The following is a 72,089-nucleotide window of genomic DNA, read 5'->3' as shown; positions in this document are numbered from 1 at the left end:
AGACGAGGTTGACGTCTTGGTGACGAGGTGGATGTCTTGGTGACGAGGTGGATGTCTTGGTGACGAGGTTGACGTCTTGGTGACGAGGTGGATGTCTTGGTGACGAGGTTGACGTCTTGGTGACGAGGTGGATGTCTTGGTGACGAGGTTGACGTCTTGGTGACGAGGTGGATGTCTTGGTGAAGAGGTTGACGTCTTGGTGACGAGGTGGATGTCTTGGTGATGAGGTTGCCCTGACGACAACCTCCTCGCTGGACATGCTGAGGAAAATGAATGAATGAGCTCAATCACATTTTTCACTGTCTTGAAAACACACATTATTACTGCTCATCGAATGACAAGCTGGTCTGATTGCAGCCACACCGCTTCCCTAAAACACAATCGGCTCGCTGCGAGTACAACCTGCGGCTCCTCGACGGACGCCTCCCCGTGTGATTACCGACCACCGCTGCTTCCTGGCAGCTCTGGAAATAAACTCCATCAGTTAAAAGAGACCGTCAGACATTAACTGTTCATGTTCATGTGCCGCATGAGGCTAAATATTGTGTTTACTTTCAGACAATACCTTCGTCTTTCTGAGGATTCGTCCTTTGAGCCGTGTTGCTTTGTTGTTCCGTGATTGTCGCTGACAAACATGGAGGTAAAGTGCTTCTGTCGACTGTTCAGACAGTTGCTTTTCAGCCTGGAGGGTTTGAAAGAAAAGCAGCATGAACTCTTTCAGGCCACGACGTCACCGCCTCGGTGGGAGCGTTGCATCTATTTTTAGCCCCCGCCCCTATTCATCCCTCCATCCTCAGCCACCTTTTACTCTTCGACCACTTCCTGCTTCTGCAGTAATCACCAGGTTTCTCGTCACGCTTCGTCTTTCCAGCTCTATTTCTCTTCATCTGTCTGTCAATCACTCAGCGGGAGTTGATCTGCCAATTTTGCATAAAAGGTTTCTAAATGAGTGAATTGACCGAGAAATACTGAAGTGGCAGTCTTTCTAAGAGCTGTCTGAATTCGCCAAATGCTCAGAAAAATGTGCTTCAGTGCTTCTTTTCTTATCTCCGTCTGCATAAGACGCACCGGACCGTCCTTTACAACAGAAAAGCAACAATTGAAATGAGACATCATTCAACGATTCAACGATGACACAGTTGTAGTTTTTAGACTCAACATGTTCAGCCTATCTTGGATGAATTTAACAATTATTTGAATGCCTTCATACAAACTTGGGATTCATGTGTGGCAACGATTTCTTCTTTATATTTTGATTTAACTCCAATTCAGAACATCTAGGATATTAATGGTGTTTTACTTGCACCTTATATTATATTCATCGTTTTATTTATTAATGGGTTGATTTTTCTTTGGTAATCCTTTTTGAGTCTTTTTGCCCACAATTGACTTTTTAATGTTGTTTTTTTTATTATATTTTTATCCTTTTTTTAAATTTTTTATTTCCATGTTGGGATGAACAAACCATCTATCCATCTAAATCATGATCTCGAATCATGCCTTTACGCAATATCATTTTTATATGCCAACGATTCTGTCTGCAGTTCAAAGGAAGTTTTTCCTTCTCACAGTCAAAGTTTTTCTTCCTGTTATAAGGCCTTTTTATTTCCTCTGTATAATGTTGTTAAGTTTTGTTGTAAGAACTTTGCTGTGTTAGGGCCCCTGAAATAACCTGTTGTGTTGTGATATATATAAATAAAACTGAAAAAACTTTACATATCCTGTTCTTCAAAACTTTATTATTCTTCTTCAAAAATAGACTCCAGGGAAAGAAGAGCGAAGCTTTCCAAAACAGCTTCCCGTCTCTGTCGGCACGCTTTACAGGACTGATTCATTAGCTCAAGATCTCTTTCAACAGTCGCCCAAAGTGCAGCAGAGGAGAAACCAATCAGCAGGGCGGCTCTCGGGAGATTGTTATTGACCTCTTGGTTCTTAACATCAGCGACTGAATGAGCGTGTTTGCTTCAGGAGTCGTCAGTTTGAGAACTGACACTCAGGACCTGAAGAGTGTTTGTGTGCCGGCTCTTCATTTGGTTTTTATCTCCGTCGTCCATGTCTTCTCCTCACAGGAATCAGATGATGCTCTTTTTCCCGTCCTGGTTCAGCTTTTCATCTTCTGTTCTTTTAAAGTGAAATACGAGTGCAGAAATGGTCACTTTGTCAAATAAAAACGATGTGTGTGTGAGATACACCTGAGTGCATTATACAAATCTAATAATTCACTTTTACATCACTGACACCTCTATAATCTTTTTAAGTTTTTTTTTTTTTTAAATCCCCCCGGTCGGGGTTTTAATCTCGAGCACGGCAGCAGTGAAACAAGATCAAAAGATAAGGAGAGGAAAATCCGTGAATAGATGATGATGATGATGAGGATGATGATGATGATAGCAGGACGTGTGAATCGTGAGGGAGGATTGTTGGTGTTCAGAGCACTTCACAGACAAAAAGAAAAAAGAAAAGAGGCTGAACTCGGTCACCTCGGTTGGTGTTCGGAGCAGAAGTCGTTCAGTCCATCAATGACTCAAATGATGCTCAGATCACAGATCAGGTTCACATCAGCGGCAGATACGCGAGCGGCCGAAGGAGGAGGATGTTTGACTGAAAAGCTGAGACCTGATCCTGCAGTTTTATGTCTATATTTACAAATGGTTTGTTAGATATGAAGACAAAAAAATGAGAATTATTTCTATTCGCATTGGACAACTGCAGCAACCATGAGGCTCCAACAATGTGAAACTCCAAAGAAACACGCACAAAAATAGTATTTTATTGCAGTGGAAGCAGCTGAAAAATGAAGCAAACAATTAAGCAAATGCCAAAAACTGCAGTTCCTGAAATGCCTAGCTCCTCCCAGCTCCAACAAATACGATCAACTCCGCCTCCAAAAAAAACCCAAAAACAAGATGTCGACTGGAGGCTTCAAAACAACTGTTTACAAACAGATTAGTGATGTCACAGTTGGTCGTCACTTCAATCCATCCAGTTGTTGGGAAATTTTACCGGTAAGCGAACATGTCAACCTCATGGTGGCGCTAATGATCGACTGGTTTCAAGTGGTTGACTTAATGGAGTTTAAAAAAAATAGGCCACTCACATCAATGAGATATTCTCATGTGCATCATCCAGTATTTTTGTGTATCACACCGTCACTGTTAATATCATCCCTCCTCTTCGTCACTTCGTCTGACACACACACACACACACACTAAAAGCCTGGGACAAGAACTGTTGGACTTTTTTTTCTGCAGACCTCTCGCTCCTTTCCCTCCTCCTGCCGTCTCCCCCGGGAGCGGCTGAAGGACGGCAGCGCTTCGCCGCAGTAATATGCATTCATGAAACAAAGCGGCGCTGCGCTGCATCCCTGCTGGACAAAAAAAAAAAAAGCTCTTCTCTGCAGCTGTTGAATCTCAATTGAAATTTCACACCTTTTTTACTTCAATCAAAAGATCGGCGGGGACGGGGGAGGGGTGAAATCTCTATTACCCAGAAGCCCTTGGAGAAAGGGGAAAATTAATTATCCTCCAGGTAGGGCGAAAGGATTGTCAGGATTTCATTGTGTTTTCTGTGATTGTGTAAAACTAAATGCTCACATGGTTGCATTTGTATTGATCGAGGCCTGAAAGTACTGACGGGAAAACGTCGACCCTCACGGTGTGAAACTCGTCTCAACGGTGCGGAAAAGTGAAAGTTCTGCATTTAAATTCAAATACATTTCAAATGACTTTGAACACATCATGAAGACCAAAGATCAACAATCACCAGCGAAGTCACCCGTGACGTTTGTGAGCTGCCGATCCGAACCTTCGAGTTTCAGCCGTCGCATTTTGTTATTTTGGAGCCCGAAATCAGCATTTTTGGACGAGCTGGAGGACGCTAAGCCCCGCCCACTTATGGCGGAAACCTGACTTTTTTTTCTAGCGTAGCAGCAGTTTTGCAAACTGTCTGCGCCGACGGTCGCTCGCAGCTTCACTGTGATTGGACGGCTGGTGACAGTGACGAGTGCAATTCAAAAAATATGCTGCGGTCCGAAAAAATGCTTTGGTGGACACGGTAGGTAGTTGCAGCGGTGGCACGAGCTGATTGGTTAAAATAACCAGAGGTCTACGCCCGGTACGATGGAACATCTGCAAACAATTCTCTATAGAGGGTACCCAGACCCGTATATTCGGGTTCTCTACCAGGCTGAACTTAAAGCAAAAATTCAACTGAAGACGGTGCTTTGAAGACGGTTTGCTGGTCCGTGGTGCAAATTGTACCTTTCTCGGTCCAACTTCACCATTAAAAAAAAAAAATTGGCTTTTGAATGCAACACATCACACCGACATGCACTGAGCTCCCCGAGGTCCGGCCCGAGTGAGAAATACATCACTTTGTCTGGCTGTTCAGAAATTTTTACCCGTCGAATGAACTCCCCCAGTAGTGTTTTTACCACCGTGAAAGTGTGTGTGTGTGTGTGTGTGTGTGTGTGTGTGTGTGTGTGTGTGTGTGTGTGTGTGTGTGTGTGTGTGTATCAAAGGTGTTCGTCAAAAATCAAGAATCTCCAAAAAGACATACTTTTAACGAGAAGAAACTAGAAGTAAAAATACAAGTATTAATAATTGTAGAAGTCATATTTTGCCATATTTCATATGAATCCGGTTGTGAATTTAAAAAAAAATTTTTTTATGAGAATTTGAGAAACAAGCTTCTGGTAAAGCAAAGTAACTGAATTGAAGAGATAGAAATAAAACTGTATCCATCACTGGCATATTTATTGACGCAGGTTTATTTCCAACATAATTAATGCAGCCGACAACAACAACATATTCAAACAAAGCATGGATATCCTGCACAAACACGCCCACAGACATGCTGAGTGTTGATCTCTTCATTACTGAGACTCCCTGTTGTCACAGCAGCCATCGCAGATGGTGCTTTCTATATGTCTGTCATCGCGAAGGAGTTCAATAACACCAGACGTATCAAGAGGGGAAGAAAAACATCTTGACAAAGACGCTCGGAGACACTTGGTGCCTGAGACATTATTTTCTCCACTGAAACCTCACAGAAGATGTCACGGTCCGGAGCAGAGAGCAATCCGTGTACCTCAATATCCATGTAAAAAGAAAGGACAGGAAATAAGGTCATTAAAGAGGAAATGAAAAAGGCCAGAATTCAAACCAAGCAGCAACCATCAGTGATGTCATCAACCATCAGTAATGTCATCAACCATCAGTGATGTCATCAACCATCAGTGATGTCATCGTTGGTTTGTGAACATTATGAATCCTCCAGTTCAGATTCTGTCCGTCACCATCTTTGTTAGTTCAGAGCAGTTTGGAGCAGGAAGTGACCATATTTGGATGAACTGGGGGAGGAGCCAGCGGTGGATCTTACTGATCTGATTGGAAACCCGACGATATTAAGTCCCGCCCGCCGATAGCTGTAACCTGACTACACCACAGGCCTGTCAATCAAACAGAAGGAGTGACTTTAGCTAACAACACCGAGATAACTGATGGACACATTTTATTCACTTTGGATTTGATGAGAGAAGTTGAATGGGAGTCTATGGAGCCGGAGGCTTTTTGGAGACGACCTCTAGTGGCACTCGCTGGTATTGCAGCTGAAGACACTTCTGCATTGGGTACATTTTTTTAGACCTGAAGATACGAACACTTTTATATAGTCTATGGTTCAAACACAGAAAAATAAATGATTTCTTAAAAATACGTGTTTTGTGTCTAACTGCATAAAAACAACTGGAAATCAGTGCAGACGAATTTATCTATAGACAATGATGATCATTAAAACTCATAATGAGACGTTTAAATCCCTGCAGAGGCACGTAAAGGGCAAAAAAACAAAATCTGTGAACCATGTCACAAAATACTTTCCCGTCTTCAATGTTTTTTGACAATTAGAAGAAATGTTTTTTTATCAACAGGGTAAAATCACATGTTTATTTATGTCGCTAAGAATAAAACAACGTTTACTCTCTTCAATGATAATTCCTCCCAACGAGCTGCTGACGTACGATGATGGAAATCCGGTTTGTAGATTTGCTTAAATTAAAGAAAAAAGTCTGCTGAAATCCAAATTACACATTTTGTCTCGACAGACTTTACAAGTGTGAACAAAAAGCACAGAAGGTCAAAAGCCGCGTCAGAGGACGTACGAGTTCTGCATAATGCATCTGTTAAAATTACAAATGCAGCACACACATTCCTGCAGCTTGTGTACTTAACAGGCCTACTTTTTTGCATTTGTAAGAGGTCTGAGTGCATGCCTCGACTTTCCAAACCAAAGTGTTCTTTGTGAGGCTCTCTGAGCATCAGAAACAACATCATGTATCTGACAACATTACATGTTAGTATCCAAATATATTTTTTACTTCCAGGAGAGTGTTGAAATGCACGGAGGAAAATGGTTGAAAATATAATGTAAAACAATTAGACTCAATAAATACAAAAAAAAGATTGAAAATTTAGTCGACACAAAAAAAACCCCGTTAATGAACACAGAAGTGACTTTGATTGGTTTTAGTCTTTGACCTTGTGTCACTCGCTGACAATAAAGATTTTACCGAAGTGGAGATATTTCTCTCCAATGTTACGGCGAAATTTTCTTACAAAAATATCTTAATTCATAAAGTCTCAGCCTCTCGTTTATTATCTTTTTTCCCCTTTGTTAGAGTTCGTCTGATTCATAAACCATCTTTGACTCTTGACTTTTCTTTTCTCTTTGAAAGGGAAGATTTTTCTCATTCATCCGGATATGAGTAACGCCTCGACGTCAGAGCAATAAAAACTTTTCAAACACCGCTGAATGAAGCTAAATCATAATAAACAGTGATCTTTGACAAATTCAGAATTTCTACATAGATATAAAACGAAGGACGGACGACCCGTGAAAACCTAAATATTGCAGATGCGGTGTGTTTAATATTTTAGGACTAACCCTTAAACACAACATCAAAAGGGTCCGACAGTCCCGGCTGACGGCTCCGGTTCAAACGTCTTCTTTTCCTCTGGACGCCGCCGCTGACAGGAAGAACGTCGAGGGAGCAGTGCAGCGATGGCTCTGAATAAATGTCAGGTGTCCACGCTCGTTTTTTATTAATGACGCTGTCAGATGGGCCGAGTCGGTCCCAAAGAGCAAAAACTGTTTCCTTGTTTTTCTGGGGTTTAAGTTTCGTTTTCTGCAAACTACAATTGAAAACCACCATAATGATGTTTTTTTTATCTGACAAATATTTGTTCCTAGAGTTTTAGCCAATAAATATGAACAAAACAATAACGTCTACACAGTCGCGCTCATCGTTCTCCTGATTTGTTGGACAGTTTTCCCCCAAATACTTCTGTTTTCGAAGTCGATTAGTCAGGTGATATAAATCCAGCAAACAGTGATTTCGTGAACAGGTGAACACACTTTGTGAAGGACTCGCTTCAGTCGTCGCTGTGATTACAGTCTGGAGACTCTTCGCGTTAAGGTTTGCTCAGTCGGACATCCAATCATGAACCTCCGTGACCTCTGACCTTTCTGTAAACATCAGCAAACACGTCACAACTTGTGAACTCGAGGCTCATAGAACATTTTGAGTTCTGCCGTCGCGAATACCAGAGGAGGGTGCCGTTCATATGGACTCTTCTCCTGTACTTGGTAAATACGACCATGTTTGAACTCAGCGTCGGACAAAGAATGACCCCTGTAACCATGGTAACTGCACACAACAAAGAAGGTTACAGCTGTTGCGCTAAAATGCTCAGAAAATGTTAATAAAAAAACGCACGACACAAGTCAACTGTAGTTTTTGATGCGTGAAAACATTTCCTCAAAAGACTAAAGCTAAATCAAAATCTAGTGTTTATGTTGGAATAGATTAAGTTGTGCTATTAAAGAAGTTTATGAGTTTATACAGTATGTGAATGTGGAATGCCCAAAATAATAATAACAACAACAACAACAACAACAACAACACTGTCTTAATGTTCTGCAGGATAAAAGCAGTACTTCAATTTTCTGGTGCTCTCAGTAAAAATGTGTCTCTGCTGAGTCGGGCGCCTGCAGGTAACAGGTGTTCAGTCAGGACAAACAGATTACAAACTCAGGACACTTGGAGGATGTGTGTCGAGTGCAGCGGGGGGAAGCAAACATTACGCAAATGCAGACATGAGCGGCGAGCGCTTAATCCCTCCGTACGGTTCAACCCTGTCCAAATCCATTGTCTCCTTCGTGCAGAGCATTTCTGCAAACACTAGTCAACTGCAGTTTATATTCCATGAGAGAACTGATATTCTGATATGATATTTAAAACTGTAGAGGAGCTCATTTTTTATTCTTTTTCCAAGTGACATTTACTTTATTGCACTTTGGAGGAGTTGAAGTGTCGAGGCTGACATTTTCTTGTCGTTCAGTAAAAATAATGAGTAATTTTATAATCAGAATTAACAGACACTCTGCCTGGAGTTATATAAATGACATAATTCGATAATTAAACATAATTAGGTAATCTGTTTTAATTTGCTTTTCGTCTATTAACCCAGCACGTGACCTACTACACTTAAAGTTGAGCTATCTGATTGTATTCATCATCTAATATGCTGCCCTACGTTAAAAAAAAGCGCAGCATCTACATTTTTTAAAAGTTGAATTCAAATATATTTTTTGACTCCTTAACATAGAAATTATTATATCATCAAAAATGAAATTTTCTGGGGGGAAACGACGGCTTAAAACTAAACACAAACGGTCGTATCTGCGGCTAGCTAGTTGGCGAGATAGCTTTAGCTGAAGCTAATTTACTCAATAATTCTCCCTGTTTCTTGAAATTGAAAAAAATTGTCTGACTGTTTTTCCAATAATATCGGCGGTGGTACAGTTTCAAAACAACAAAGGTCATATGGTGGTGAATGCCGATTGGTTAAAGAGCGCTCCACTAGTTCCAAATTAAACCTGAAGTCTACGCCAAGTAGGAAGTAACTCCCTAGATATTTATGCAGTGAATTTAGGTCTAGTTTAGGCTAGACTAATATTTTTTTGGAGTTGTAGCCAACCATAAGGGTGTTATGAAGCCTAAAAAGTTCGGTATTTTGGCCGTCGCTATTTCTATTTCAGAGCCAGAAGTGACCATATCAGGACGAGCTGGAGAGCGACTGGTGGATTTACTGAAACATTTACTGACTTATGTATTTCAGGACAGAACTCAATTCTTTTTAAATGGAGTCTGTTGGAGCCCCTAGTGGCCCTCGGTGATACTGCAGTTTCAGAGTTACAGTGTCAGTTTCGCCGAATGTCCTCTGACGTTGTAGTTCCAGTTTGATCGGTGTTGTTGCAGTCTGGCGGGATATTTATTTGTTGTTTTAGCTTTTAGTTTTTCACGTGTATTTTTGTACTCTGGCCTCTGGTAGCCTTCGACGGAGTCCGTGTACGTCTCTCAGTCCACGTGATCGATGAGCAACACGGCTACATGTCGCCCGGCGTTCACACTTCCCATCCCAGCACACTTCTCGTACACTCGCCAAAAAAAAAACACCGGTGCTGCTCGTATTTCACACATAAATACACACTTACAGAGATAGTTCTGGGGACATGTCCCAGCAAGTGGTCTTTTAATTGCTGGTGCAGGGACAGTTTGATGGAAGAGTGCAAACGCTTCCCTGCATGCTGCCACGAACCTCTCCTGTGCATCTAGACTTTTTGACCCCATTAACTTTCTGCCTCGTACAAGAAAAGAGAAGAAGATGGTAGAAATTTGATTTTATAGATTTAACATACATTTTTTATATGTAGAACCTCTATAATTTGGATTTTTCTACCCAGCAGGACTGTTTCTTCATTATCTTCTCCGACTAACATAGTCATCAATTCTTCTTCATACAATTAACTTTACGCTATATTAGACTCCATGTGAAGTGCATACAATCGAGACGGTTTTCAGATTCAGAGGCGAATTTCTTTATTGTCAACGACTACAAAGAAATTTAAAATTAAAGCTGTAGAAGTTATAAAATCTGATTAGTTATCTCTGTGTTTTCTTTCTGTCGAACTAAATGCAGCTAGATAAAAACTGGGAGTCTCCAAGAAGTGCACGATGTATGTTTTTGAAAGTGCTGCATACTCAATTACTGATCATGTAGAGCTGAAAAAATGTGTCAGTTGATGTTTCTGTGATGATCAAAAGTATTTTTTCATGCAAAAAAAACCACCGGAAACAGATTTTCTTTGTAAAAACTTTCATTTATTTGGAATAATTTTAACCCAGAATAATTGAAGTTTGAAGTTGAAGCATTGTGAAAGGGTTGATTTAGTAACTATTACTATTACTATATTCTGGATTCTGGATTACTATATTCTGGATTTTTCTAACCCAATCAATTCATGGGGAAAATATTCAGCAGATAAGCCATAAGGGAAATAATCATTAGTTTATGATACATAGTAAAAAAAAACAACTAAAATTTGTATTCAGCATTTTACCACGATAAGAACGTTTTCCTGATGTTACCTTTCCAATGCAGGACTTATACCAGTAACAGAGTATGTTTCCAGTGTTGTATCAGTAAGTGCCTGTTAAATTCCTGAAAAAATAAAAGACATTTGCAGGCTGAGGTTAAATTTCAGCCCTCTTTGTTCTGCACAGTGTGAAAGCAAACGTCATTACAGTTCAGCGTCGGGATCATCGAGTGAGAAACCAAAACAGAAGGTAGTCGTAGTTTAGCTCGCACCCAACGACTGCGGCTGGAAAACTGGATTCTCTGTATTTCTGTTTGTCACACACACACACACACACACACACACACACACACACACACACACACACACACACACACACACACACACACCAGGCAATTTCTGCAGCTATTCTTCCAAACACCATCTCCCTTAATCCCCCTTCTTGTCAATCCACCATCATCCTCGGGAGAGAGAGCCTCTGGATGCTCGTCTGGAAAGGCCATCAGGTTTGCAGGTTCATAACAAAAAACCTAAAGTATGCTTTTAAAAGAGAAACTGATGGACAACTAAAACACAGAAAAAGCCTTGTCAGACCAAAATTGTGAGAGCAGGTCTCGACACTTTCTAATTGAATCTCCGCTGCGGGACGAGCAGCGATGCACATCGGCCGCGTTACGCTTTTTACACATCCAGACAAACGCAATTAACCTAAAGTGAAAGATGGAAAAAATAAAGATTTGATTCGGAGTCGAGCCACGAATGACGGATCATTCGGGAAGGTGAGACGGTGAAACGAGAGCGATGGAGGCGCAAATCGATTAGAGGAGAGAAAAAAACAAAGCTTTTACAGACCGGTGATTATAACAGAGACATCTGCACAACTGATGACAGGACACCTCCACCTGCAAACAAAGTGAGCTTTTATTCTTCCAGGTATGAATGTTTAGTTTCATATTTGTTCAACTGGAAAGAAGGAAACACAGATGCACGTGTGCAGAGGAACACGCAACAAAGAAATAAACACGGAAAGTTGAAAAATGAGAAACATTTGGTCAGCCTTCATGAGGACGTTTTCAGAGAAAACTCTTCATCATCATCATCACTGAGTTCCTCACGTTAACGTGACCGCTGGTACGTGAACATTTGTGATTTCACCACGATGGACCTGAAACTGGAGCAGAGAAACAGCAGATTTTGGGGAACAGAAAATGTTCAACATGTTCAAGTGTTCCTGAGCCCATGCAATGATTTCCACTGAATCTTCTGTTCTGTGGTCGGGTGTGTTGTCAAGTGGGACAAGTCTGTTGCCATGGCACCACAGCTCAGATGGTTTGCAGTGAATGTTTTTCCTCAGAAGTCCTCAGAAGGTCCCGGTGGAACTCGGTGTTGACAGTCTGACTCTGGGGGACAAATTCACGGTGACACAATGAAAACCCACCCGGTGTCTCCTGACCTGACGCACCTTCTTCCGGCTCGGACAGTGAAGCTCCGCCCCCCCTTCGAAACGTGAACGTCACTCAGAACATCTCGCCCGGCTCGTTGGTTCATCGCCGTAGACTTTTTGAAGCGTTTCAAAAGTCTCTACAGTCGTCGCCGTCGTGCTATGTTCGCCCAACATCCACCCCGACCTCCTCCTGCTGATTCCAGTTCATTAATGTAGCGCTTCATTTTTGTAAAACCGTGCCTGACGTTTTTCAGTATCTTTAGTTTTATTGCCTGTGTTGCCCTTGACGACACTAAAAGCCCAAATCGAGCGGAGATGCTTCACTTCAGAGTCAGACAGCAGGCAGCAGTCACACTGGGCAGCTCCCAGGTGGGACCGTTCAAATTTAAAAATGGAACAGTGAAGAAGAGTGAAATATGTTCTGGTGGAGTAAACGTGAAGCCAACCGATGGTGTGAATTTAAACTACAAATGACCTCAGGCTGCCTCCTCAATGTATGTATGACTGGTGGGAATACACACGTGTGCGTGTTTATATACATGTCTGTCAGTACATGTTTTTTTAATTTTATTTCCCCACCGGGAGTCCAACCTTGTGCTTGAGACCTTTTGCATGTTCCAACTTCCTCCCCGTCTCCAGACAGCAACGGCGACCTTACAAGATGTTGAGGTCGATTCATATTAATACTCGAGCTGCTCCCATTAATCCCCCGACGTCAGCGAACACACGCAGTCGCTTTTAACATCCGTGAAGAAGAAAATGGACCGTACAGAAACATCAACACCTGTCTCACACGAGAACGTTTAATTTGATGTCATTCCTGATGAAGTTTTTCAGCAATTTTGTTTTCATTCCCACATAATAAAACTGTTCAAGAATCCTTTAGAAAGGTTTCCAACATTACAGATGGAGCGGACTATTGGGAGGATTAATTCAATATTAATTGAACATTTTTGTAGAGTCCTTGAGTTGGCTGAACTGGAAAAAAAAATAGTTTGAATAACTCAAACAGTCTCCAACATTTCTTCTACTTTCTCTCTAATTCGAAACGAATTAGTTTCATACTTGGGGGACTTTAGAGGAAGTTATCAGGAAATTGACAAACTTTTAGGTGTTACAGAAACCCAACTGTCTATTTCTAATGTTGGCAGGCGTGGTGACAGAAAAACTGGTGGCGACCAACCGTGACGTCATTCTGTGAACTGAAGCCTCGAGTTTGGATTTTGCCATGTTGGTATTTTTAGCCAGAAGTGAACATATTTGGACGACCGGAAAGGTTTGTTTCTCCCAAATTTCACAACTTAATTAAAATCCGTGTTGGTGAGTTCTTCACCTTTTGCAGAGATAATCCAGCCACGTGACAGGTGTTGCTCATCAACATGCTGATTAAACAGCAGGATTTTCTGCACAGGTGGACCTCGGTCTGGTCATTATAAATGGTCGATCTAAAATGTGCATTTCCGGGAAATTTACAGCTAAACACCAGCTGAAGTTCAGGAGATTACGAGGAAAGTTCACAGGAAATGAGCTGGAAAGTTCAAGACCTGTAAAATAAAGCGTGAGACACAGTTGGAGGTTATTTAATCTCACCATCTTGTGCATGCTTATTTCCTAGATCTGACATCTTCCAGCACGGAGTCATTTTTTAATTTCTATCTTAACTTTTCAGGATTTCTTTGTGTATTTATTCTCTGAGGAAATCATCTGTTGCTTCTCATTGTGCTGTTTCCTTTGCACCAACTCAAAGTCTTTCATTCGCCTTCTCTACATCTCACGGTTGAACTCGACGACCGTCACAGAGACGTGGACGAGTCTCAAAGATTAATTGACTGATCCTCCCCACGTCTGCGGCGCCGCGGACGTCCTCACAAACTAATTCAGCCCTCTGTTTCTCATCATCTGTATTTTATTTAGCAGTAATCAACTTGAAAGGCTCTTCGCCGTTGTTGTTGGCTGCTCAAGTTCTGCTTTGACACTGTGTCCAATCGTTTCGTGGTTGGTCGGCGTTCCCTCTGAGCAATCACCATGTAATTCACATATATATGGTTTGTTATCTGAATGATTGCTCACCGTCCGTTGAAACAAGCTCCATCCAGAGTCGTTCTGTACCTTTTTGTTTCCAGTTTGTCTCTTAACTCTCTTTTTACTTGAATAACTCTGTTGTGATGAACTCAGACTTCCACCTGTGATCGTTCAGCAGCAGCTCTCGCAAATGCAAATAAAAGCTGTTTCTTTTCAGGGATCGATAAAACCAGCAGTTTTAGTGTGGCGACAATCAAGAAGGGTAGTTTGAAAGTGAGATATTGATTACTGAAAAAAGAACTGCCGTGTTCTCTGACCTGACTCCTGCCTTTCGCCTTGTGTTTCCTCTTTTATTTTGAAACTCTCACGTATTGTTGTTTTGCTTACTTCACTTCCTGCTTGTGTGATTATTTACGTGGCCCTGATTGGTTTCAACTGTCCCTCGTTGTCCTCCTCTCCCCCCGCTATATTTAGTCAGTGTGTTCCCCTCGTTTAAACCGGGATCATATCACACAAACTCAACTGGAATTTTAAACGATTTAGTCATTAGTAGCAAATTTCCAGTGTCGGGCCCGAATACAAACGTATTTGGGAGCGTGACCAAACTGGGAAACCGAACGACACCCCCACAAAGAGTCTAGCACGGCCAAATGATTTTGTTTTTATCTTCCAAGAGTGCCTCTAACATACAGCCTCTTTCACCATGATTGACAGCTTCTTGACCCTCCTCCCAAACGACACAGGAACTAAATGTGAATGATTATTGGTCGCGGTCATACTCGTAGTTTTGTCAGTCTCCCGCCAAAGACACGGCAAGAGTTTGATTTAATCAGACAGAGTTTGTGAAACACAAATATATTGTGTTGTCTGTCAGTCTCCTGTGATCGTTTCTGCTTCCCCCTTTGGTCTCCTGATATTATTAGTTTTCTTAGAAGTTGCAGTGAGTCCAATCCAGCAAGGGGAGCTACAATTGTGTTGAGAACCCCAACCAGTCGAGGCAGATGCTCCGCCCTCCTCTGAGCCTGCTTCCGTCGGAGGTTTTTCTCCCTTCAAGGGGAGTTTTTCCCTCCTAGCTTACGTGGGAGTTGCTGAATTGTTGAGTTCCTCCGTATGATGCTGTAAAGCTCTGTTGTAAGGACTTTACAGTGTTGAGTGCCTTGAAACATTTGTGATTTCACCATAGACCTGAAACTGTCACAGAGAAAACATCAGATTTTGGGGAACAGAAAGTATTCAACATGCCTGCTTTCAGCCAAGTGTTCCTGAGCCCAAGCAGTGATTTCCACGGGAATTGCAGTGAATATTTTTCCTCAGGCGCCTCAGAAGGTCCCGGTAGGACTCGGTGTTGACAGTCTGACTCTGGGGGACGAATTCACAGTCAAAGAAAACCCACCTGGTTGTTCTGCCCGGCTCGCTGCTGAAGATTTTGGTCACTTGCGGAGGAGACGCTAACCTTCTCGGGCTCTTTGTGTTGTCGTGTTTGCAGCTGAGCTTTTACTGAGATAACAATGGAGACATGAGTCACGCTGGTGTTTTAGGCTCGACGGCCTCGGAGTCGTCAGAACAGACGGCCTCTCATCCGTTTCCAAACACGTCCGTCTCGTCTAATGACTTTACCTACTGTGACGTGTTTTTGAGAGTCGGCAGCAACGGAGACGCTGAGAGGAGGAAATGAAGGGGTGAGTGTGTGAAGGACGATTAAACTGAATGATTAAGCAACGAGAAAAAAAGAGAATGAAGAGAGGATGAAGGGAGAGTGGAGAGGTAAAACTAGAAGAGCAAATAGAGGAAGGAAAATCAAGAGAACGGGGATGAATAAAAAAAGGTAAAGAAGGAATAAAAGGAAGGATCAGAGGGAGGAAAGTGAGGGAGGTAAAGGAAATAAAGACGAGGATGATGGGAGCAAACAAGAAGAACGAGGAAAGAAAGGAGGAAAGAAATTAAACGAATAAATTAAAAGTACACAGGGAAGAAGAAAAATAACAGTTAAAAAGGTCACAACTGAATGATCTGAAAGGAAAAGTACAAATGAAAAGATTAAAAAGAAAAGAAGAAGTGGAGGACCGCAGCAAACGATTAGTAGAGAAACCAACGGCATTTATTCTTTAATAAATCACCTCTATTTGTTTCCACTTGACTTCCTGTTGGGCTTCTTGGCCGAGTTCACTCACCGTGTTGGTCGAGTTCATTCCTTGCGTCATGTTTCTGATGAATTGCACCTTCAAACGATGACAGAGCTGCTCGGTCGTCCTTGTTTCAACACCTTGAACGCACGGGAGGAAGTGAATTAATCAGCGAAGTCTGGGTCGTAAATGCGTTATCGTGTCACGACGATTCATCACAGTCTGAATTAAAGACTGAAGTTTAAACTGCTGCCACATCTGCACTTACATTCTGTAAATAATACCAAAGAGTGTTTTGGGGACCTGATTTTGCCCCGAGGTTGGAAAACTGTGTAGCAAATGTGATGTTTGCGAACTGAGCTATAATAAATAATGCTCACCTGATAAGACAAGAAACAAAGCAAAAGAGAAAAAGGGAACAACCAAGTTTGAAGCAACCATGACATCATCGTTGGTTTGTGAACGTTATGAATCCTCCAGTTCAGATTCTGTCCGTCACCATCTTTGCTAGTTCGGAGCAGTTAAGAGCAGGAAGTGACCATATTTGGACGAGCTGGGGGAGGAGCCAGCGGTGGATCTGACCGATCTGATCGGAAACCTAACGATACTACGTCCCGCCCACCGATAGCTGTAACCTGACTGCACCACAGGCCTGTCAATCAAACAGACACGCCCCCAAAAACAGGTCTTCTTGAATCTTCTTTTCTAATGAATGAGGGATTATTTTCAGATGGACCTCCAGAAAACTAAGAAGAAGGAGTGACTTTAGCTAACAACACCGAGATAACTGATGGACACATTTTATTCACTTTGGATTTGGTGAGAGAAGTTGAATGGGAGTCTATGGAGCCGGAGGCTTTTTGGAGCCGACCTCTAGTGGCACTCGCTGGTATTGCAGCTGAAGACACTTCTGGATCGGAACCATTTTACAGACCTGAAGCTACGAACTCTTTTAGAAACAGTCTTTGGTTGCACTTGTTGAAAACACTAAGAGTTCAGTGTTATTTGTGAACACACTCTACCGACCTGCCCCAGTGCATTATGGGTCATCTCTTTCACTGCTGTGCCAATGATTGCACCAATAAAACAGCCTGTCAGACAGAGAACATGTTCCCAAGGTGTGTGTGTGTGTGTGTGTGTGTGTGTGTGTGTGTGTGTGTGTGTGTGTGTGTGTGTGTGTGTGTGTGTGTGTGTGTGTGTGTGCGTGTGTGTGTGTGTGTGCGTGCGTGCGTGCGTGTGTCTTGTGCGTGTCACTCTTTGTGTTTGTCCCTCTGCTCTGACAGCGACACGCTGATTGGTGGGATGATGGATGAAAACAGGAGGATGGAGGGATGGTGAGGAAGAGGAGGAAGACGAGGAAGAGGAGGAGGAGGAGGGGGAGTCTGTCAACACTTTGTGATGATGAACAGCTTCAGCTGAGAGACGTGTGATTATTACACTGAATGTTTACATGGACACACACACACACACGTTTCCTATGAAGTTCCTTTATTCTGCACGTTTTACGGTAGTTTAATCCAACATCTTTTTGCACTTTATTATTGTATGTTGTTTTTATGACATAAAGAACTTTAGATTCTCATCCATCGTGCAGTAAAATCAGGGAGGAACCTGTTGAATCCTTCTTATTATTGAGACATTTGGTTTTAACAGGAAACTTTCTATTATAAATGCATTATAACTGTTATATTTTACTAAATGGTTTTACTGATAATTACTTGTAGATGTAATTTAATGGACTGTTTTCATCGACATGACGGAGGTTTTTTTTTATTTTGGATTGAAACAGTTCATGTTTTGATTTTCTTTCTGAGATGTATAATTTTAGCAACTGTGGACAAAAAACAAGAATCTAATCAGATTAATAATGGCAAATGAAAAAATGCAAATGGTTACAATTTGCAACCAGGCTAGTGTTTTTAATATACAGTCGTTTATCGCACAAAACTTTAAATTTTTTGTTTGACTTCTCGTTAAGAAAAGAATGAACTCATTTTCTTTGGTTGTGTTTTGTACACGTCGCTGAGCTCCTCACTTCTGAAACCATAATACGTATCATCTGAATATTCAAAGTCTTACCTCGTTATAGTTTCGAACTTTAAACTAAAACATGAAGGACATTTTCTTTTTGATTTTCTGGTTCTATCTTCATCTTCCATCTCAACTCCGCTCACGAGTGTTTACATGCAGCCGTGTGTTGAACAAGCTCTCGTACTGGATCCTTCAACGCAGACAAGTAAGTAAAGGTCCTCGAGTCGTCGGCAGCGTCGGAGTCTGAGGATCCTCAGAGGTGTTTATGATTCAGATCGGATGTTTGTCACCTCATTTAATTGCAGCAGACAGATGGTTGACAGCGTTCAAATGCCACTTCTATAGTATAAACACTGAATTATTATGGTATGTGCACTGCATGTGAGTGCGGTCGTCAGTGATGTTAGATATTTATTTTTAAACTGCAATGGAAAAGAAGAAGCTAGTTGGAAAAACTGTGAAACAGGAGCACCTCTAAATTAATTTTAATATTTAATTTTATGTAATTTAAAGAGAAGAATATACTTTTAATTTACAACCGTGTTTCCAAAAAAGTTGGGACGCTGTGTAAAATGTAAATTAAAAACAGAATGGTGTTGATTTGCAAATCATGTAAACCTGTATTTATTGGAAAATAAATCAAAGACAACATATCAAATGTTGAAACGGAGAAATGTTATTGTTTTATAAAAAATAAAAAAAAGATACTCTTTTTGAGTTTGATGGTAGCAACAGGTTTCAAATAAGTATGGACAGGGTCAACAAAAGAGTTTAGAAGGAGCATCCCAGAGAGGTGGAGTCTTTCAGCAGTGAAAGACTGTGTGGGCAAATAGTGCAACAATCTAGGAATAATGTTCCTCAATGTAAAACTACAAAGAATTAGTGGATTTCATCGTCTATGGTTCATAATATCGTGAAAAGATTCAGAGAATCTGGAGAAATCTCTGAACACAAGGGACAAGGCTGGAAACCAATATTGGATGGTGGTGATCTTCGGGCCCTCAGGCAGCACTGCATTAAAAACACACTATTCTGGAGTGGAAATCACTGCATGGGCTCAGGAACACTTGTGAGAACATTGTTTCTGAACATAGTTTATCGCTGCATCCACAAACGCAGGTTAAAACTTCACAAACAAGAAAGCAGATATAAACATGATCCAGAAACAGGATAATATTGTCTGACATCATCATACATACATCAAACCTTCCTCACATGTCCCCGACTGAACTGAAAGGTAAACGCCACCGGGTTGAAAGATTGGTAAACAGATGGAATAAAAAATTTTAGGTTATCGTCACTATGCTTGTAATAAATGAACTGATATTTTTTTTATCGAACAATCTGGTCCAGACAGCTGCTCCCTGCCCGCGAGGTGTGTTGCTCTGCACCTGAACCCATGTTGCTTTGACGACGTGGGTTTTAAATCCCGTCGAGTCACATCAATAAAAACCGAGTGCGACGTAGAGTACGTGAGAAAGACAGGTCGAGGAGCACGTGGCTCTCGTTTTCTAGATGAGAGGCACTTAAAGCTGTCAAAACATTAAGATTTAGATGAATTAGACGTCGTAACCCTCCCGCTGCCTCCTTCCTCTCCCACACACACTCATGTTCAGGATCGGGGGGGAAAAGGGGCGGGGGGTGGGGGGGTGAGACTCATTTCACCTGCTGACAGTCCCATTTCCTTCCATCAGGAAGTGGGACTCTGTATTTTGTCCTCGTAAATATTTAAAGCCGTCTTTTTCTTCATAAAATCTTCTTTTACGGCTTCGCGTTAGCTCTAGCATGTCGAATGCATAAGATTTGCAGTAAATTGAAATTGCAGCGAGTGACGTTTGTTTGTGAAGTAAAGTTTGCGTTCAGTTCAACGGTGAATTAGTGGCATCGGTCAACAACACATTCTCAATCTTTGAGGGAATTGAGCACAAGAATCCAGTCCAAAATGGAGGAGGCTAATGGAGCAAATTAGCTGTTAAGTTTCAAGTTTAATTGGACCTCCTCTGTGATTAAATGACACACGAGGTACAAATACTTTCGAGAATCATGTCCCAAACATTTTAGACTGGAATCCATCCATGTTATTTAGTATATTTTAGAGCTGGCTACGTGACTGACAGCCGTGTCTGGAGGTCGCGACTGAAGCTGCAGCTCGTAGCGATTTCACTGACGAGCACTCAGATCCAAGGACACGATAAGTCAAACCAGCTGCTCACGTCACGTTTTCAACACTTTACCTGCACAGTTTTTCCCCTTTTGATAAAAAGCTTTGGTTTCAACGTTTGACATGTCACATGCTGCTCACGCTAACCTGACTCGACGATGTATGAAACAAAATTGACTTTGCGACAGTTTTTGAACGGTGCACATTTTGTTGTAATTGACGGGGCGGTCGGGAACCTCGGAGTGAAGCGAGCGGCTGCATCTGTCAAACGTCTGAAATCTAAACTACTCGAGGAGATGAGATGAGCGGGGAGGGCAGCTGTTCCCTCATCTATTACAGCTAATTAGCTTTGTGTGTGGGGGCGGGAGGGCGGGGGAGGGGGTGGGGGAGGACTGTAAGCTAATAGCTTTGTTCTTAGACGTCCCACATGCTATCAGCCCTCCTGTTTTTCTCCACATAATGACGGCTGTAATGAAGCTCATTAGCGTGGCGTCTATGTCAGGATTGTGTGGTGATTCCTGTAAACTCTGATTCCTCGGCTCTAATTTCTGCTCTTTAATCGGTTCAGTGGAAACCATCCGTATCAAACATCGTATTGGTCGGTACAAAAACAAGCTCCGCGTCTGACTCCGCCCACTTTCTGCAGCAGCTGTTTCCACCTGATTTTTACGTTCCTCTGTTTAATGTTTAATAACGTTCTCGTGGAAACGTCACAGTTACTGTTATTATGTTGTCACATTTATGTTGTTGGTCGTACGGAACCAGTTCAACCTGCACATGAAAGCAAATAATGGGGATTTATTCCAAACATGCAAATCACACTTCTTTTACAGGAGTTTGACTTTGAAGGAGGAAGTTTGAAAGTTCACTGATAAACTCTGAATAAATTAGTTTCCTGCATCCCAGTTCTGTTAACTCGCATGAGAGATGCACTTCACAGCAAAATGACTCGTAAAACAGGATCCAACAGGGACACCGTGATGCAGAGGGAAAGCAACGTTCAGTTCCGGGGTTGAAATGAAGAACATCGTCTTACTGGTCGAATTAATTAAAAATCTGATGACTGGCGCTAAACCCATTTGTCTGAAAATTGATTAGATTGAGAACAGCTCATGTTTCTGAATAACACGACACATGATGTGTTCAAGCGGTTTAATAAAACAGGCTGGAGAAAAGAGTCGGGGGGGGGGGCGCTGCGAAAGGAGGAGGGGGATTATTGAATAAAGGAAGAAAATGACATCTAATTATCCGCCGTTGAAATAACAGGCAGCTCGTGATGGAGATGTGAGTGAATGAAAGAGGCTCATTGGTTGGATGTAGGATCACTGAAAATCAAGCCGTCCCCTCTGGGCCATTAACCAGGCAGCGAGCGGCTCACGAAACCCACCGGCGTGCACACGTTGGGCAACGTTTATCACCAACAACGAGGTGTAAAAACTTCCCGTTAAAAATTCACCAAAACACAGAGTGAAAATTTTTTTTAAAAAATACGCTCGCAGTAATTGGCAAAGTCAGTCAGTTCACATTTAATTTAGTCCAACACGAAGTGATTAACGGGAGCGTGCCCACCGCAAGGCTTTTACCGGTGGATGAAAAAAAAATGATTAGAAACACCAGAGAACAAATAAAGGAGAAAATCAATCCGCTGCTGCTGATGATTAAAGAGAAACAGAATCTGTGTGAGTAGTAATTATCAATAGATGTGGACTGCATGGGTGTGTTTCAGAGACCCATCAGAGATGTGACGCATTAAATTCCTGAAGGGAAATTCATTCATTCATTTGCTCTTTTTAGACTGAATTATGTGTTGTGTTTGAGTCCTAATATCTACTGAATGTCCAGAAGGAGGAAGTTTATCTAACGACACCATCACGAATTGTGGAAAACATTTATTGACTTTGTAATTTCAGGAGAGAACTTGATGCTTTTTAAATAGGAGGTTGGTTTTCTTTGGAGCCCCTAGTGGCCCTCGGTGGTATTACACATTAAGGCACTTCGGCATCGGCTTCACTTTTCAGACCCGGAAGTTACGTTCACCGAAGACATCGCCACGTTTCTTTTACGTCGCTTTGGGTCGGCTACTTTCAAACGTGATTTCAATATTTCTTTATTATTTTTATTTCAGTTCCTCCACAAAACATCCAATGAACCAACAGTTAACTGGATGTTGAGGCTCCATCAGCTGTTTAGACGCATGAAGACAGATCGACATCACCTGCTGCATCCCGAAGGCACAACGTGTTTCTACCGCTGCTGCTTCTCTTTAAAACCACCTTCATCTCCTCCTCATCCGTCAGCGTGACTTCATGCAGACTGAGACCAGGTGAACAAACCTTATTTAATAAAACTCACGATGAAAGGTCGCCTCGTTTCTAAATGAGTCACCTGAACTGAGATGAGACGTTTTATTTTGAAACATTTTCCAGACGTTCGTCCCGTGATGTTAAATCTAGTCTTTTTTCTGTTTCTCTTTCACTCAGTCTGGTTTTTATGTTTCTATGATGAACGCTCACCTGCAGCCACTTCACTAATCAGCCCTGCAGAGAGAGAGAGAGTGTGTGTGTGTGTGTGTGTGTGTGTGTGTGTGTGTGTGTGTGTGTGTGTGTGTGTGTGTGTGTGTGTGTGTGTGTGTGTGTGTGTGTGTGCTCTCCACTCTTCATCTGACAGCATGTCTTTGGGCTCTTTCTGTCTCCCCCGTTTGTTTGTTTGTTTGTTTTAGAAGTTTTTTCCTCTGGCTGTTTGTTTGTTTGTTCTTTGTCTGCTTGTTGTTTGGCTTAAAGACTCTCTGTTGTTCCATCTGCCGTCTGTGTGTTGAGCTCTCAGCTTTTCGCTGAGTCGTGACGGCTGTCAGCCGTGCACACGTGAACACTGTTGCGTTGCACCGCTTCACTCCGGGGAGCGATGACGACGACGATGATGATGATGATGAAGAGCAGACGATACGAGCAAAGAAGGTAATTAAACATGTTCTGGGCGCCGTTCATACGGACTCTTCTGTACACGGTGAATACGAGCCGAGCTGAGGAAGACGTCTGCGGTCCAATATGTTCCGAATTATTAGCTAATTATTTTAATGACTTTTTACTTTAAAGGACTTTTTTTTTTAGCTTCTCTCGTCTTTTCTGTTCCGTGTTGTTTCCCATCGACGTGGTCGTCTGCTTCTCCGTCCCCGGAGTCTGAACCAAACGTGGAGAAGCAGCGTTGAGTTTTTATGCTCCACATATCTGGAACAAACTCCCAGAGCTGCAGCGCTCACGTCTTTAAAATCTCAAGACTTTTCTGTTTGCTATAAACTAAATAATGACTCATTTCTCTACTTTAAATGTCGTATTTCCTTTTTTTTTTTTTCTTTTGAACTCTTTTTATGTTTGTTTGTTTTTTTATATAAAAAGCATTTTAAAATGTTGATATGTAGCATATAAACAAACTTGGAGTTCGGTTCAGTTTGAACGACACAAGTTCACAGAAAAGCGACTCTTTTGTAAAGTTCTCTAAATGTGAATGTAAAGCTCCTTTTTGTTTTCTTCCGCTGATGCCGACCCTTTCTTACAAGCCTGCTGTCCAGTAATATGATCATCAAACAAACCAACACCGCTCCCCGGAAACTCTCCCTGTCGTCCTGGTCCTTTGTTGAGAGTCATCCTCAGTCTTCTTCACGCTGGAAATATCCGACTCGACAACAAAGACGGTTAAAAGGAAGAAACGGACAGCGGAGGAAGGAGTGAAAGTTCAGACGTTAAAAGTCTAAAGGCTGCAGAGGAGAGGAGCTGAGAGCAGGAGAGGGAGCTCATTACTGCCGGAGAGACGAGCTGCGTGACTCTCAGACTGATTGATCCTCCACGTCGGGGCATTTACGCCGCAGGAAACCCCAAACGGGCTGAGCGCCGCGGGGCTCAAACCACCGAGACGCTCCTTCTATTAAATTGAGCTTTTCAAAGCGTGTGTAGGTAAAACTGCCCGTCAGAAACCTCCCAACCTGCAGAAGGTCTTCAGTCCACTTTTTAATTCAGCTCTCAGTGTGCAAATATGGACCAATCACAGAAGTGCACACAGGAGAAGGCTTCCAACTGGCTGAAGTAAAACATTCCCAGAGGAAATGATAGAAATACTCAACAACTGGAAGAACCAGGAAACATAAGCAACCAATCCCCAAGATCAGATTTACAGGATGTCAACAAGTTCTAGTTAAAAGTAACGACTAATAGTTGAGTTTCCAATCAGATCGGTCAGATCCACCGCTGGCTCCTCCCCCAGCTCGTCCAAATATGGTCACTTCCTGCTCCAAACCGCTCCGAACTAACAAAGATGGTGACGGACAGAATCTGAACTGGAGGATTCATAACGTTCACAAACCGACGATGATGTCATGGTTGCTTCACACTTGGTTGTTCCCTTTTTCCCGCTGAACAACTGGACGGATGAACGTGTGTGTGTGTGTGTGTGTGTGTGTGTGTGTGTGTGTGTGTGTGTGTGTGTGTGTGTGTGTGTGTGTGTGTGTGTGTGTGTGTGTGTGTGTGTGTGTGTGTGTGTGTGTGTGGTAGGACTAACGAAAGATACTGACAGCGCCGTATTGATTTTATTCGTGTAGTTCAGGCAGCTTCTAAGACTTTTCACTCTGAGGTTTCCTGAATTTCCTGCAAGCGTTTGTCAGAGGAGACGTTTTTATTTTAAGTTCAGAAGAAGAGAGATGAAACATTATTGATCGAGCGTTGAAGCTGAGACTCTGCAAATATGAAGAAAAAAAATCATATTTCATATTTTACATTTACCATCCTCGTAAATGTCATTTTTAATGAGATCACAGGCTTTTAATGTTTAAAGAATTTCCTGCAGTTATTTATACGCCCATCACTTGTCTCTTGGTGACTCTGAGCACTTTATTAGGAACAGCAGACTAAGACGGATCCCTCGGCTCTCAGTTTTTGATGAGATGTTGGAAACCTTCCTCTGAGATTCGGCTCACGATTCATCACATCATCTCTTCAGATCTGTCGGCTGCACATTCGCGCTGCCAATCTCCCGGTCGGCCACATCCCGAAGAAGTCCCGCTGGATTCAGAGCAGCTGAAGTCCACTGAACTCACCGTCATTGTCACGACACCAGTTGGACTTTTCTTCGTGACCTGCTGCCTCTGATCCGCCAGAGGAAGTAAATGAAAAAAAGATTTGGGTTCGAATTTTTCAAGCATATATTTAAAAGTTGGCTGTTTTTGGTTACGAAACGTAATGATTCTTGTCACGTTAGCACATTGGTCTTGAAGTGTCTGAGTGACGGGATAAAAGGGGGAAAAAAACAGCAGGTGAGAGACAATAATTTGATGCTTTCACACTTTCCTTCTTTGGACCGACAGTTGAGGATGGCGCTTCGGACCAAAACACCAAAATTTGTTCCGTCCAAAAGAAGTGGTCTGAGCCCGGATCAAACTGATCCATGGTCCGGTTCATTTACAGAGTCAAAAGACGCGTTCTGATATTCTGGTCCAGACTCCCGGGCAGTCGGAGGAAGTTATTGCAGAATATCATCAATTATTAAACAAAAGAAGAATTTCGACCTGAAAATACCTCGTTGTTTTCTGTCGAATCTTGGAGATTGTTTTCAAAAAGCTGTATGTTTCTTGTATGAGGAGTTTTATCATGACGAAAGTTACATTTTGAAAAGCTGACCTCTAGTGGTGGTATCGATATCGACCCGGAGAAGCGACACTGTGAGGTTTCCCTTGTTAAGTTGGAGAAAGGTTGGGTCGATGGTTCGAGGAGACCGCTGTTCACTTCCTTGTTTTTTTTAAGAACCATTTTTGCTGTTGCCATGACAACAGAAACTGCAAAAAGTTAAAAGGAGGTAGCTGGTTTTAGCTACAACGTGGTTCGAATGGTCGTTTATGTTGAGTAATGAGAGTCGTAACAAACGAGACTCTGATTTCTCTGCAATCAATATTTTTTCCACTGGCCTCTAAATTTAAAAGTTGCGGGTCAATCTGATCCACAGACTGGATATAAAAGAGTTCGTAGCTTCAGGTCTGAAAAATGGTTCTGATCCAGAAGTGTCTTCAGCTGCAATACCAGCGAGTGCCACTAGAGGTCGGCTCCAAAAAGCCTCCGGTGCTCAGTCGTCTTCTTTCAATCTGGACGTCCAGGACTCACGTCGAGACACGTAGAAACGTCTTTCCTGACGTCTCTACTCCCTCCATCTCTGCTTTCTTTATTTTTTGCCTTGACACCATCTTCTGATCTGTGGTCACTGTTTCGACAAAAGATGGAGATATGATTGGCAGCATGTCTATAAATATATATCATAAATATATAATATAAATTATGGGCTGCACACACGTTCAGTTTCCAAGCAAATATAATCCAACAAGTTGCAGCTCATCTGTCATCAGGAGGGCAACACGAGCGGTCAGGTACCACAGCTCAATAAATAACTAATAAATATGGCGAAGCGTCTCTTGGTTTCTATGACGGCAGACGATGCTGACATCATTTCCTGCAACAATCACCATAACAACTACCTGTTTAGCCCAAACTCAAACCTAAACCGGTGATTTACATAATGAAGACCTGCTGCTAGTGACTAGGGAAAGACAGATTTATGTCCCTGCAACATTAGTAATACAAGTAGAGACACACACACACACACACACACACACACACACACACACACACACACACACACACACACACACACACACACACACACACACACACACAGCACTGACCCCGAGGCGAGCTGAGAGCTGTGAAGGCAGGACTGGTGCTGGTGTTGCATTAAGCTGTAACACCTTGTCAAAGCAGGCTGGTCAACCTGTCAGAGACAGACACACACACACACACACACACACACACACACACACACACACACACACACACACACAGTGAGCTCCTGTGTCAGTGTGATTAAGGCATCTTGACTTGTAATCAGTTTAATGAGGCAGCTGAAAAGGCCACTCGCTGGTCTACCGGTCAGATGGACGAGCCGGTGGATTCGCTGTTTTAAGGCTGCAGGGATGAAACCGTCTGCGGCTGTGAAACCTCGGCAGTCGATCGCGGTCTGAAGACACGTTAATGAAGAGAGACGATGCAGATATATCCATGAGAGTCCCCGCTGTTCATCACCAGCAGCTGCAGTAGTTTCAGTTGTCTGAACACTGAAGCAGATTTTAAATTATGTTCAACAACAAATTTTTAAAAGTCAGGTTGATTCTTAAAACGCCTTTTTTTTTTTTATTACACTGCGCAGCAAATCAAACTGATAAAGCAATAATTGTTATACTTATAACATTTCAGTTCCTGCCCAAACCCGCCAGCTCAGCGACTTTAGCCAATGCATTTGTTTTTATGATTCTTTTATTTCACAGAGAGACTGGATTAGCGTCAACCCCCGAAATCCCACCATGGTGATTTTTGGGTTAAGGTTAGACCTCTAGTGGCACTCGGTGGTATTGCAGCTTAAAACACTTCTGCATCAACCTCATTTTTCAGACCTGGAAGCTACGAACACTTTTATATCCGCTCTATGGTGTAGATGTTCCTCTGTTTGGTTTCCAACAAAAGTGTACACCGAGTGTGTGTTTGTCCGGTTGAGGATGACGTCACGGTGCTGACACTAATGTGCCGTCGCTACGACGACCGGCTACACCATGGCGGGTTCTATCTGTAAATACGAAATCCAGAAATTAGAAATTAGAGTCGAGTTGAGTCGTACAGAACGCCGCCGGAGCTTTTTAAACCAGCCGCGTTGACAAGACTCCATGAAGCTGGCACAAACATAAACAAACACACACAAACAAACACACACAAACATAAACAAACACACACAAACACATAACACAGCTCACATCACGTCCCTGTGTGAGTTCTCCAATGACATGCTGATTTATTCATTACAACTGGAGCACGCTGATGGGAATCCTGTGAGAGTGGTGTGTGTGTGTGTGTGTGTGTGTGTGTGTGTGTGTGTGTGTGTGTGTGTGTGTGTGTGTGTGTGTGTGTGTGTGTGTGTGTGTGTGTGTGTGTGTGTCCAGGTAAGTGAAGATAATGGAAGATAAGAGGATTCATTTTTGGTTGTCTGTCGCTGCATCCTCAGCGTCCGTGCGCTGAGTCGGCGATGTTGAGGCGTGACGCTGCGCTCGGACCTCCAGTGGATTATTATCATCAAGCAAATTATCATAAAAAAAATTAAAACAGCAGCCGGCAGTAAGTTATGCAGCCCGAGGAGAGTAAATGAAGGTTTTTCTTCCCCGACAGAAGAGTTTGGATGATATTCTGTCTGCGGGTGGAAAAAGCCTCTCAGACTGCAGGAGAGGATGTTTTAGTTTCAGTTTCCCCGCCGTGCCGCTGGGAGAAATGATCTTCCAACAGCATTGTGATGACGGCGTTTGAAGACAAGAGGAGGAGCGGTGCTTATCTTAATGTGAACAGACTGTAATCACAGCAAGGAGTGGGCGGAGCCAAGACAACACAAACCCCCAATAAAAGGACACGGTAAGTATGAGCCACGACCATGACGTCACCGTTAGCGGAAAATCTTGAAGGCACCACAGGCTTGTCGATCTAACAGCCCCGCCCCCCCGAACACAGCTTCATTTGAGGCCTAATATTAAATTCAAACTGCAAGCAGTGATATGTGAGGCCCTCGCACGCTGCACGTCGGGGAGCCGGCGGCCCGACCTGCTGGATCTCCATATTCCCGCTAGCAGTTTTAATTTTTTTCTCAAACTAGTTCCTTATTCTTCTTGAAAATGTGTTTACTTTTTTTGGCGACTGTAACATCTTCACAAACTCCTGAAAGTTAGTGCCTGACACATGTTTCATGAGGTTTGGAGCATCGTTTGACCTTAAACATCAACTTCCTGTGTCACGGCCAAACATCAAACTTAGCCCCATCGTCCTGGCTATACTATATAGTATATACTATATACTATATAATATATAATATATACTCTATACTATGAACAAAATACTATATGCTATAAACAATATACTATATAATATATACTATATACTTTACACTATAAACAATATACTATATAACATATACTATATAGTATATACTCTGCTATAAACAATATACTACATAATATATACAAAAATGAATTTTGGGTCACTTTTTGGATTACATACTTTGGATATTTTGGAGGACTTTTTATCACTTTTTGGAGAATGATCTTTTTCTGAACTCACCCTCTGTGAACCATGTGCAATACCTGAGCGGGGCTTGAATCCGTGTCTTCATGAGATATGACTATCTTCGGCGCCGGAGAATCAGTCGCGGCAGGAGAAAGAGTTTCATGGAGTTCACTCAGAGCTTCCAGTGACTCAACGTCAGTCTGGTTAACTCAACAGGTAAAAGATTCTACTTCACCAAGGTTGATATTAATGGTTCAGATTCCACCTGTTGATGGTGATTCAACTTTTAGTGAAGTTGAAACGTTTGGAGAAATTGAAAAAGTTTTGCATACACTACATATTACAGGAAGATATTTAATATCACTGCAGACCCCCTTGAAGACATGTATATCTACTATCCAAAGAATGTCTGCGGCAATTTTGGGCTTCGCTGGGGGAATCCCAAGGTCCTCCACAGCGAGCTGCAACAAACTGGGTACTGGACTGACTGGCAGCACTGACTGGCAGCACTGAACGGGAGCAGGAACAGGAACAGAGACGGACGGACGGACGGACGGGTATGACTGGCAGTGACAATCTCTCACTAGCAGTATGGACCGACAACTCATGACTGCAGAAACCGGGTTGATATAGTCCAGTGAGGTGATCAGTGGAATGAGCCACCTGCAGGTGGTGATTGGGGAGAGTGGTAGCAGCTGCTCCGACCGGTGAGGGACGTGGCCATGGGAGGTGACAGGAGGCGGGGAGAGGAGGACACAACACATGGGGACACAATAACAAACAGACAAGGGAAAGACAGAAAACATGAGGAGAAGCGACTGGGGACCAAACAGAGGGAGACACCTGACAAAATGCAGTTAAAAATAGAGAGCGGTCTCTAAATTGTTTTACAGTCCAAGGAAGTGAAAATCTACTTTTCTTCCCAGGAGCTCGTCTGATGTGGAGCAGCAGCGTCCCGGGTGCAGCTACATGAGAGTTTCATTATACCGAAGGTCTGATTTTATCGATCGGTCCTGTGTGCGGCTGCTTCTCGACGGCTCACGCTTCGGCAGGCAGATACGAGTGGAAGACAACGATATAATTGAAATACATTAACAGTTAAAAAATAAATAAAGGAGGCCCGAGGTATGAAGCAATCTGGCATCCGGCCGAACTTTCATCTATTGAACGGGCGGCGTGTGTCTGCGGGCGCTCGACCATTTCCTGCTTTAGATTCGGTATTGTTCACAGGAGGCATTTAGGAATCACTGGGTTGAAGATGATGTTCATTACCTGCCGGGGGGAAAGCCCTATTGATCTGTCCGCTACCTTTATGAAGCAGAATGGGACTTAAATCACCCGTCCGGCTCCGAAGCCACATGATTACTCTTTTTCTGTTTGTCCACGTCTCCGTCTGCTCCTCTTCTGTTCACAGCTTCATGTCCACATTTGTCCCCGTGTCTTCTGGCTTCTCTGTTTACTTGTTTCATTTTCTAGCCTTGGTTATGTTTAGTCTCCACTGTCTTTGCACATCATATTTAAGTAAGTGAGCGCTACCCTCCGTCTTGACCAAACGTCCATTATGAAGCCTCCAGTTCAGATTCTGTCCGTCACCATCTTTGCTAGTTCGGAACAGGAATTGACCATATTTGGAGGAGCTGGGGGAGGAGCCAGCGGTGGATCTTGTTTATCGTATTTTATCCCTCTTGGGTTGAAGTAGACGGATCACGTGCTTGAACTTGAAAATAAAACCACATAACTATAGCAGTAAGACTTCTGGTCCGAGTCCAAAGAAGTTTGCTTCGTACATCCTGAGTCTGACGTTGACTTTAGCTAAAAGGAATGAGGAATTTTTAAGCAGTTTCTTCGTCTCCTTTTGCTGATTTTAATAACTTCTCTGATTGTTAAACGTGTTCTTTGACTTTGATTGCTGTTATTTCGCCTGCAGTGATCAGAGGGATCCTCAGATCAGGTTCATCAGGAACAATCTGCTGCACCTGTTGTGTTCCTCCATCACCTGGTGGTAATCAGCCTGGATGGGAGGTGTGTGTGTGTGTGTGTGTGTGTGTGTGTGTGTGTGTGTGTGTGTGTGTGTGTGTGTGTGTGTGTGTGTGTGTGTGTTAATAATTTCAACTGGGTTTTAAGGTTTTCTAGGTTTATTTAAAAGAGGAGCGCTGATCCACTCTGTGAACGTTTTTATAACTTCATTTTGCCTCTGATTTAATTTTCTTTGATTTTCTTTTGTTTGTTCATTTTATTCTCAAATGTTTGCAGCCATAAGTGTCCAAGCAGAGGAGCAAACATTTGCACAGTACGTCCAACTCTGATTCAGATTCAGATAATGTCAAAATATGACCGTCACCTTTTTTTATGTTGAAAGATTGAAATACTCTGCTGACTTGATAAATCAAGTGACTTGTTGGATTTATCTTTAAAAGAGGAAAAATGACACACGACAACACTCGGTGGACTTTATCTCCGGCTGCACCTGTCAAGGAATGAGAAAAAAAACGAAATAAAAGAAGAGAAATTGAATGGACTGGAATGTGCTTCTGATTCACATAACGCCATTGTCACGCTTTATCAGTCACTCACAAGCACGTCCACGCCGGGACAGCTGGTCGAGCTGCAGCTGAGGAAAATATCACCGGCGGAGAGCAACTATCTCGCCGCCACACCTGAGCGGCTCAGAATTAAACGGACGGTTTGGCTAAAAGGTTGAGAGTGTGGTTTTTATTCAGGTTGCTGAATAGAGAATTTACAGGGTCCCCGAATTATTAGAAATGACTTCACGGTTGGGGTTTTTTTAGCCACAATATCCATAACCGGCCTGGAGCAGCATGTCACAGCCACACATCCACCTGAAACTGTGAATACATTTTTTTATTTATTGACTCGTTATTTTAATAAAGAACATTCACTGTGTGATGCCCGCCTCTTCCTCATCATCCCGATTGTTCGCCTGCTCTTCCTCCTCTGGCCGACTGCTATCAGAGCCGAGCAGGACACGGTGAGGCTGGCAGGAGACGGACCAATCCAGAAACTCTGCTCCGACCTTCCTGCTGCACCGCTCACGCTTTTTCAGTCTTTTTTTTTTTTTTCCATCTATGCATAATACTTTCTATCTCCTCTTTCATTCGTCTACAAAACCAGATTTTGTTGATGCCATCAAAAACTCTAGCAGTCTGCACATAAATATTCATTTCATTCTGTCTGAATAAATACAATAAACTGCTCATCTGACAACATCAAGTTTAATGTGTCCTTGGTTCTACAGGTCAAAGGGAAAATACAGTTTTCACTCCAGTACGTTTATTTGACAATTTCAAATACTGTTCTTTTAAAATAACCTGCTGCCTCATCATTAATCATGAAGTTCAGCACTCATAGTTTCTGAAAGGAGATAATCAAAGTGCATTTTTCTGACATTTTCTCTTTTATGTTTTAGATGGAGTTTTTATCTAAATACATGCCTACAGCTCAAAGAAAAGCAGATGTGGTTATTATAATTATACTTGTTGTAATGTTTTACATTATCTAACAATGTTTTTGTCAAACGGACAAATAAGAAATAGCCTAAATATGAAAACAGTTCACAGCAGAATTTTGATTTACTGTCAATCAGTCTCTGCTGTCGGATGATGTCAGTATAAAACATAATAGACTCCATATGTCATATATATAAAAATCACAGGGGAAAGCCACAAAGGACTCTACAGGATCTTCTACGATTGGTGGGGACATTTTTCCGAGCGAACTGATTGGTCAGAAAGCATAATGGGAGTTATTGGTCGTTTGTCTCCGTTACCAGGACATTCGTAATTAAATACACAGATAAAATCTGTGATTTTGGTTTGATTGAACCAGAATCAAACCAGGACAATAGAAGAAAATCTAAAACTCAATGAGGCTTCAAAAACAGCTTCTCTGATAAATCCGTCACGAGAAACATTCGTATGCATTTTGTTTTTTGAAGTTTTCCTTAAATTCAACCTGGTGGTAAAACACAGTAAACACAGTGTGCTGCTTGAAAAACGTTCAGTCATAGCTAACGGTGCTAATAAACAACATGAGTAAACATGTTGCATCATAAACATCTACAGGGCACTAATCAATGTTATTGATCTGCAGCGTGATACAGGAGAGAGTGGAGAGTTGGCACGCTTTGAGTTGGAGCTTTTTACTTTCAAACCCGTCATGGCCTGTTTTTGATCAATACGGCCTCTTTAAACTGTCTCAGATGCATTCATCATGGAGGTCAAACAGCGCTACTTTATATTAAACCCCTCATGATCAGCACTTTTAAAGACCTCAGATATAAAGAGCGATGCAGATATATCCGAAATAAAGTGCCAGTTTGTGATTTGTGTTGAAATAGAGGCGCTGAATTGGCTGTGAGCACTTTTACATTGATTACAACTCTTGCCACTCATACTGGGAGAGTCCATTTACTTCAGCCTTGCTCAGACTGTCAGCTCAAATCTGTTTCCTGTCTGATCCAGATTGTATCCGCAGGATTTCTGAAACTGATGGAATCATATTTAAAACCAATTGTGCGAAAAATTACATTTCATGTGTTTTTTGGTTGTTTTTTTTCTGTCCAGATTTCTACAGATGCATCTCATGCAGCGCTCAAATGAAACTCGTGTGCACCTTATGCTTTGGGTTCAAGTTGAAAAAAAACGCCGTTTCTAAGCAACGGAAGCTTGGAGGGCGTTGAGAAGCCACAGAGGCTAACAATTTACGAGTACAAAAATGACGAACCACTTTGTAGAGCTAAAAAATTCTGTATAGTCAAGTGATAAATCTTAAATCATTATGAATGACATTGTTTACATTAAATTAGTCGTGATGTTTTTTGTTGTTTGTTTTGGCTTCAAATAAAAAAATAAAATCTTTTTATAGCGATAGAAAACTAGAAACCTGTGATTGTACTTGACTCAGGGCACGTTACAATGTGGGAAAAAAAAAATCTAAAGTTAGATTCCTTTAATACACCAAAGCTCACATAATAAAACATCTTAAAATACAATAAATAATTCAACACAATGCAGCTTCATTCATGTCACATGACTTTGAGAGTTCCTGGTGTCTGATTTATATTTATTCATTGTGCAAATAAACTTTTCCAAGTAGTTTCTTCCTCATTAAAGTTTGTCAGCGACATTCAAACCTATCAAACGTTCACACAGGTCACTGTTTCGTTTTGAGCTGCGTTTCTTTTTTCCTGAGAGGAAACCGAACCTCTAATCCTTTGATCCCTGCTAATTAAAGTCTTTAATGTGTTACTGTATGTTGGCCTCGTGTCCTTGTTTCTGTCTACTAAGGGTTTTTAATCTGAAACTGAAACAGGAAGTGTTCAGTTTGTATTAAAAAATATAATGCAGTAACTAATAGGGCAAATGGGAATGGACACGACTTCATGCTTATAAAATAAAACAAATTGCATCGTTAACTTCAACATCTGAGGTAAACAAAGGTTAGACCCTCAGGTGAATGAATGTTATCATTAGCAAAGCTACTTTTAGTTAGCATTAGTAGAAGCCAACCTTTTAACTAGCCTGATGTGTGGGAGAGTTAAGTATATCATTGTCAATTTCCAGCTCCTTTTTAGTTTTTTCACATTTATTGAGGACTATTTTCAGTGGCGGATGAATCCGTATTTGGTGCTTTCGTGAGTATTTTTTGGCAGATTCGTAAACAATCAATCGCTGCATCCTGATCTTGGGTTAATTTGGAAACTATCGGAGCAGCCTTTAACCAATCAGATGTCAATCAAACAGTCCGTCCTTCAGACGTAATATGTTCTCACCTCCAGTATGAGTGCTCATTACCTCCAAGATATCCAATAACCCCGGCAGGACGAAGAGCTGGGAGTTTCTGGCTCGAAGGTACACGGACGGTAGTTAATGAGGAAGAGGAACGTTTCCTCACCCACATCTTCTTCAGTTATTAAACTGCAGGGCCGCAAATGGAGCGCAGTGGTAATATGTTTCCTGCACTATGCCTCATTACTACCTCTGTCCTCGGAGGATTATACACAAATATGCATTCAATCATATTCAAGCCGTATCTTGAGTTGGAGCCCGGAGATGAGACGACAAAAGGGCGAAGAGTGAGCGAGACAAAAAGAAAAAAGGAAAATATGGGAAACATTTTAATCTCGTTAAAAGTGATAAACAAAACAATGTTTGTCACGGCCGCGGTTCGACAGATTGGTGGGATTGGATACAGTCATCATAAGCATAATAAGTTTTCAGCTAATTTTACGCTTATATAATTAAATTGTGGGAACTGCCTGTCCCGTTTTAATATCATGCAGCACTCCATCCAAAATATCCTGTTCAGGTTGTAGAAACAGAACTTATAAGGATTTAATTTTTCCTGACTGTTGCAGAACCAAAGGCAGGACAAAATTTTAATATTCAAAAGTGTACTTCAGAAAGTTGTTGGCAAAACAAATATCTAAGATTCCATTGAATTTTGTGCCAAACATGATTAAAGTGAACTAATAAATCCACCAACAATATCTTCTAACACTCATCGTTGAAAAATCATGAGCCAAAACATGAAATGGAGCTTCTGCAGTCACTCAATTAATTGATTGGTTGAAAATGTATTAGTTGTTTGAATTAGTCATTAATCATCTCTGCATCTCAGATTTGAAAATCTGCATCTCCTCATCTTCCATCATAATAACCTGAATCTCGTTGAGTTTTGGACTCCGAATCAGAACAAAAACAGACATTTGACAGCATTAAATTTTGAGAAAGAAAAACGGCACACAGGACGGCAGGAAGATAAGATTCAAAAAGACCTGTTTTTGGGGGCGTGTCTGTTTGATTGACAGGTCTGTGGTGCAGTCAGGTTACAGCTATCGGCGGGCGGGACGTAGTATTGGCGGGTTTCCAATCAGATCGGTCAGATCCACCGCTGGCTCCTCCCCTAGCTCATCCAAATATGGTCACTTCCTGCTCCAGACCAAATTGTTGTGGTGGCATTGAGTCTTTAGTAGCAGCCTTTAACCAACAAGTATCGACGACCAAATGTTGTGCACCAAAACTCACCAAACTGTAAACAACTGAGACGTGATCATGATAATGTGTGGAAGTGATGCTGATGTTGATCAAGAGACAATGTGACAGGTATACTTCCTCTCTGAACCTCCTGATGACACCTCACAAATAAAAAAAACTTGTTGTCCTGAGTGTGAAACCATCAGTGGCCACGAAGTCGCTCACAGGCTGAATGTGTCAAAGTGTCTGAGTGAATCACCGAACTTCACTTTTCATGAGTCTTCCTTATTCAACTTTCCACTAATAACAGGCCAGATGTTGGGACGAACCAACAGCTGTGTATCCACCCACCGTTCCTTTAGACGGGCACGTTGACAGGCAGCAGCAGGTGCATTCAGACACTCTGACACCCACAGAACTCGCTATAATTTAACCCGACTTACATTTGATTGTCTAATTGAAGAGCTAAGAGCCCGAGTTGACAACCAGCAGTTAGTCTGCCCCGAAATGAGTCTCAACCTTCAATAAAAAAAAATTAAAAAGAAATTCTATCAAATTATGAAAAAACTGCTGCAGTCTTGAGAGTTGGTGCGAGCGTGTGCCCGAGTGGGAACGTTTATTTTCTGAGTGTTTTTATGAGATTCAAGCACAATTTTTTCGAACACAGAAAAGTGAAGCATGCGTGTCACATCAAAAAGAAAACATCCAACATTTTAAAGAAGAAAAAGACAAAAACGACATCAAAAGTACGTCACAGCATCATCGTCTTTTTGGAAAATACGGCACGTCGATCTGCACTCGCTCCGTCGCCGGGCAGCTCATGCTGGAACACATAAGCAGCAGCGATAATCGTACGAAGGAACACCAGGAACCTCCTCGAACTACAGCGGATTATTTTCTGAAGGAGACATGTTGGTAGTTCTCAGATGTTTGTGCCACGGAGAGATTTCAGGTTATCACAACATGTGGTGCTTCGGCTGAAAGTAAATGTTCGAAGCAGGATTGTTTCTACAAACGAGCGTTACCTCGTGATCATCACAGATTGTTGTTCAAATCCTCAGATTAGAGTTTTGTAAACTAAAAATAAAAGTTTTTTTTGTCCCACAAACTAAAATATGCGAAGCTTTTGGTTGTTTTTCGAAGTTTCCTGTCAGCCATGGCTTTAAGTGACAGAGTGACTGTTACTTTTTTGACAAATAAAGCTATTGTTACACTTAAAATATGCAGAAAACTGTTTAATATCCGTCTATATCCGGCCAGTAGTCTGCCGACACAGAGGAGTAAGTGTCCCGCAACAAAAATACGAGGGGTGATGAGGAAATTCTGAAAACGTATTAAACCAAATGTTGTGCCGAGGCTCGACCCTGACGGAGGCGAACACTCGGACTCATGCTTGCACCCGTTTTTCAAGGACTCGCACGTTCCTGTCATGAATCCAAAGACTGCTACAAGTCCACGAAACACAGCAAAGCACGTGAACAGAAGCTTCAGCGGCAACTTTCACAATTACGTGTGGAGCAAAGCGGTGCCTGGTGGATGCAGCCGGTCACAGAACCAAACACTTGCAGCAAGAGTGAGATTTTGGTTTACGAAGGCTTCGGGTCTTGTTTCGCCGCTACGACCGACTTCCGTTAATCTCCGAAGCAGTCGTAGCAGAAGTTCGGCGAGAAGGAGCGACGCCGTCCCGTAACCGGAGGGTTGGAGCCTCCGGCGGCCCCGAGCATCCTCCCAGATGTTCTTGGATAACAGGCCAACTCTGGGGATGTTCTGACCCTCCTCATCACAAAGCAGCAGACAGAAAGAGGCGGAATCTCCGCGCTCAGTGAAATCAGCCACCAAACACAAGAAAATGACGTTTTTTTGGGGGTCGGTGGATGTTGAACGTTCCCGCGGCGCAACACGGAGAAACAAGCGCTCACAGCGGACATGCGAGAAGTAACAGCGCCGCCGACGGGATGGCCGGTCATCTCGGCCGCACGGTTCCTTTCAATAAATCTGCAGAAAAGTGAAGCCTTTTCAGTTCCCTCTGACGTCCGAGCTTGTGTTTTCCAAGAGGCACTTTTTGTTTGGTTGAGGACAAAGACGACACGGTTCGATCCCGACCAATTGATTACGCTCAGTTCACTCCGTGGACCGGGAACGTTCAGGCCGACGTGGAGCTGAAACTCTCCGGCGGCCTCACAGGGCCACTTCCTGTCTGCTGGGGTTGCCGTTGGCCGCCGGGGCCATGAAGGCGGCGGTGGGCGTCGCCTTCTTGATGGAGGTGAGGCGGATGTGGGAGGTGCTGTGCAGGTAACTGGCCTGGCGTTCGGGGCGGGGACCTCGACCACATCGCAGCTGACTGAGGAAGAAGAGGAAGAAAGAACAAACGGGAGACATGAGGAAGACCGAACCGGAGAACGACTTTATTCATTGAATTAATTTGAGTTACATTCGGTCCCTGCAGGAAATCGCCATCTTGCGAACGCAATAATTAACTCTAATTCAAGCAAACTCTGCAAATTTTAAGGAAACTGCAATATTTTTAAATTACCTAAAAATTTGCCACAAACAAAGTTGTCAGCAGAATTTGTGCTGAAAGTATTAATGACATAAAGTAAGTCTTCTCGAACAAAACTCACTTTATTAACAAAAATAACTTTCCAATCATAAATGTTCCGCAACTCTTTTCGTCACCAAATAAAACTCAGCTGATGTCATCGTTGTTTCTATATTACAGTCACAGTCTGTCTGTTCTGGAAACATACGCAGCTTATAGGAGCTTTTTTGTTTGTAACTTTGAGCCTCATGGTTCTCTAAGTTTGACAAATAAATACAAAAAAAGATTAGAACTAAAATATGTCTGTGATGTGCAGCATGATTATTATCAAAGGACGTGATTACATATGTATTTATTTGTCAGGTAGTGCTTAAAAGAAAAGAAAAAAGAAAATTCTCGACCTTCAATTTTTTTAATTCTCGCAATTTTACACAAAAAAACCCTCAAAAAAACCTCACGTCAAACTCCACAAATTACGTCGCAATTTTTAAGAAGCTCCATGACATCCTGGAGGGACCGTACGATACCGTGGTCAGATTCTGGCTGTGTGGTTCACACACTTTACGTTCCCATTCCAGTTTCTATTTCTTAGATTGATTGGTTTCTATTTTAATAAGTTTCTTTTTCCATTTCCTTGTTTTATCCTCAGTAGGCTCTTTTGGACCTTTGTCTCTGCAAAGTTCTGAATAACTCTGAGATAGAGAAGACAATTAACTCCAGTAGCTCGAGCAAAGTTTCAGAACGGAAAAGACGACGAACCCAAGCAGAGAAAAGAAAGTGTTTGAAATAAAACGTCTTCAAAAAACTGAGAGAAGTCCAGGTGCCTTCATATACAACTTTTTTTTTTACCGTATTGTTGAGCAGTTAAAAATTTGCCTTCGTTACATTTAACTTCTTGCTTGGTGCTTTTTTTGTTGTATTGACAAACGTCTCCCAGTGATTTAGAAAATTAAATGATAATTGAAGTCATCTCTTCCAGCTGAGAATGTGTTCCAGTTTTCTTCACCCGTGATGAAAGTCAAATAAAATATCTCTTGGTTTTGGACTGTTAGTTGGACAAAGAAGCCATTTAAAAAATATATTTTCGGACATTTTAAACATGCAACAATTAGTCGAGTAACTGAAAACGCAAAAATCACCATTAAATGCAGCCTTGAAGGAAAGTTTGCGTCGACATCGACTACAAAAGATGTGATTCTTTAAAAGACACCGAAAACCTTTCTCTGTGTGTGTGTGTGTGTGTGTGTGTGTGTGTGTGTGTGTGTGTGTGTGTGTGTGTGTGTGTGTGCGCCATAATCCCCAGAAACAAGGCTGAGAGTTGATTAGCTCTCTGGGGGCGGGAGGTCAGAAACATTTCTGTACTTTTATGTAAACCCTCACACTCGGACCAGAAACACCGCTCAGCTGCTTCTTCCATTTGAGTTTCAAAGAACAGATACAAAACAGGTGAATTGCTATAATTGCTTCCCAAAGGCTCTTTTTTTTGTTGTTTAAAAAAAAAAAAAAAAAAAGTGTCGTCCATATTCTTTGCTGTCAGGATTTCGTCTGCAGATCTGACCCAAATGAAAAGTCAAAGCCGTCCCCGGGTTCCTCTGAGCTGAAGAGTTGTGCAGCAGGTTTCCATCCCGCCGAGGCAGAATAATGATACGTTACAGGATGTTTAGTGGAAGACGGAGCACTCAGAACCACATTTGGAAAATGACGAGGCCCTTGATTACTTCTTTATCGCACCCATTCAGAGTGGAGGATGAATCACTTTTTCCATTTCCTGAATCTATTTGTGAATGCGCCGAGTTCCTCAAATGTTCAGCCCTCCGGAAAGTTTTGATTTGTCTGCAATTGCAATTTAACACAGTTTCTACACACGAAACATCAGAAGCAGACCGCCAATACTGAGCAGTCGCGCTGCAGAGTGGAGGCACGTCGCTCAGACAAATATATAAACATTTGAATTATTTACATTTGTTCTTTATTTAAAGAATCCGGAATTAAATCCACGACAGTCCATCATTGATGACGAATAGCCGCATTGAAACCTTGAAGCTAACTTGTAAAAAATAACAATTACTGTCAATGAAAAACTCATCAAAACTCTCATATGACTCATAAGTCATTATAGTTTCGAATGACTTCTATGGAGGACCGGCAGACAGACCCCTGAACTAAGTAGAGCTGCAAACGAGGGTCTGGTTACCCTCGTCTGCAGCCCTTACATCCACCAAAGCGTTTTTTCTTGAGTACGACACATTTTTAAAATGGCCTTAATGAACGGCAGCAGCGTGACGAGGCGCTCAGCATTTATTCTGGTCAATGAGAGTTCAGAAATATCAGCACTGCACTCGTCGCTGTCACCAGCTGACCAATCACAGTGAAGGAGGGCCGGACAAATGCGGTCAAACCTCCGACACTGATCTCTGATTGGTCCGCCCTTCAGAGTGGCTGCAAACACTGGTACGAGCCGAGTCACCAGACTGTAATCAAGGAGAAGAAAACTGAGCGACAGTCGGTGCTGCCGGGCTGCAACCAAATTATTTTTCAAAACGTTAAACAGCAATTATTACAAAAAACAATGGGAAACGTGGTCTTTTTTTTTCCTTTACAAAACATTTGTACATCTTCATATGTTGAAAAATGAGCTGTGCTGCCAACGCTGTCATTCGTTGGCCACCGTTCCCTGAGGGGAGAGTTGAAATTGGGTTATGAGTGAAAACTGTTATCGGTAAAATGACTTTCCAAACACGAAGACACGCGGGACGAATCTGACCTGTTGAAATGCCTCCGGAAACTCTCGCTGAGCAGGTAGAGGGCGAAGGGGTTGACGCAGGAGGAGGAGAAGCTGAGGACTCGGGCCAGCAGCGTGATGACGAGGTGGGCCAGCGACAGGTCCATCTGGTGGTAGTGGAAGGAGCGGTACATGTAGAGCACGTGGTTCGGGAACCAGCACAGCGCAAACAGGCCCACGAACACCAGCACGATCTTGGCCAGACGCTTCCTGGTCTCCATCTGGAAGAGATGGAAACGACCGAGTTTTTTAAAACTACATCTGACCGGCCATAAAAACGTCAATCATCAGATGGAACTCATCCAGAGCTGAGAGGACGTAGCTCAGTACAAACCAATCAGTCGGAAACTGTACGACTCTTTGACCAATTAATCTATCGGCTATTTTTTAAAAGGCATCCACAATCACAGAAAAAACAACAACCACTAGTTATGAGGGAAAACAAGTAGAGAGTACTAGGGCTTGGTTTTACAACTGGTTTCCCGATTTGATTCCTGATCCGATATCAGTTCAGTTATCAGTTCAGTTGGGGTTATTTCAGTTACAATATCAATTTTACTTGGATATGAAACAGATTTCATTGTCTCGGATCTCTACGCTTCTCTTTTCTCTCTTTACTCTCCCCTCACACCAACCGGCTGCTGTTCGAGGTTTCTTCCTGTTAAAATGGAGGTTTTTTTCCTTCCAGTCGTTGTTGTATTGTTGGGTTCCTTCTCTATAATGTTTTAAAGTTCTGTTAGAAGGACTTTACTGTGTTAAGTTGGGTTGTGATTTGGCACGGCAAATTTTTTTTGAACAAATGCACTTTTTATTTAACACCAACAAATGCTAATCCAAGATATTAACTATTTTCTTTGATTGACATTGTGAACACATTTCAGATTTCAGCAGCAGGCAGTTAGTGCGAATGTCTCCGGAGCAGAACTAATAGAAACGAGCAGTAAATGCAGCTAACAGCAGCTGTTTTACACTTATTCTGGTGGAAACACGTTATCGGGTGAGACAGGATTGATGCTTGGACGCCCGGCGGGACCCCGACATGCTAAAAGCGTCCTCCAGATGTCATCTGACGAAACTGACGGAGATCATGTTTGACGAGCGGATGCAGCGAGTGGACGCACATCGTACGAGGAGTTTGACCTCGTCAGGTGGACGCTCGCAGATCGTCCGAGACGCATGAAAAAGGTCAGCGGCGTCAGTCAACTGCACTTTCAACACGCCACTCACTTCTGCACGAAGCAGCACAAACAACACCAGAAAGCACCGGCAGTGTTTCAGCGACAAACATTTCCAGCCTTCTGACTTTCTGATGCGTTCAGATCTGACAGGAAGCGGCGCACAGACGCCGTCCTTCTGCTTTTGCTTTTAAAATCCGTTGAGGTTTTAGTTTTTTTTAGCAGCCAACTAAACCTCCGAGGAGCCGATTCGACTTTCTCACCTCAAACCCACGGAGAGAAATAGAAAATCAGTGGCGTTCACACGGAGCTCCGAGTCCAAGGATACGATTCTCCCTCCGCTGGTTTTTTCATCCGTCCTCTCGCAAGAATCGGTTTAATATTTCAGTGAAACTTCGCAGCAGTCGACGGGAAGTTTAAGTCGAGACGGAGTCACGTCGAGTTTATCGTAATTATTTCCTCTCTCGTTGAGACGGGTTTGGTTTCCGTCCGAGCTTCAGTCACGTTTTCCTCGTTTGATCTTTGCTAATTTCAGGCAACAAAAACAAAAAAACAGTCGAGTTTTAATCATTTAGAAAAATCTCTCAACTGATGCAGCGAAAAACTCATCTGCACACAAAAAGAGGATTACAGGAGTTTGGTAAGAAAAAAAAATTGCACAGGAAGATTACATTTTTTCACAATGAGTGCTGCTTTAATTAAATACTTTCTGCAGAGTGAAGAGCAGATGTGCTTTTCCAGCCTCGTCATCTTTAAGTCTTGACGGCATCCGGCGGCGCATCACCTCGTCTGACTCGCCTCTTAAAGACGTGACACACTCAAAAAATAAATAAATAAAAAGTTAACCAACAGCAAAGTGCTGATTACAGAGCCGGATCATCTCTCCTGCCTGCTGCTGATTTGTGTTTGCTTTGATTCGCAGCCAACGGTCGGGCATTTTCCCCAAGATCCTCTTAGGCACCTGCAGCTCCGGGCCACAACTCATCTGGCAGAGTGGATTATGGGAATTTGTGTGCATGAATTTGTGTGTGCACATTTTTTAGAGGTCCTAATATACTTTATTACTTGTAATTTCTTTGCATATATGTATTGCCGTGTGTGTGTGTGTTCCTCAAGAAATGTAATAGTCGGTGTTTGGGAGGCGAGCTGCTGACCGCTGCCTCTGTCGCCGGAGAGGAGGCGTTCAGGAACCTCCGGGGGGCTGCGAGCTGCCAGCTTCCATTAGAGGCGCGCTGGAGATCGACACCTGAGGTGAGTGCAATGCAGCGAGCCATCAACTTGTCATATTTCCATTACGCTCCAAATGCTGAAAAATGCCAAAATCCAGAGAGAGCAGCGCCTTCATTTGTGCACCTGGAAGCCCGTCGGGTTTGCAGATGATGAAGTCTCCCATCATGCACTTGTGGGGAAAAAAAATAAAGCTCCCATCGAACATCAGTCTGCATTTATCACACGGTTGGAAAGTGATGGAAAACCATTCATTGTTGGACGAGAAAACTAAACCAGCTGTAACTTCTCTGAGGAGAAAAGTTTCATCACCGGAGACTTTCTGAAACATTTCAAAGGTCTCCATTGATGATTTCCAGAGTTTGATGCAAAAGAACAACAACGCAGCCCTGATTTTGTCACGGAAATCAGTGCAGGGGCTCAGGAACACTTCTCTGCTGTGGGCGGACGTGTTGAAAATGTTCTGTTGCCCAAAATCTGATGTTTGTGTGTTCCAGTTTCAGGTCCGTGGTACCAGCGGTCACGTTAACGAGAGGAACTCGTATCGAACTTAAACAAGTTTGCATTCGGACTTCCTCCAACTTTAGACTCTCATCCATCGGGAAGACGTCCGATTGGTCTCAGATTGAGTTTGGATCTCGACTCTTGTTGGTTTCTGAGTCCTGGACGGGTCGTCCGACCTCGATCGATCTCTGCAGGCTGGTGAACTCTAAAAGAATACGTCGTCTCTCCAGACCTGTCGCTCTGACATTGGTTCTTACCTCGGAGTAAAGTTTTCTTTAAGCTGGTCGCATTATGAAACTGTGCTTCAGCCGTCGCTCATCATCTTGTTCATCCGCTTCTGTTCTGTTCTTTCTTCTCTTCTGTTTGTGTTGATTTCAGGAACTCTGTCGGCCGTAAAACTGCAGTTTCTGCTTTGAAGTGTTGATTTGAGCGTTTATTGATTAAAGAGCTTCAACCGGACGCTGAAGAGCCGCGGCTTCTTCTGCAGACTTCTTGGCTTCAAACAGAAAAAGTGAGACTCTTTCTGCTAATAACTGTTGATGTTTTTTAACCCGTCCAGCTGGTAAATCTTCACATTTCTTTCATGTTACGCGGGAGCGTCCTGACTCGCCGGTTCAAAGCCGATTCGGAGGCTTTACCTTGAAGGAACCTTGAAGTTTTCTTTCAAAAATCTTTAGTTTCAAAGCCATGAAAACAACAACTCCATGCAACTGTGGAGAAAAGAAAAAAAACTAAACTGCACCAAAATGCAAATATGCTTGATCCGAGCTTCCACCAGCGTTTTCCAGCGAACTCGATCCGTCACGTCGTCATTTTGTTTCCGTCCTCTTTCTCCATCTTTTATCTGACTTCCTGATTTGGTCGTGTTTCTTTGATTCTTGCTTCTATCACGGATACGTTTTGTGTCTACAGTTGTCATTCCTTACTAAAGTTAATACAGCCTGCTGTGATTTAGTCCTTAAAAAACATGAATACTTCTAATTATCCCGGAACATTTCACATCGAGTGTCTGTTAGCGGGAGGAGAACGCACTTCTTGTGTTTTATTTAGAAAATTGACCAGTTTCTCTTTATTTTCCTCAGAAGAAGAAGACAACTAAATGAGAGTGTTTCTTTAGTGTTTACTGAAATTAAAATGAGCACAAATGAAATGATATTAAATTCTGAATCATTGGTTGTTTTTATCCATCTAGAGAATCAATAGTCCGAAGAACTCTGAATACTGAGATCCACACACCTCTAGGAGAGGATGTACTGATCATGGTCTAACAGCAGAGGGTTTACACACACACACACACACACACACACACACACGCATACATGCGACCATTTCTCTGTAAATTTTGTGACTGGAGGGTTTTTCTGGCTTTTCTATTGTCGGAGTTTCATGAATAAAGATGAACTCTCGTCTCCGTCATTCGTATCAGAAATAGAAAATAGGAAAGTCGGAGTTGAGCTGCTGCAGCGACTCGTGTCTCATCTGAAGTCGCAGCTTTTTGTGTGTTTGTTGTTCTGTGCGTTACTGCTGCGGCTGTTGTTGCTGTTTGTGTTGAAAAGGTGTGCGACAAATAAAACGTAGAAAAATCAACATAAAAAAGATGTATTCTTGTCTGAATGTAGGACGAGAGGCTGCTGAGAGACACGATGTTAAACTGCAGCACAGCGGTGGAGACGGGAGGACATCTGGTCCGAGGGTTCGGGCTTCCAGCGCTATCTTTATCAAAGTCTTTACAAACCACCGATCGACCTCATTGATTCGTAGGAAATGAACGAGCTCCTTCCAACTGGAGATCCAGACGACAAACTTCACAGCAAACCGGATAATTGTCTCATTAGAATTGTCTATCTTGGACCAAAGACTTTGCACTTGTGAGCACAACAGGTAACAAATACACACGTGAAACTTTTCAATAAGTTTAGTCAATAAAATGTCTCCACCAGTTAATTAGTACAGACTGAGAAACTGCATGTAAACAAGTAATGAATCTCTGAATGACAGTTCATCTTCTGGGAAACATGAAAATCTGAACAAACTTTAAAAAGTTGTTGAGATGTTTCCTTGCCTGGATGAAAGAAAAATAATTTCACGTCTAACTACTTTAAAATACTGAACTTTCATCTCTTCACAAGTTGTGGATTTTCTCACCTGAACTTTTTTCCCTATTTGCCTTTTTTTTCTTCAGAGCTCGCTGCTGTTCAATCTTTCTCACTTTATCTGTCGGCCGTTTCATGTGTCACCCCTTCATCTCTGAGTGGCACCTCTCTCTCCATCGTTCCTCCTCGCTGCTCTTTTCCTCTGTGAACATTCACCTGAAACACTTCTTCTTCTGTTTACTGTCATTCACTGAGTAACAACGGCATCAGAAAACAACCCGGTGCCGCAAACAGCTGCAGAGTCGGAGCACCGAGAGCGAAGCTGAAAGAAGCTAAAAAGCCTCCTAGAACTGACGTGTACGAACGAGACGCGATCAGAAAGTTCTGAAAGTGTTTCTGGCTGGGGGAGGAGCCAGCGGTGGATCTGACCGATCTGATTGGAAACCTGACGATACTACGTCCCGCCCACCGATAGCTGTAACCTGACTGCACCACAGACCTGTCAATCAAACAGACACGCCCCCAAAAACAGGTCTTCTTGAATCTTCTTTTCTAATGAATGAGGGATTATTTTCAGATGGACCTCCAGAAAACTAATAAGAAGGAGTGACTTTAGCTAACAACACCGAGATAACTGATGGACACATTTTATTCACTTTGGATTTGATGAGACAAGTTGAATGGGAGTCTATGGAGCCGGAGGCTTTTTGGAGCCGACCTCTAGTGGCACTCGCTGGTATTGCAGCTGAAGACACTTCTATTTTTTAGACCTGAAGCTACGAACTCTTTTATATCCAGTCTTTAGTTAGGCACAAAAATTCCCTGGAATGCAAAAGATCCAAAGACATGCAACTTTTCTAATATTTGCTTTTCAGAAAACACAAAATAAAGATCAGTGTACTGCATGCAGTCGTTAAACAGAGTAAAGTTCTAACTCAGAAATGGGCTTCAGTTGTGTTTCCACTCTGCAAAGCTACGACTTGGTGTCGCAAAAAAGAACGGGGAAAAAAAGGCGGGACCAGGCAGGACTGTCGCCGTTTCCTCACCGAGTCAGATCGTTCCAACGTTAAATTCAGCTCGTCCCTCTGCAGCTCTAAGGGTCTCTTCTGTTTCTCTTGTAAAAGCTTACATTTGTATGATGATGATGATGATGATGATGATGATGTTATATCTGCAAAGGAAGAATGACCCGGCCGGACAGCTGTAATATCGGATCCTCCGCGAGTACACAAAATTCAATCACGGCAGTTTTTATATCCAAAATGTTTCACTTTAATCTGAACAAATGAGTCCGTCTGTGTTCTCTTGCGGCCTCGGGTCACGATGTCCGCCGCTAACGCAACTCAACCTTATTGTAACATTTCGAAGTCATGACAAATGATGCTCTTTATTGGCGATGCAGGTCGACGTTTTATTCCGCTGCCTCTGGTCTCTGAGTTTTCTCGGCAAGCGGCGCCGAGCTTTGCGAGGGCAGATTTTGGGTGGGAGGGGACTGGAATTGTCTGAAGTCAGAACCCAGCAGAGCGTGAAATAAAGCTCCTGATATCGGTGCAGACTTTCAGTCTTCTCTGCTGAAGATTCGCTGATGTTTGTGCATCAAACAAAAACAAAAAAACTTTTATCTGTCCGAAGCTTCACGGAACAGTTCGGAGTTTGGTGTTTTCTTTGAGAAACTCTGACAATCAGATCCTCCAAAAGGTTCATTATACATCTTAAAAGACTACAAATCTTTCCTCTAATTAGTGAATCCGCCTTCTTTTCCTTCTTGTTGCTGATCCCAGACGGATATGAGCGTCTGGATCCTTCTGATTTACTTCTTTTTAAAGCCGCATCGTCGTGGCCGCCTGCCAGCTCGGTGACACCGGCAGCAGGTCTCAGGCTGCTCCTGTCTGCTTGTGCCATCATTTGCTCGAATACTGCAGCTGTCAATCAGCCGTCACTCAAAGCCACACGGTTGCTGACTCAGCGACGACGAGCTGTAAGAAGAAGTCTAGGAGTGGAAAGCAAATGTATTTTTTTCTCATTTACAAGTTAAACTAAAAGACCTCCGAGGAAACGATGTTAAACTGATGATGAGTTACAGCTTAATACGCAGCAGTCTCCTGCGTCGAAGTCCCGCCGACCCATCCATCCGCCCCGACCTCCTCCCGACGTCACCAGACTTCCTAGTTTGCTCCCACCATAATTACAACGACCACTAGAGGGCGCTGTCGCGCACAGAGACCACAGACTGTATATAAAAGTGGACTGGACGCAGCTTCTTGGTGTTGAAAAGTAATGCTGATGTTGAAGTGCCATGAAGTGCAATACCACCGAGGGCCACTAGGGGCTGGCTCCGATAAACTCCTGTTTAAAAAGCACAAACTTCTCTCCTGAAATTCTGAAAATAAACTGAAAATAAAGAACACTGAAATATGGAAGCAGAACATTTGATAACATGTATGATATTATAATGTGTGCTCTCAAAGATTCCAGAAGTTGTGATTTTCTGATCTTTTAGCTCAAAGACTGGGGAGGTTTTCTTTTCTTGTGAAAACTCACATTGATAAACAACCCCGACAGCTTTAATTAAATTAATCAGGAGTAGCAATTATTTAAATTTCAGAAAGTGCTGAAAAACTCTGTCTGCAGAAATGATCAATTGCTCTTCCCGCCTTCTGCCTGTGTTTTTTACTCTTCATTATTATTAGCCGTTCGTCAGACCTCCTGTGGTTTGAAGCGAAGTTATTTTCTGTTTGTTTTGGATGTCGATGTGAGCCCGACAGCCGTCTGAGCATTCACTCGGTGCCACCTGCCAAGCCGATGTCTGTAACGGCCTCCGGCTCTGATTGATCCTGCAGCCCAAAACCTGGCAGAGAAAAATAAGTCAAACGGCGGAGCGCGCAATCATTTTGGTATTCAGGAGCCGTCAGTCAACCGTCAGTTCAAATTAAAGTCCAACCGAAGGGACGATCGATAACGGCAAATTGACAAAAATGAAAGCTGATTACTCAGAACAGAAGAGTCAGAAGAAACTGATTGCAAAATTCTCCACATTTGGTTTATAAAATATGGTTTCTCGATTTAGTGGGTGTGAAGATATCCTACAATTAGTTATAATTACACGTGTAGATACGAGACATCTGCGTCTTTTTTCTTTCTTTCTCGTCCATCTGCAGACTGAGCGATGCTGCTGATGCACAAACATACCGGCTGCTTATTTACTTGTCATACAAACGAGTAGCATTGACATGTTTTCTGCTTCACTGCTCTGCTTGTCATTCTAACAGTAACCTCGTCAGGTGTTTACCCACCAAGCTGTATTCATAACTGGATCGCTGGCTGACGGATTTTTATCCACGAACCATCCCGAATGTCTCCGCGTGGTTTTGCTCAATGTTGCTTCCTCTTAAAAGAACGTTTTTCCTCTGTGGTAGTGATTCCCAAATTGTGGTACCACTGGTGGTTACTGATGGGACATTGTTTTGAAAGAGTTATTGAAAAACTTTAAAAAATCCAACATTTTATACGACTATCAAAGTCTTATTTCATTGTTTTTGGTTACTGCTGCCAGAAGGTGGCGGTAATGCACCTAGAAGCCGTTTGCGAACCGCTTATTCAACAACATAAAAAAATCAAATAGTTCAGAGTGAAGTTCGAATAGTAGTTTTGCTTGAAATGCCCATCCCGAATAAATCCATTGCATTAGAATGACGTTAACGTTGGCTGTTTTTTAAATATTTTATGAATTAAGTTTGCGTGTGCTCCGTTGGGGGACGTCACCTCCGACATAACGACATAAGATGATATGAGAGATGTAAATGTCTTCTTTCTTCTTTTTTTTAAACAGCAGCCTTATGTTGTTGTTATTTATTCTTCTTTGAGGAAATTGATCTCGTTAAATAAGTGAATTTAATTTTTAAATGAAAACTGTTTGTGTGCAGTGGGAGGTACTTGGAGAATTAGCTTTGGTTCTGAAGAGTTTGGGAACCTTTGTTATTTTGTTCTGGGTTCTTTAAAGCATCTTGAGACTGTTTTAGTTGTTTATTTGTTTTATAGATCAGATTTGATTGAATGTTTGCTTTCACGAGCTGCTGAACAGGTGTACCTAATGAAGTGGACAGTGAGTGTAAGTGACCGTTTTCAGCAATGTCATCTTAAATTTAGTTTCCCAGCTTCAGTGTGTTTGTGTGCGTGCATGCGTGGGTTTGTGTGTGTGTGTGTGTGTGTGTGTGTGTGTGTGTGTGTGTGTGTGTGTGTGTGTGTGTGTGCGTGCGTGCGTGCGTGCGTGCGTGTGTGTGTGTGTGTTTTATCTCGGGGGACATAATGAATTAGCCGTGCTCTCAGATAAGATCGTAGACGTGTTCGGTATTGATGTGGGCGTTTGCAGTTAATGCAGCGATTGTCTTGTAGCCCTGATGGATGTGAAGATACGTGTGAGGAGGGTTTTATTTATTTATTTATTTTCAATTTAAGAGAGAGCAGATGGCATCGCACCCCACGAGGACGCTGAGATGGATTTAGGGGTAATGAGATGAATTAGACGACGCACATGATACGACCGGACGGACGGACGGACGCACAGGGAGGAATTTCATTCTGTCTGACTTCAAGGTTGAATGACCATCTATTTACTTTCCCTGTTTTATTGGTTTCTGATCAAAATCCTGCCACACGGGAGGTGATACATGTGGAAATATGTGGCCAAAAGTATGCGGACGCCTTCACATTACAGCCACATGTAAGGACGCAATACGAGCTGCTTTACTGAAGACGTAAAAGGACCGAAACACATCAATGCACCGCCGCCAGAATAAATTAACTCCTCTAAGATGTTGCTGCAACTTTTCCTTCTTTTTTAGAGGAACATTTCTCGTCCTTTTTATTCCGCTTTACACAAAACTTTTCTCATTATAACAACATCTCATGTTTTCTTGTTATTTCAAAGCCAAGATGTCTCATTAAAGCCAACTTTTCCACTTTCAGTCGAGTCCAGGTTTCCTAATATAACGAGGAAAATGTACCGTAATGGCGGCAGCGACGAGATGTACATAAAATCTGTTCTGTAAATGTTTGTCTTCGAGGGTCGGATAGAACAAACAATCAGACAGTTTCACTGCAACACATTCAGTATTTCAACATTTCCTCTTTTTCAGTTTGTGAATAAAGACATTTTAAAACGATCTAGGTTCGGTGTGTTTTCCAATTTGTCCAAAATAAAAAAAATGTACAATGAAAAAAAACAAGTGGAAAATGTTACTTAAGAAAACATTATTTCTTTTTTAATTGCTTATTGTTTTCCCGTCTTTAAATTTAACTGTCTGATGTTGTGCAGCACTCTGCCGTGTATAATATAATATAATTTAATATAATATAATATAATATAATATAATATAATATAATATAATTTAATATAATATAATATAAATAGATGTCACTCAACTTATTGGATGCTGTGTTAAGATTTTCCTTCATTGGCAAATACACTAAAATACACCAACGTAGGCTGAGAGGGGATTTATATATATATAAATATATGTTTTACGTCTCAGGTCCTTTCTTTTAAAGTCTATGAACACAGTTAGAGAGCGTTCGATGTCTCGCTGATGATCCTCCTCCTCTCTCAACTCTGTGTCATCAGTTGATTCACTGTTTGTGTCCATTAACCCCGAGTTCGACGAGGTCACCGTCACTTGGCGCAGCCCGCTCAGCTTTTTCTGCCTCTGAAAGGACTCTCGCTGTGACTCCGTCAGTTAAACGGGCTCCACCACCAAAGGAAAGCAAAACAACGACAGGTCTATTCTTTCGTTACCGTCAGGGTTGTTATCGCGTCTCTACGTCCAGTGTGAGTCGTCTAAAAAGAGGTCCAACCAAGAAAATGTGTTAAACTCAAGTCTGAAGTCGGATCAATCATTTGAAACATTTAAATCTCAGCTCATGAGAGACAAGCGAAGTCTCGAGTCTTTACAGCAGATTCGGGTCGAGTCAAATCTTCGAGTCTGAACGAGTCTCGACAGTTATGTCGGTTCTTCTGTTGTTGGTACGTCTGTGAACTTTGTTATTTCCACCGAGTTCTTCAAACGCTGTTGTAAACAAATCATTGACTTCTGCACAGATGTTTCATTAAAAATAAAAGACTTCCAGCCGCTCGGTGGGAACAAACCCTCCCTTTCCTGTTTGGCTTTTAATGTGAAAAAGCTACAGGAAGTGTCGAGATTGATCGATGGCAGCTTCAGAAAGATGCAGTTTGGAAACACCTGGAAATAATTCGTAAAAAAAGAATAAACTGGTGGGCCGACTGGTGACGGGACTCCGACTGTATTAGTGCCGTGAAGTGAGACGTTCAGGGTTCACCGTCAACGGCGGTCGCGAAACTCCCCGGAGAGTGTCGGTAATTCTCCGCTCGGGCGCTCCATCATCGATCGTGTACACCTGATCTGACCCGCCGCCGTCAGGCCTTTAATAATTCAGCTCCCCGTTGACCTCCTCTCCATCTGTGACGATCAAGCTGGTGTGAAGCGATCACTCACACCGACCGACACTTTCTCCACCGAGGCCTCCGAAAGACAAGGAGGTGTGAAAAGAGAGTCCATTAAACTAAACTTCAGACTGTTCACTTTCTGCAGGAGTTCGTGATCTCAGACGGCACTTTACTTATTCTGCTACTGCTCGACTTTATTTCTTTTCTCTCTCCTTCATGGATGATTTTCATTCATTTCTTAACATTAACAAATCAATATGGACTGAAGCAAAACTAATATTTAATATCTTCAGATTTAAAGATGCATCCAGCCACCGACATGTCGGGTTGGCTGAGCTTCTTTTTTTTTAACGCTTTGTTCTATTGCGCAGTTTTTATTTTAAACAAATCATTGCAGCCAAGTGTTCCTGAGCCCATGCAGGGATTTCCAATACAATTTCTTTTTTTTTCTTTTTTTTTTATGTCAAACTCTGGAAATGGTCGACAGAGACCGTTGAAATGCTTCAGAAAGTCTAACGGCGATGAAGCGATGAGTCAGAAAGTGTTTGTTAGAAATGAAAACAAGACTCATTCATTCATTCACTCGTTCATTCGTTCACGCATCCGTCCGTCCGTCCGTCGGTCACCTGTCTCTTGGTGTGCTCGCTGACCTCCCCCGGCATGTCGTGGGCGCTCTTGATGAGCGTGCGGGCGATGTGGTAGTAGTACACCGAGATGATGGCCAGAGGGATCAGGAAGTAAACCAGGAAGATCATCACCGAGTGGATCTTCGGATGCATCTGATTGGACAGCGGGTACGGCACGCAGTTGACGAAGGTGACGTTGGTGTTGTCCCTGTGGCCCTGCGAGGACACGAAGCGAGGAGGTGAGGGAAAGGAGGGAGGGAAGGAGGGGAGGAAGGAGGAGAAGAGGAAGAAGGACGAAAGAAAACGATGGAAGATGGAGAAGGAGGAAATGGAGGAAAGATCACGAAAGTGGCTGCAGAGAAGAGCTCGTGTTTGGTATAGATGACCATGAAACAGCTGATCGGAGTCGAGGGAGGTGTTTGTGTTTAAACTCCTCCGTCTGTGATGAGCCTTCAGATGAACACCTGCCTTAGGCCGAACGCACCGAAGGTCACGAAAGCATCCAGACCACGAGCGGCTCATCATTTGATTTTTATGTTTTATCCTGCGGTCAGACTCAACAATGTTTTGTATTCATGTCTGTCGGAGATTTATTTTAATCTCATTTCTGTTCACACTGAAAGCTGCTGTTATTTTTCAGGGATTCGTTCATGCGTCGTTTTTTGTATTATGGGAACGATGTCGCAGTATGACAACAACGCGTGAATGGAATCGTATATATCCCAACTCGTGGCAGCCTCACGTCCTGGATACAAAGTACGCTCGCAGCTTTCCTTATTATAGTCTGGATACACTGCTCGTATTCGCGTTCGCTTGTCTTCGCCGTGATTGGACAGCTGGGTAAAAAAAAATTCAACTCTCGCTGATCAGAAAAAAAACTTGCAACGTTTAACATTCAGCGCAGAAAAAAAATGCAGCGTCATGTTGCTTCTATTCGAAAAAACAATGTTTACAATACTTTTTGATAACACACTGTCCTCAGCGTACATTTAGTGGTCACACACGAGGTGTGATCAATAAATTCAGAGTCTGAGTAGTTAATCCTCAAGCCTGAGAACAAACCTCGCCCCCGAGGTGAGACACGAAACCTGAACTGAATTGTAACACCGGCTTCTGTCGGTAGAAGTGAAAGGTGATTTAGAAAATAACATCACAGCGGTTTTGTGCGGCGTCGCTATGGTAACGCCACCGCCTTAAGGGGGAACTATTTTCAGTGAGAAAAACGAAGAAACCTGTCTAGTACTCGTGTGTGGCGTGTTCGTAGGACGTGTCGTGGATTCATTTTTACCTGCATGGCGACGACTTGTGAGAAAATGGCCTCGGGGACAGCGAGCAGGACGGACAGCAGCCAGATGGACACGGCTTTCAGACACGTCCAGAAGACGGCGCTGGACGTCTGGATGTCCATCGGGTTCACGATGGCCTTATACCTGAGGGAGAGGAGGAGGGAAGCATCAGCGTGGGATCGGGTCAAAACAAAAAGAACCTCCCAGACGAGCCGGCTCACGGAGGACGAACACCTCACCGCTGCTTACACTTCAAGTTAACTCCCATGATGCATTGCAGAATCAAAAGTTGAGCACCACCTGTGGCAGTGAGGGAGAACTCGTCTCTCTCTTTCTGTTGTTGTTGCTGTTGTTTTCTTCATGAGACGTCGAGGGACTGCAGGATTCGACAGCTTCAACAACAACACCACACTTTTTATTATTTTGCAGACAAATGCAGCAGCACACTGAATCTGTGAAAAAACAGTACGAAAGCAAAGCCCACCATCACACTTCATATTCTCTGAAAACCAAACATTAATCTCCTCCTAATTATATCATATTTTTTTTCTTTTGACAGCTCCAGGCTCTTTTGTTAATTAATGATGAAGCCCATCGGACGCTGGACATCCGCTGAACCGCAGGACAAAGGCGCGAAACAATGGCGCTCTCTCGCACTAATCATAATTACAGTTCTCTGTAATCACGGAGCTGCATTTAAATTCCTCATTAGACGGAGCAGATCGGAGGCTCACCCGGACGGCTGATTTACACCAGTGACCGGCCGCCATCTGTCAATCCAGTGGAGCTGGACACGTTATGTATGCTGCTGAATTTAAATCTAAATGAGGTAAAATAGTTAGCGGAGGAAGTAATTCATTACTTGAAGTCCTCGCACCATTTCTGAAGTTCTCCCAGCTCCAAGCTCATTGGTCCCTTACGTACGAAAATCTTTGAAAATATCTCGAGGATTGAGTCGAGCGTTGATCGTTTACGTTTTTAATCAGATGACTACGACTAATTTGTTTCAATGCAGTGATGAAACGTTAGTTCTCAGAGTCACATGTCACCTCAAAAACATTGAGGTTAGCGTGACGTCCCTGATGTGGTGTTGAGGCCCCGCCCACCTCTGTTGTATAGAGGGTTTTTTGGGGGGGTTTTTTAATAGAAAAGAAATGAGTGGAAAAACGTGCTACTAATCTCCAATAATCTGTTTGTGTCTGTTAAATTGTCTGTTCAGGTTGGTGTGGTGGACGTTATATGGTTTTGAGCCCTTTTCAAACATCTTCACTAATTGGTTCTTTATTTATATAAATATATATTTATTTTATTTATTTTAGTTGGGAGTTTATTTTTGTGTTTTACCAACAAATTTGTTAAATTTGTTGTTTTCTAATCAGATCTCATGAGGATCAATATGTTGCACCTGTTGACGTTCTGCCTCACCTGCTGCTGATCAGTTGCTGAGTGGTCCGGTGATCAGTTGGTGTGTTTGGATTTGGGTCATGATCTGCCCTCTGTGTGTGTGTGTGGGGGGAGGGGGGTGGGGGGGGTGGGGGGGGTTGATGCTGATGTAACTCTGACAGCTTCCAGAGCTGCTGTCATGACTGGACATTGTATTTACACCAGGATATCAAAACCCTGTGTCAGGACACAACAAACACACACAAACACACACACACAGAGGACAGATCATGATTCATTCATGGGCCTGAGAGTCGACTGCACACTCGCACGTACACTTCTTGCCCATAAATCTTCCATTGTCTGGCTGTATATGTTTTATTGATGTAGTAATTTATTGATTATTCATGTCGCGCAGAAGCTGCAAGTTTTGTCCCCAGGATGAGAAGGTCTCGCTGGTAAAGTGGAAAGAATATGAAGCTGGTTTTCAGACTCAAAAATTAAACTCGCTGTTCTTGAAGAGTTTAAACTTATCGTGTGTAGAATTAACTCATTAAAGTAAAAGCCTTTTTCACCCAATTAGAAACAACAGATCTGCAAAACAGCTTTTTATTTCAAACGTTAAGACTTAAAACGTCCAACAAAAAGTTGAAATCTAATTTTGTGAGGTTGTTGACTGAAATATTCTTCAGATCCGGGGTCGGTGTCATTAATCTGAATCAAAGTGTTTTAATAAATTCTTTCAAGCATCAAAACTCCCAAAGCGATAAAATTTTGATCCATTCAGTCTGATAACATTTGGAAAGTTAAGAGTTTGTTTATTCACAGGGCTAAACTAGAAGGAAGCCAGAAAAATCTGAGCACGCTCAGTCCGTAGAGAATGTCCAGTGCGCATTTACCCGACCAACACGGGAAAGTTACACGTTTTCCTGTAAAATGAAACCTACTGCGTGTTTTACAGGAACATGAAAGTTTCTGCAAAAAGTGTGGTGACTAATGGCAAAAGATGTCCTTCGTACTTGGTCTAACAAAACATGTAACTTTCACGCATAGAAAGCCCAAAGCGTAGCTATGTCAAGTTTTTTGCTGTAGTGGACAGGCGTGTCTATTTCACACTTGGCTGTGATACCGAGTTGAATCACCAGATTCTTGTTCCCTGATCAGGGAACATAAATACCTGCACGTCCCCACTTGCCTGCTGCCTGACCGTCTGTTCCCTCCAACTCTGTTTGTCCTCCCGGATGTTTGTGTCCTTGTTTTGTCCCTTTAGCACAATGAGGACTTTTCTTCTGTCTCGTCTTGGGTCTCTCAGTGAGTCGAGACCCAGATGTTGAGCGTAAACAGCGTCTACACGAGGACTCTGCCGTTATGCTGTATGATTCAGAGGGCGATGAATGCAGCGCAGAAACACAAAGCCGCCGGGGTCTTGAACGTTTTTATCTCCGTTCTGTCTGCAGATAAAAAAAGATTGAGGAGTGTCTCGTCACCTTCTGGCCCTGAAACCTTCCCATTCACATCACCTGCTGGATTTGCTAATCACTTTATTATTGATGCAAAGGCCGGTGACGCGTTCGGTGTCACATTCATTCACGGCAGGTTTTCATCAACAGAGCAGCTCCTCTGGATGGAGTGGATCGGGCCAATCAGGTGCGCTGTGTTCAAAGGCAACTGTGGAGCTCTTGGTTGAAATCCCTCCTTATTTTCTGTCTCCGAGCCGGGACATAAATTGGGGGCTCGTCCAGGATTAGAACCGCTCGCAAAAACCTCATACAAAAATTACATGCTGCGTTCAAACCAAACTCGTGAGCTCGTGGTTACCACACGGGAAGTCGTGTTCACCGTATGCTCCGCGTTCAAGTGGTAAAGTCATGAAAACTCCATTGTTAGGCAACAGCGATGTGGCTGGCGTCTGGAGGCCACAGAGGCAAACAATTTAGCAAGCTAACAGGGAGGTAACGTAATGCAGGACGTACAAAGTCACAGCGGGAAAAGATGAGGCCGTTGGGAAGATCAACATTTTCCTCAGACGTCGCAACTATTTTGAACTGACGACCAGAAAATGACACATAATTAGAAAATGACATATAATTTGCATTAATGTTCTGTTTCACTTCCCCTCCTGATTTAATTGAGGTGATAATCTGATTGAGTTCACACCTCCACATCTGTTGTTCTGATCTGTTACACTTTGTTACCCCACAAACACACACACACAAACACACACACACACACACCCTCCAGCAGATCTTCCTCACAGATGAAGATAGTCTGAGAGCACACTCTGTTCCCACTGCGCTCCCTGACAACTTCACCTGCAGCTCCTCTGAGCTTCTTCAGCAGAAATCACAAGCTCACATGTTCCAGTAAAAGGCTTTATAATCCCGCGGGTTGCAGCACTAAGGCTCACGTGGCCCCGCCCACCAAAAAGAGCACCAAGAGGAGCCGTCGGGCTGTGGAGACTCCCAGGTGTCCAAGTTTGAGCAGGAAGTTGTTCCAGTCATAGCTCAAACTTCATTTCGTGACCTTTAGACAATCCCTCCAGGATTGTTGCGATCAAAAATGTTTGATTTTTGCGGAGGACTTAATCAAAAATTGCGATGTAAATTGCAGAGTTTAAATTTTTTTTTGGACGTAAAATTGCAAGTCAAAAAAGAAATTTCGGTTTTTATTTTTTTAAGCACCAGAAAAGATGTACTTTATGCTGTTAATACTTTCAGCACAGCTTCTGATGACAAAAAAAATTTGCGGTAAAATTGCAGGAATTTTAATAAATTGCAGGTTTCCATAAATATTACAGTTTACTTGAATTTGCGTTAATTATTGCGATCGCAAGACTGTTTAGCTGTCCCTGCTTTGGTCCAATCACGTCCTTCTTCTCTTCCTCTCTAAGTCTTTGTATCCTCCTCTTTCTCTCTCTTCTCCACCACCGTTTACCCTGCAGCCGTTTCCTTCCATTAAAGACCTCCATCAGGTGATTTCACCGTCGCTGCACACAGCGGAGCACCACTCTTTTTTTGTTTCTTCTCCTCCTCAGATCTCCTGCTGTCGATGCTTCGGTAGCTGGAAGATGAAAGAAAAATCGATTCCACAAACAAAGCTGGAAAGGAATACTTTCTTCCTCTTCACCTTGGCTTCGATTCCCTTTATCCTGCCAGTTCTCCATCTTGCCGGCTTTGTTCTCTCTGTAGTTGGCGTCGACGCGACCTCTGATCCAAATCTTTTCTGATCTGAGAGTCGGTCTCTCTGCAGGAAGTCCAGCTGAAATGGATTTGATGGGCAGATCTAATTCACTCCACCGTCCACCTGCCTTCATGTGGTGGCTGTTAGGTCCATAATAAAGCACTCTGACAGGAAGTCCTGTTTGAAAACCTGAATCCAAAACGCCCTCTGACTTTAGGTCATCACGCAACTAAAACTCACCTTCAGGCTCTGGGACAGTCTAATTAACATAAGCTCTTCATGGATTAAAGCACAACTGCTCAACTTCAACAAGTTGGCCAAATAAGAGCTCTAACTTTAACGGCTACAAAAAAAAAAATCAAACTAATGGACATTAATGTCAACAAAACAGTTTATTACTTGTAAAGTAAATAAATGTCAGTAGTTTTTTGTCTGGAATCAGATTTTCACAAATCACAACCGACACTCACGCAAGGGTTTCCCCGATCCTCCCCGCCCCCTCACTGTCCTGTCGCCAAGGTTACCCACACAGCTTGTCTATGACTCGAGATGGTAGACTATATAATAGTTGACTGCTCTGAAAAATTAGGCCAATGCAGAAGTGCCTTAAAGTGCAATACCACAGAGGGACACTAGGGGCTGGCTCCAATAGAATGAACCATTAACCTGCATGTTCTTTTGTGCATTTTTATGTTCCCCTCTCAGCACCAATGACGCATCCAACTTTAGTTTTTTCTAAAATCTGGTCACACTAGGACCGCTAGTTGAATCGGCCTGAATTAAACCCTCTTTGGGCGGCACGGTGGTGCAGTGGTTAGCACTGTCACCTCACAGCAAAAAAGGTTCCGGGTTCGAATCCGGTCCTGGGCCTTTCTGTGCGAAGTTTGCATGTTCTCCCTGTGCTTGCGTGGGTTCTCTCCGGGTTCTCCGGCTTCCTCCCATCATCCAAAAACATGCACCTCAGGTCAGGTTACCTGGCGCCGCGCTAGTGGCAGCCTGCTGCAGCATCTCCCCCCTGAGAGCCCCCCTGCTGTAGTGAAGACATTTCCCCTCGGGGATTAATAAAGTGTATAAAATCAAAATCAAAAAAAAAAATAGAGAAAACAACCAATGCAAAGTATTCGCATCCTGCGTCCAGCCGTCCTTGTTATGTGGTGGGTGTATCTTTCTAGGACCCAAATGCAAGCACACAGACTCGAGGTATAAGTTCCAAAAATACTGTCTTTATTGTCCAAAAAATAAAGAAACAAAAAACTACAAACCAAAAGGTGGCACCAAGCGTGTCCACTTTACGTCCAGTCGGGAGGGCAACTCAACCGACAGCTCCTGCGGGGACACGGGTAACAGGACAGCCGGCAGACCAGCGGAAGGGACGGCGTCAACAATCCTCCAAGCTGGGAGGGCAACTCCACCGACTGGTGATTTTGACCGGGATATCCGCAGGAGACACAGAGGCCGGAGGAACGGGAACAGGAACAGGACTGACAGAGAGCTGACGGGGAGCAGACGGAAGACGGACGGGGAGCTAACAAACAATGAACCGACAACCAGAGTTGTGCAGGTTACATATAGTCTGGGGAGGTGATCAGGGAGATGCAGCACACCTGCAGGTGGTGATCAGGGATGAGTGACTGCATCTGCTGGGACCGGTGAGGGGCGTGGCCACGGGAGGTGAGGGGCGTGGCCACAGACAAAGACAGGGGACACAGGAGGAGAGGTGATCGGGGGCAAAATGGAGGACAAAACTGAACTCCTGACAGTCCTCATGTAGAGCTGCCGTCTGTGGTTTTATGAGTGTTTACAGGAGTGAAGTCAGGACAAGCAGTAAAACCGAGCGGAGGCTGATGTTTACCTGTTGATTGGTGCCATCATGGGATAAAGGACACTGTGATTGCATGGCATCAACACAAAATAATAGAACAAAATAAAAAGCTGAATGTTTAAAAAGGGGAAAAACTTTTTGTTTGTAGAGTAACAAAGGACGTGGAGGTTTTCCCCCGGAGGTTTCCAGACCCTGAAGTTCTCAAAGGTTCCAGTTAGGAAAAGGAAAATCGACCAACCAGCCTCGACTCATCGGTTCATGTCTTCTCTTGTCACAGTGAATCTGAACCGTCGCCGTCTGACCGCCTTTCCACGGCTTCGGCTCCTCTCCGAGGATGTCCTCAGCTCAACGGGGTATTTTTGGTGCTTCATCCTGAGAGGAAGCAGCTACTCCAATCACCGCGCTAATTACGCATTAGGCTCCTTCTCCTCATCAAGGGCCTTCAGGCCAATTCAGAGCCGTTACGGGCTCGTTAGTGGCCTTTAGTCTCGTTAGGGGCTCGTTACAGGCCGCTGGGGTCGGACACGCAGCTGGATCTCCGCTCGCAGCTGTGTGATCAGGAAATGAGTTCCCCCGTTGAACACTCTGATACCGTTGTGTTTTTCAAGAGCGAGGACGCCGACGGAGCCTGCCGGCAAACGGAGAGGACCAGGAGTTCCCGCTGAGCTCGGCAGCTTCCTCTCGTTCACTCTGCCGAGCTCGGAAATGAAAAGCACACATTCATTTTGCACTAAATACTAAGAGATTGAATTTAAGGAGATAGTTTTAAGAAATCTTAAAATCAGCTGTTTCCAGTGCAGAAAGAAGTAAAACTCCAAGAAGTGTTTCAAGGTTTGAGTTCAGACTGGCGGCACAGTAACGTGTGAAACACGCTGAATATTCGTGATTAATTCTTAATTCAGGAGACGACTTGTTGCAGACGAACCGAGCAGCTGCTGCTTTAAACATAAAGCTGCTCGTGTTTCCTTCGAGTCTGCATGGAAAAGGTTGAGACTTAAACAGGAATCCAGCTGCATCAACGTTCTGTTGCTCGCATGCATGACACATAGTGTAGTGACCTTTACCTGTAGTACCGCAGGACACACACACACACACACACACACACACACACACACACACACACACTGACCTTGAATCCGAGCAGAAGTGTCTCTTTGTGTTTTTATGGAAACAGATTTGACCTCCGCACACACAAACAGATCCGTTAAATCATAAAAGTAAAAAACATGGTGCAGCTTTTATTTCCTGGATATAAAATAAATTCCATTTAGTTTATAATTCTATGCGATAGTTGTTCATTAGAAACTTGAGGTGAGCTTGAGACTGTCTGTCAGCACCTCTGACCTCAGCAGCCAATCACAGATCAGCTCCCATCGTGCCGCGGATCACCTGACGCCGAGGGGAGTCCGCGGGGACTCTCAGGTGTGGAGGCTCATCGCTGCGTCTGTAATTAAAACTGCCAGCATGTAATTTGGGTTTCTTCCTTATCAAACACTATAGGGCTTTTAATTTGAAATAATACAGGAAGTGGTGAGTTTTTATTGACGCGGAATGCAGCAACTGGCAGCGGAAACGGTAGCGGATCAAAACGAGGCTTCACGCTTTGAATCTTCAAACAGGTCAAATCTGCACACGAACTTTAACCGGATCAAGAAAACTGAAAACCGTCCGTGTGCTGTTTCTTTTTACCTTCAGTAGTACTGCAGCTCCCTTACAGAGTATTAATTAATGTAGTAATGTAATGTAATGTAATGTGTACACCTGCTTCCACCCTGACAGATGTCACTTCCTGTCTTCAGTCCTAACCAGCCATCAGAGAAACGGGCTCATCCTTTAATAACCAATGAAACACTCTGATGACACATGACACGCCTCCTTAATTTGCAATTAAGCGCCCAATTCTCCGTGAAATATTGGACCCCTCCGTCCTCGCGTCAACAACCGCCGTCGAGGTCCAGACTTCCTCCGGACTGTGAATCCGAGGTCGTCTCAGTCCGGACGCAAACAGAGGAGAGAAAAACCGTTAGAAGCTGGTTGCGTTTTGTGACGTAAAGCGGAGCTGACAGCCACATCTGTCCCTCGGGGCGCTGCATGGACTAATGGGCCTCAGCAGTGGATTTAATTTTGCCCGCGACATTTATAAATCAGAAAGAAAAAGAACTCACAGGAGCATCATGAAGTATTTATTTAACTCGACCGGTGTGCAGGAGGAATATTTGGGTTTTCAAATTAATGACAATAAGATTACAAATTTTCTTTTGGCTCAACACAACAAGCAGCAACGTGCTTTTACACAAATTCAATAAGAACAAGTAGAAACAGCTGCTTCAGAAAAATGTCCACCAAAATCTGTTTTAAATCTACAAAATAAACACGAGAACTCAGCTCCTACTTAATAAAAAATAAAATATATTTTAAATCTCCTTTCCTACACATGTACATACATATCCAAGTGTCCATCAGTTATCTCGGTATTGTTAGTTAAAGTCACTTCTTATTAGTTTTCTGGAGGTCCATCTGGAAATAATAGAAGAGAAGAAGATTCAAAAAGACCTGTTTTTGGGGGGGCGTGTCTGTTTGATTGACAGGTACAATAAATTGTATTTTCTTGATTCTTGTTGTTCTGGTTTTGTACCCTCATGGTTGTAAATGCACTTATTGTAAGTTGCTTTGGATAAAAGCGTCAGCTAAATGAAATGTAATGTAATGTCTGTGGTGCAGTCAGGTTTCCAGATCTGGCTCCTCCCCCTGCTCGTCCAAATATGGTCACTTCTGGCTCCAAAATACCAAAATGGCGAAGGTTAAAATAACCTCCAGTCACACACTCGATCACCCAGCTGAGCGTCAGTATAAATTAAATTCCCTCCTTCTCGCTGATCACCAGACACTCTAACAAAACCATTAAACCATCAGGACTCTTTCTGCCTCCATCAGCAGGTAAAGCCTAGTGGTCCTGATTCTGAGCAATGTCCCAGCATCCATCTGCAATCAGACTGAGGACGGTCGGGACGCTGGCGCGACGACTAAACCAAAAACAATCTGTGTTTCAATCAGCAGGAAGTCTCTTCCTCTTTCTCTCATGATCAAACTTTTCATTTTGAATTTTCTGTTTTCTACCATCGTGTCTGACCGCGACCCTTCTTCCTCTCTTATTATCCTCCCTCCTCTTCCTCCTACATCCTCTTCATCCATGCTCAAACACACACACACACACACACACACACACACACACACACACACACACACACACACACACACACACACACACACACACACACACACGGGATCCAGCGGTGGATCTGACCGATCTGATTGGAAACCTGACGATACGACGTCCCGCCCACTGATAGCTGTAACCTGACTGCACCACAGGCCTGTCAATCAAAAAGACACGCCCCTAGTGGCCCTCGGTGGTGTTACACTTTAAAGGCTCCAATTTTCAGACCGTGACCACAAAGATCCCTGCAGAACTCCTGATCTGTCCACGGTTTGCATCTTTTCATCTGAAACACTTAAAGCGTCTCCATGGTGACCTCAACAATCTCATGCATCAAGCATCTCATCCTGTCGCCGTCTGCAGGTCAGCTGTTTAACACACAGACGATGTCATGATGCTCTTCAGGGTCACAAAATCCTCCACACGGAGTCTAACCTGTGAAAAAGTTCTTCTTCGTCATATCTGTTGATGTTTCTGCAGAAATCCTGCTCAGCTTTGACTCTTTAAACCTCGGCAGCTCCGCCTTCACTCCTCCAGCAGCGGACTCTATCTGATCCTAATCAATGCGGTGCCTCAGTTCAGCTTCAGCAGCTGCAGAGAAGCTCCTGAGACTCTTTTATCTGCTCCTGATAAATCACATAAACTCACCACAGTCGTTTTTTCAGCCGTTTAATCGAGAAATATTGTGCAGAAACGTGTCGCACCTGCTCGGCCTCGTCAGAGAAAACAAATACGCCCCAAAATAAAAGTCATGAATGTCGTGGCGGCTGTGCTTTATTCTACAAAACTGCATCATAACGTGAGATCTTTGTATGTTTCTGTGCAAAATCTTCATCTTAAATGTGGTGAAAAAAGTGTAAAGGAGTCAGTATTTCCACCACAAAAAGATCCGTGACTTCACGTCCAGCCGAGGAGCTTTCAAACAACACAGCAGGAAGTTTCAGACGTTTAACTGCAGCAGAAGACCAACCAACGTCTGACACTGAAGATGGATTTTAATTGAGCGTTGTGATGAGAAGCAAACATTCATTCTTCGTTAAAGCTCATTTTAATCCCTTTATCGACTGTTCTGTACTTAAATCTAAAAATATGTTGTTTTATTTCATGAGATAAAATCTTAATTAAACCGATAACATCAATTCAGTGCGGTAAAAACGTTTCTCTGAGGCAGCAGGATGTCTGCAGGTGTGACGCTGCAAGAAAAGGAAATACTCGAGTAAAAAGAGGAAACCCTTCAAAGTAAAATACTTGAGTAAATTCCAGCTGTGTCAACATTTGTGTTGATTTTTATTTCTTTTCTATATTTTTTTTAATGTTCCTTTATATCCGTTTTTATGTGAAACTCTCTGCATGTCATTTTCTTGCTGTGAAGCACTTTGAGCTGCATTTCTTGTATGAAAGGTGCAAATACAGTTTATTATTATTTTAATCTCATACTGATATTTAAGAGCCATTATTATTGAATCATATGAAATAAAAGTAGTGAAGTCTCTTTTCTGGGATGCTGTAGCTGCAGGAGTTTAATGATGTCATCCATTCATAAGAATAACCCCACAAACATCCGGTGCTCCTACCTGTCCGCGCTGAGCGCCGTGAGCGTGAACACCGACACGCCGACCGAGGTGAGCTGGATGACGGGGATGAGCTTGCACGCCGCCTCGCCGAACACCCACTCCTCGGAGAAGTAACGGAAGGCGTCCACGGGCACGCAGGTGACGAGCAGCAGCAGGTCTCCCGCCGCCAGGCTGGAGATGAAGATGTTGGGCACGCTGCGCATGGCGCTATTGGTGATGAAGATCTTCACCAGCGTGATGTTGCCCAGAAGCCCCACGGTGATGATGAGGATGTACACCGAGGTCATGACGCAGCGCACCGCGAAGTGCACCGTCTCCGCGCCGTCCGAGGACGCCCACCAGCCGGGCTCCTCCGTGGAGTTGGGGCTCAGAGCCTCGGGGTCTCCGGGCTCGGCCGGAGCCAAGTTGGAGAGGAACTCGTCGTCCATGTCCGGGGAGCAGCGCGCGGGAAAATCCACCAGAGGAGAGGAAAGATCCGCGCGTAAAGGCGCAGAGACGGCGGGGGGTTCACTCCGGCACGAGCTGCCACGAGACACACAAACTTTTCTAACAGTGACTGTTGGTCCGGGAGGCTGAGAGACGACTGATGCTGCTGGAGAGACGGAGGCAGTTCTTCATTTGACGCTGTGAACACACACACACACACACACACACACACACACACACACACACACACACACACACACACACACACACACACACACACACACACACACACACACACACACACACTGTTTCGCTCTGTGTGTGTGATATAGAGCTGGAGAGCAGAAGAGGAGGAGGAGGAGGAGGAGGGGTGGTCACAGTGAATATACAGTACGAGATGAATAGAAGGATGACCAAAAGTATGTGGACACCAGAACGTTACATCCTTATCTAATCTGTCCATTTACTTTTCATAAATGTGGAAAAACTGGAGATTAAAAGAGGCATAAAAAGAGTAAGAGAGGCCAAAAGTATGTGGACACTCAGTGCAGAATATGCAACAGGGAGGTTTAAGAAAACAGTTTGTGTCAGTCTTCGTGCACATAATTTAACATTTATCACAAGTCCCCGTCCCCCTACAGGTCATTAAAAGAACTGCAGGTTGTCAGGGAAATATAACCACAGCTCAATGATAGACTGCAGTTCATGCAATATTAATTACAAGATCAATATAATGTAATTAAAGTGGTAAATTGGCTCGCTGCTGTTTGCAATATACCATCAATCTGATTGGGAACCTGAGGACACTATGCCCCGCCCTCCTATAAATGGAAATATGACTGTCAATCAAACAGCCCTGCCCCCAAACATATCTGTGTTTGAGGCCTAATATCTAATGAATGCTGGAAATATTTTCAGAAGTTGATGCTTTTTGAGAGTTTTCTTTTGAGCCAGCCCCTAGTGGCCCTCAGTGGTATTGCAATTTAAGGCACTTCAAGCTACAAATATTTTTTACAAACAATCTTTGTTTATAAATGGAAGTGTTATCACATGAAATAATGTATAAACTAGAATATAGAGAACGAAAATGAAAAACAATGTCCGAATGCAGCTGAAGATTCATTCATGTGTTAATCATCTATTCATGATCATTTGTTGGTTCGGTGTGTGGCTGATATTACATTTTGTGTAAGAGGTCAAAGGTCAACGAAATAACGAGGGTCCTGAGCCTCATAAGCAGTTGTTTTTTCGGCCGGCTGTTTGATGGTTTTCTATTTGGTATCTCGTTGTTTCAAAGAGGCTCAGGCTTCTTGAGTCTTTGTTCTCCATTTTACTGCAAACATTAGATTTTTTTCTGAGGCAGCTGACAGATTCCTGATTGTCTCCATGTTGTATAACATCAATATTTTATTTAAAGCCTGAGAGGTTCATGGGAGTTTTTAGTTTTTTTTAGTTTGAGTAACAGCAACAGCAGAAAAATCATTTGCAACCCGGAGTCTGTTAACGTTAATGTTTTTTTTCTAAAATGTTTCTTCTATCATTAGTGTTAGCTCATGGTTGCACCATTGCTAACGTTATCAGCATTAGCTACCATTAGCAATGTTGCTATCATTAGCTAACGTTACCAACATTTCTGTTACAATTAGCTAGCGTTAGCTAACGGTACCGTTGGCGGACACTTCCTCACGAAGGTTGTTGTATCACGGTGCTGCACTTCGTTAGCGTGCAACAGGACCCGTCTCTGAACATTGCGATCGACCCCCGTGTGGTCTTTATTGGAAGGACGCTGATGTTTGCGTAATCGCTGACACGTCACACCTCTTCAGTTTAACGAGGGAAACGCCGTAACGCCGGCTTCAGCCTCTTTCTCTCTCCGGTTCGTGAAAACGGGATGAACCCGAAGGAGCTCAAGAAAAATGAACCGTGAATCCATTCAAACCTTTTTCTTGAAAACGTGTCACAAATACTCCCAGGCGATTATTTCCCGATTGTCGTTGTTGTTCGTTCGTCGAACTCCTCGGTGTGTAAAAGATCTTCACAGGAAGCTCTTCTAAGCCGTCGCTACAAACTCTGCAAACCTCGTCGGTGACTCGGGTTCAAAAAGCTGCCGCACACATCCGACAAATAAGATTCAGCACACAATCTACGAGTCGGCAAGAATCCAAAATCCACGTAGTGGGATCGAATACGGGCTTATCTTCCACCAGCACCTGCAGGGCTTTATGGGGTTTTTAAACACAACCCTCAGTGTGTTTTTGTGTGTTCGTGTGTGGATTAATTCGGCACGTCCTTTAATGTCCGGACTTCCTACACGTTCTATCAGAGCACTTCTCGTTATCCCAACTGCGTCGCTATCGGCGGTTGTCGAGGGAACAACCGCAAACGTTCAGGAACGCGTCTCATCTTTTCCAGTGTTATCGATCCGATGCTGCACGTTTTGGAAAACGGCGTCGCCTCTCAGATTTCTGCTGTGTCAGAGAAAACTGAGGAACTGCAAGGAAACTTCAGTGAAGTCACTGAACGGAGAAAAGCTCAGAGGTCCGAAGGGCTTTTTCTGAAGTGCAGGTCGATAGCATTGAAGTCCGGCAGAATCAAGTATCGGGAGCTCGCTGGGATGTTTCTGAGGTTGGAGGCGGCCGCCATCTGGAGCTGCTGGCTTATAGTCTGTCACGGCCACAGACGGCAGTCAGCTGGAGTTTGATCTCGTGTTCCTGCTTTAAAACATTCAATCTGTCGATTTTTTGATCTCTTATAATTTGAGCTCATACGAGTCATTAAAAAAATAAAACTGTGGGAGTTTTTGGAAATCAGCAGTCAACAGCATGTTGCAGTCAACAGGACAAAACTTTTAATGCCAAAGATGATGGTGCTGCTTTTAGTCCAGTGTCGGTCTGTGTGTGAAAGGATTTCTACGTATTTTATAGAAGGAAACCGAAGACCTCAAAACGAGGAAATAACAACAAACAAACCAAATTCAGTTTCATCCGTTGTTACCTGATGTTTTTATTTCAACAAGGTATCACGGAAAAAAGCCTGCAGTGGGTTTTATTTTAGTCAACTACAGGAAAACGTGTAACTTTCACGCCTAGACAGCCCAAAGCGTGGCTATTTCACGTTTTGCTGTGATACCAGGTTGTAGGACAAATATTGACCTGGTAACATTAGTAGAAATTAATCACCGTTTACTGGAGATATACTAATTAGTCAACTCTTCAAGATTGATCTCCCGAAATGTAATAAAAAGCGGTTTCATGGTGTCTGACAACCAGAACAGCCGCCACGAGCCAGCAGAGGTTAGCGGCTGACTGTCTATCAAACATCACACGAGTTATGTTGCAGATTTTTTTTCTAGTTCATTTATTTATTTACTGTTGATTTGATTTGTTCTTTGTACTCCGAGTTGTGTCATCTGAATTTTTCTTTATAGAACTTATTTTTTTCAGGAGTAAATTAGTAGTAAAGCTTATTTTTCGTAACGATAGTTCCTGTGTTGTGATCAAAGAAATTTAACTCTCATCATCTTCAAAGTTTGTCAAAAATAAATGTTTTTTCTTTTAAAAGTTTTTATTCAGGTTAAAAATGTTCATCCATCTTGGCAAGTTTTGGCCGAGTAACGTGTTTTATTTGAGTCAACACTGGTTGATATTAAAGGCTACTGAGATTGTCTTTCCTACTTTATCACCATTAATCAGTTAGTATTATTTTATTCATATTTCTGTCTAATGCTCAGCTGTTTTAATCTTCTATTTGCCTCTCTGTTAGTCCAGTCCCTTGTTTATTTTGAAAGCCGTGACCGGAAGTGCTCTAAATCCATTCTGTGTGGCTTGACTCTGCTCTCTGACCCGCACGGTCCCGCAACTGGCATGAGTTTGGGATCCGTGAGTGGAAAAAAGAGGGGGGAATGAACAACACGCCGCCAGGATTACGGTTGGTGTGTGGACTTCCATTTTATTTCACTTTGTTTTTTTGGAGTGACGCGTTTGATCGGCTTTTCTTTCTGTATTTTCAGCTGTCTTTGGGACAGCGGCGACTCCGTGAAGGCTCTTCCACAAGTTGTTTGCAGTGTAGTGTGTTATCATCTTGTTTTTGACTCTTTTTATTTTTTTATTGTTGTCATGGTGATTTTTTTTTCAGTCATGTGTCCAAACCAACTCCACGAAACAGAAACAAAAAACAGGAAGATTTTGAGTTTTAAAGTGATAATTATTTTGTTTAAAATCATATTTAAAGTTTTATTTTAATATTCAACACCGAGAAGAATAGTTTTGGGTTTTCTTTCAAAATAAAGCTCCAAATCTTAAGATGACAAAGTGTCAGAATAAAAGCTGGTCCTTTACCAAACGGGTGCATTGTATTTTTGTTGCCTGTTTGCCATCTCGCTGCATTGTGCGCTGCAGGAGGGTGTTTTTTTTTCGCTGACATAGTTCTATATAGGGATTATAATGCAGAGACCACATGCCCCCCCGGGCCATTGTTGGCCCCCTCTGTCCCTGTTGTTGTTTTTTTCTACTGGAGCGAGTCAATTGATGGAGGGATAAAAGGCAGAAAAAATATGCATTGACACGGGCTTTCAGGGCAGAGAGAGCAGGAGGCAGAGAGGTCAGTTGCAGACTTTGTAGCCGTGATGTTGGCGGCCTGTAATTGGTGCCAGCAGGGAGCCGGCCATGAGGACCCAGAGCGGCCCTGGAACTAAACGGGGGACGTCGACACGCAAACCATGTCTTTAAACTACATCAAAAACTTCTACGAAGGATGCGTAAGTACACCACAAAGGCCTTGTATTGTCACTTTCGCCGGAGCCGGCCTCCTTCTACCTTCTCAGCAGTTGACAGCTACAGCGGGGCGACGCGGGACAATTTTCCCTCTCCAGGTTTTTAAAATGAAAAGACATCGATCTGTTTCCTGTTTTCACTCTTAGATTTTTTTTTGTTTGTTTGTTTGAATCCATCTCCATGCCGGTGAGTGACATATTTGTAAGGAAAGAAAAGACAGTTTGCTTTGTGAGGGTTTTGGTGACATGTCGTCGGTGTCAGAGGAGAGCAGGTACAGAGAGGAGATGGGAAATGTTTCCGGTGAATGGGTTTTGTTTTAGCCTTCGGAGCTCAGGGCCTCCGTGTTGCAGCTGCATTCATCTGGCTGACAAAAGCTCTTTTCTCTTTGTCTCTGACTCTATGTGTGTGTGTGTGTGTGTGTGTGTGTGTGTGTCAATGCACATTTGTGTGTTGCACTTCTGTGCCATGAAAATGTGAATCTGTACTCATCATATTTGTGCATGTGTTATATAATTGTGCCATTCATGCTTGCTTACATGTGCATTTGTGTGTGTGTGTGTTGCAGCTCAGGCCTCCGACGGTGATTGGCCAGTTCCACACCTTGTTCTTCGGCTCAGTGCGGATGTTCTTCCTGGGCGTTCTTGGCTTCGCCGTCTACGGGAATGAGGCACTGCACTTCAGCTGC

At 43.0% G+C, this 72,089-nt stretch overlaps 2 protein-coding genes across 2 annotated transcripts in view; one reads left to right on the top strand and one right to left on the bottom strand.

Annotated features, from left to right (window-relative positions):
• Positions 1–36,915: 36,915 nt before the first annotated feature.
• nmbr (neuromedin B receptor) lies at positions 36,916–66,938 on the bottom strand. Its single transcript, XM_069723206.1, has 5 exons — positions 66,207–66,938; positions 55,033–55,174; positions 53,745–53,960; positions 41,642–41,880; positions 36,916–38,679 (listed from the first exon to the last, which is right to left on the bottom strand). Exons 1-5 carry the CDS (start codon positions 66,632–66,634, stop codon positions 38,517–38,519), a joined length of 1,188 nt encoding a protein of 395 aa, XP_069579307.1. The 5' UTR covers positions 66,635–66,938; the 3' UTR covers positions 36,916–38,516.
• Positions 66,939–70,515: 3,577 nt separating this feature from the next.
• gje1a (gap junction protein epsilon 1a) overlaps positions 70,516–72,089 on the top strand; it is a 5,145-nt gene continuing 3,571 nt past the window's right edge. The window contains exons 1-2 of the mRNA XM_069723207.1: positions 70,516–70,563; positions 71,970–72,089. The exon at positions 71,970–72,089 is cut by the window's right edge and continues 63 nt beyond it. Of these exons, the coding sequence (XP_069579308.1) occupies positions 70,534–70,563; positions 71,970–72,089 (150 nt within the window). The 5' untranslated portion in view covers positions 70,516–70,533. The remainder of the gene's footprint in view (positions 70,564–71,969) is intronic.

The sequence above is a fragment of the Brachyistius frenatus genome, unplaced genomic scaffold, assembly GCF_029030835.1.
Source record: "Brachyistius frenatus isolate BFR_SWC_R1_liver_20210118 unplaced genomic scaffold, ASM2903083v1 Contig_320, whole genome shotgun sequence".
Classification (NCBI taxonomy): domain Eukaryota; kingdom Metazoa; phylum Chordata; class Actinopteri; family Embiotocidae; genus Brachyistius; species Brachyistius frenatus.
Note: the sequence above shows the minus strand (reverse complement) of the source record. Positions and strands in the feature narration are given on the sequence as shown.

Excerpts from the sequence above, each read along its gene's own strand:
- nmbr (XM_069723206.1), bottom strand. The coding sequence starts at position 66,634 with ATGGACGACGAGTTCCTCTCCAACTTGGCTCCGGCCGAGCCCGGAGAC. Across the intron at positions 55,175-66,206 it reads ACGGCGCTCAGCGCGGACAG|GTATAAGGCCATCGTGAACC; the intron begins GTAGGAGCACCG and ends CCTCTCCCTCAG. Across the intron at positions 53,961-55,032 it reads CACAAGTCGTCGCCATGCAG|GGCCACAGGGACAACACCAA; the intron begins GTAAAAATGAAT and ends GTGTCCTCGCAG.